The sequence below is a fragment of the Eumetopias jubatus genome, unplaced genomic scaffold, assembly GCF_037043125.1.
Source record: "Eumetopias jubatus isolate StellerSeaLion01/CBP00866 unplaced genomic scaffold, mEumJub1_p1.0 scaffold_5, whole genome shotgun sequence".
Classification (NCBI taxonomy): domain Eukaryota; kingdom Metazoa; phylum Chordata; class Mammalia; order Carnivora; family Otariidae; genus Eumetopias; species Eumetopias jubatus.
The window spans coordinates 67,474,335-67,546,423 of NW_028274811.1; the positions used below are offsets into that span (position 1 = coordinate 67,474,335).

At 36.3% G+C, this 72,089-nt stretch overlaps 1 pseudogene; it reads right to left on the reverse strand.

Moving 5' to 3' along the window:
* Positions 1-14,810: 14,810 nt before the first annotated feature.
* On the reverse strand, positions 14,811-33,729 carry LOC148164368 (large ribosomal subunit protein uL6 pseudogene; annotated as a pseudogene).
* Between the last annotated feature and the right edge of the window lie 38,360 nt (positions 33,730-72,089).

Below are 72,089 nucleotides of genomic sequence, written 5' to 3' on the forward strand. Positions count from 1 at the left end.
ACTCAAATTTTATGCAGGGGACACATGGTTACTAAGGACTACTACAGAAGGTTCAGCTGCCTGTAATATTTGATCTTTCAAAATATCCTCCTGCATATGAACTCCAGGCAAACTGCTCTGCGTTCAGGTAGTGGCATTCTACCCTCACTCACGATGGGTTCATTGTAACTGAGGTTTCAATTAAAAACAAACAGAATGGAGCACCAAAATTCGAGGGGCTGCTAATGGGTTGGAGGAAACATGCTTTTGTCTTCTGGCCTCAGAAAGTACAGGTGGTAGGTGTATATTCTAAAACATCCTGCAATTGACACTGACTGACTAATTTTGAGGTAAGAATTGTAGTTTTCTTTTTCAAGACGTATGAGAATTGTATTCTGAGTTTTGGGGTTTACCTGTACACAACTTTTCTAACTCATTTATACTTTCTGCCACAAGTTTCCAGCCTGTCACTTAAAAGGAAAAAGTATCATATAGGCAGGGTGAGCAAAGAAATGAAGGGATGGTCGAGTGTCATACAAAGTCACTGAGCTTCTCAGTTCCAAGAATAAAATTATGTTCAAGGACTGAGGATACTCTGCCTGGAATTGCCTACATCCGCAGCTACCAGCTGAATGAAACAGTATGACACGCTTCCTTCTTTTTCTTGTAATCAGCTCGACCAAGAGGTGTTCCATGAGACTTGGGGACAAATGACACTCTACAAAAATACATTATCTGTACTCATGTGGCCTAAGATACATACTTCTTGGATCTCTGTAGATGTAGCACTGTTTCAGAGTATGGTGTCAGTGTCTAGTTTAGGTTATTATTACACACAAAAAGGCAAATGGAGACTCAAGGCAATAATCAACATAAATCATGTGGGGGAAAAAAATCTCACACCTGACCTTCAATAGCTGCATACAGTAAGCAAGAAACTTATTTCAATTTCAATACCTTGATCTAGAAATTGATTTAGTTGTGGGGTTTTTTTTCCTCCACAGGCTCTATGTTACTAAAACACTGAAAATTTATAGATGTGTGATTATAAATGATGTCTCAAATAAACAAACTGCAGTGTGAATTTAAGGCCATGACCATTAGGATAAGAAAACATTCCCATGAAGGCCGGATCTACAAATCTTGCATGAAATGAAGAACTGAGGCATTATCTGAACAATGCAAGCTCCGAACAGTTACTCTGGAACTAAGCACTGGGGCCCAAGTTCTCCAGATAACTGTCTTAAGAATTCACGTTATTTGTATAGATCCATTCTGGCCAGCTGTATCTAAACAGTTTGGCCAGCAGTGTGAGGATCATTCAACACGACGAACTTAACAAACAAGCATGTCCCTCAAGCTTTTCAGATTGATATTTTCTATATCTCCTTTTGAAGTAACAAAATCCCTACCAGGAGAGATTCTCTCATAGGCACAGAGGCAAGAGGTCAGGTTCCTAGGTCCCATGTTTGCCATCTATAAAAGCTGATGGTTTTGGTGTTTTGGGCCATAAAACGGAAGTCACTTGTTTCCTTCTATTCAGTCCTGGGAATGATGAGTACTGTGAGTCAAAAACAAAGGAGAGCAGGGCTAATGAACAGAGACTAGGGGCCTTCTCTGATTGCTCCCACACTGATGCACCACCCTGGATAGCTCATTAGGGTACTCAGCAGAATACAAAGAGTCTTTTAAATAAAGCTTCCTTGTTCCAAAAGAGTGTATTCATCACCTCATGCATATCCAGGAGAGGAGTGGACTCCGAATGAAACAACCTGTAATCATTTGTATGGAGATGTTGCCAAACATATTTGTAACCTCAAAGAAGTCTTCATTCATTGGAACAGGGACAACCTCAGAAGAAATGGATTTTCCCAAGGGTACCACTTATTTCTTTTTTGGGTTTTTTTTTTTTTTTTTTTTTTTTAGTGTTAGTACCTTTGTAACCTATTGGACCCAGGGCACTGTGGGAACAGTTTAGAGAGACTCTGCCCTTTACACAGGGAAAAGGAGTCTAAAGGACAGGAGCCTTGTGACAAAAAGGAAAGAAAGAATGAAAGGAAGAAAAGCACAAAAGTGACTCGTGTCCATCTAATGGAGCAGGCGCCTAACGAAGCAATAATTACAACTTTTCCACGGTTCTGTCAGAGGGTCCCGTCACAGGCTGGATTTTGGCACAGGGTTAGTGTGTGAATAAGGAGAAGGGAAGCCCAGGAACACGCGGTAACGTTCGTGACTTGGATTATACTAAAGGCAACATAGGTTGCCTTTGAGTTAGATGAACTATATTCACTGTCTTGACTATGGCGGGCTGTGCTGCTTTCCTCTTTTCGGCTTCAAGTTGGAAAGCTACAGGGTTAGTCTTACCTGCCAGAGAGAACAATGGGCTAAGGTGACACAAGCCAGGAGAGATTTCTCGAATAAATGATGCTGTGCTCAATTTACAATGGCTTGAAAATAACAGTAATTGTTATAGGCGGAGAAGGAAACATTCTATAGCCCTGTGCTGAAAAGTCACAAACCTTTTGGGGCTAGCAAAAATTCCTGCAGAGGTTCTCAAGTTAAAGTGAAAGTAAAGGACTTAAATCATGAGAGTGATCTCACATGGGTGCGATCTCAAGGGATCAAGCATGTACTTTGGAAAAAATCATTCCATAAATTTAATTTGGGACCGAATTTAGCAACTTCTTTGGGGGGCCTGGCTGCCCCAGGATACAGTGTTGTACTGATCGATCCCTGTTTCTTCATTGTTGAGGCCAGCCGCAAATGAGAATGTTTTTGGAGAATAAGAATGCAGATACATCCTCTATATGTCATTTCTCGATTGAAAACTTCTCACAGTCTTCTTGTTAAAAATAGTTGTTTAGGGCAATATTGATCACTTGTATTCATTTTCGGATGAGCTCCAAAGCAATTGTAATGGAAGAGTGAAGCCCTCTCTGCAGAGGGTCCTCCTGCCACCTGGATCTGGCGGTGGCTGCTGCAGAAACTTCTCCTGACGGGGCTACCGGTGCATCTTCACCTCCAGGAAGGACAGTTTTGCAACTGAGCAGATGCTTTACATTAGCAGCTGGACAAGTTATTGGCTGCTTCTTGGCACTTATTTATCAACATTCTTATACCAACTCGGGACACCGACTCTTGAGGCAATGTGAAACATGACGGAATGCCATACTCAGTCGTTATCCTGCAATTTACATTTTACCATAATTAGAAAAGAGGCATCGATGAAGATGCTAGATATAACTCTAATTCTAAATTTCAGTTGAATTTTCAGTTTTCATATTAAGAAAACCATAATTAATCCTTAAAATATGTTTCTGCCTGAACATTGGGAAGACTGGAAAGATAAAATCAGTGTAATAAATTAAATACGTGTGGATATGACACACATATATCTACATATATTATTATATATAGATATAGCTGCAAATAAATGTACATACAGGTATGAAGAAATAGATATGTAGATAGTAGATGTGTAGGATTTTTTTGTCATATATAAACTTTAAATAACTAGAGATTCTATTTCAATTATGTATATTAAGGTCTGTCCAAGTATGTAAAAAGAAAAAAAAAATCAGCAACCACTGATTAGTTTTATTTGGGAAATCAATCTTTACTGTAGAGTTCCTTTTCCTTTTTTTAAAGATTTTATTTACTTAATTGACAGAGACAGCAAGAGAGGGAGCACAAGCAGGGGGAGTGGGAGAGGGAGAAGCAGGCCTCCCGCCGAGCAGGGAGCCCGACACGGGGCTCGATCCCAGGACCCTGGGATCATGACCTGAGCCGAAGGCAGTTGCTTAACCAACTGAGCCACCCAGGCACCCCTTTACTGTAGAGTTCCTAAAACTTGGATTAGTTGCTACTTGGTGTACATGTTTGTATGAGTGTTGGTGAAAAATCCTATTCTGACTTAATGCCTGAGCCATTGAAATATATGAGGTTTTAGGTGTGCAAATTTTTATTATAACATTACTATTGGGATAACAATAATACCAGAAACTATAAATGTGAACTGCCTCCTATCGGAGAAGGCACATAACTTTAAACAATCATAATTTTAAAGAGTCACGTGACTCTGAGAGCATATATAAATTTCCCTTGGACCTTTCTTCTAACTTGATGACAAAGAAAGGTAGAGGGTTTTTTGTTGTGTTTCGTTTTTTAAGAAATTCAATAATTAGGCTCAGAAGAACTGCCTATCGTCAGGTAGGTCCTGGACATCCAAAAGGGGAACACTCCAACCCATAGGAAGTACTCTCCACAGTAATCTGAGAATCTACCTGGAAGAAGCACTGAGAGGAAATGAGGAAGACTAATGGAGATGACTGTGGGAGCTCAACATGTGAGTGACTTGTGTAAAGCCGAAGGGAGAAAGGAACCCATATTCTCAATTATCTTCCATCATACAGATGCATGGCCCCCAAATCTTCACATATAACTTTCTAAAGTAGATACCATAAGAAAGAGATAGAACAGGATCATAGGTGCAAAAAGCCACAAACTCCAGAGCTCCATTTTTGCGGGGGAAGGAAAAATCCTGATCCCTTTCTACACTGACAAAACAGCTGGAAATAGCTGAATGTTTTTAATATAGACAATTATCTCAAGTTGTGTTATTAAAATCAATTCCAAGATCATGGTGCCTGGATGACAGAGTCAATTAAGGCTCCAACTCTTGGTTTCAGCTCAGGTCATGATCTTGGGGTCATGAGATGGAGCCCCACATGGAGCCCCACATGGGGAGCTCCCACAGAGTGTGGAGCCTGCTTGAGGTTCTCTCTTCCTGTCCCTCGGCCCCTCCCAGTCGTGCTCTCTCTCTCTCTCTCTCTCCTTCTAAAATAAATAAATAAATCTTTAAAATCAATTCTGAGATTGGCAAAAGACATTTTATTTTTTTTAATTTAAATTCAATTAACATATAGTGCATTATTAGTTTCAGAGGTAGAGTTCAGATTCATCAGTCTTATATAATACCCAATGCCCATTACATCAGGTGGCTTCCTTAATGTCCATCACCCAGTCATCCCATCCCCCCACCCCTCTCCCTTCCAGCAACCCAGTGAGTTTCCTATGATTAAGAGTCTCTTGGGCTCCTGGGTGGCTCAGTCGTTAGGCCCCCTGCTTGTGTTCCTGCTCTCACTCTCTCTCTCTGTCAAATAAATAAATAAAATCTTAAAAAAAAAAAGAGTCTCTTATAGTTTGTGTCCCTCTCTGATTTCATCTTGTTTTATTTTTCCCTCTCTTCCCCTATGATCCTCCATTCTGTTTCTTAAATTCACATATGAGTGAAATCATATGATAATTGTCTTTCTCTGATTGACTTATTTCACTTAGCATAATACCCTCTAGTTCCATCCAGGTCATTGCAAATGGCAAGATTTCTTTTTTTCTTGATGACTGAGTAATATTCCATTGTGTGTGTACACACACACACACACACACACACACACACACACACACACACATCTTCTTCTTCATTTATCTGTTGATGGACATCTGGGCTCTTTCCATAGTTTGGCTATTGTGGACATTGCTGCTATAAACATTGGGGTGCAGGTGCCCCTTTGGATCACTGCATTTATATCTTTGGGGTAAATACCTAGTGGTGCAATTGCTGGGTCATAGGGTAGCTCTATTTTCAACTCTTTGAGGAACCTCCATACTGTTTTCCAGAGTGGCTACACCAGCTTGCATTCCCACCAACAGTGTAAGAGGGTGGGGAAAGACATTTTAAATGCTAAAATCCTAAAATTCTTTTTGGATCTGTTCACTAATTTTCCTAATTAATCATAAGGTTTTTCTAAATAGGAAGCTGAATTTAAACTTAGATGATGAAAATAATGGAAATAACTTTCTGAGGCCAGAAGCACATATACTTTGGAAGCTAGCTACCTCTTATTAATAATACATTCAAATATAGGAAGCATTATAACATGCAAAGTCTTCCAACTAAAAGAGCTTTCCTGTAGATATCTAATTTAGAGACAGTATTGTTAACAATGTTGACATTTAAGTGGCCATAGCTAAAGCGTCGCAAAGAACATTCCATTACAGTAAATGTGAAAACCGACAACTTTTCTTGGTGTTCAGTTTAACAGAATATAAGTGTGCTGGTTTGACGTGTGAAGGTTGAAATAACTAGAAATGACTTTCATAACTAGAAAGTTTACCTGATAATTTGAACAAAAGGGGCTCGTAGAGAAAAGCTTTCAATGCCATGGGTCTACAATACGAAGAAGAAATTTATGGTATACCGAGTCTACTTCCCTGAGCTCTGTATCTGAAACCAGCTTTAGCTGTACCAGTCCATATTTTCTCCTTCACAGAACTAGTCTACTTTTAAGACTCCAGCCCTAGTCTGTTACAAGACTAGTCTAATTGGATGCCCCATCAGATTAAACACAACATTTCTATACCTGAGTGGACCATACCATCTACAATGCCCCCTACCCCATTCAGCACCCCCAAAAAGAAAATCCAAACTTCTTTCCCTTTCTGACTTACCTATACTGCATTTGGACCAACCAACAAATATAGTTTTTAATTTTTTGTAGCAACTCACTTCTTACCCTTTTATCCATGACTGTCATTATACTCAAGTCTTACGCAAATTATTGATACTCCTCTCTGAAGTTTTTGTCTCTCTCTCCACTCTAGTCAGCTCTGGAAGCCACTGACAAGTTAAACCCCCAGAACTTCACTTTTAGTTTTGCTAAAAACGCTAAATGTCTATTCACTGCCTCCTAAGCCTGGGAAACAGTGACTCCCACAAGCGACTTATTTCCTCTTTCTCCTCATCACCATTGCCTGACCTCAACTCATAAGGCCCTAGTCTCTGAACATGCCAGGCCATTCCCAGCTCTCCTTTACACAGCCCCACTACCTGACCCTTTCCCATCCTCTTTACCGTTAATGTCTCACTCGAATGCTAATTCCTCTATGGATGTTTTACTGACAATGTTAGTTTCATCTGTCTTTTGTCTTGCTTCATACATAAGCTTCATCAGGGCAAGGACCTTGCAATTCAGAAATTACCTTTGGGGCTTCATCCACAGGAATTAATATTTCTAATTTGTCCATTTAATTACAGGAAAACATTTTATACTATTATGATTTCAAAAAGTGGTGAGACCCTAAAAAGTAATGTAAAATGGAATTTTACCAATTAAATCACATATTTAACATAGAGTAGAGATGATTAAAGGAAACTTGTAACAAAACATTTTTAAAATAAAAATAAAATTGTAATATTAATCATTAGCAGATAGATATGTTTGGTTTGTTAGAAATTTAAATATTCACAAATAAGTTTTAAATATTGAGTCATGATTTATAATATTCAACAACTTCATGATTTAAGTTTGAGAGTTAAGCAAGTACTTTATAGCAGAAATTAGTATTCATCAGAAATAAATTATGTTTAGGGACACCTGGGTGGCTCAGATGGTTAAGTGTCTGCCTTCGGCTCGGTCATGATCTCAGGGTCCTGGGATCGAGCCCCACATCGGGCTCCCAGCTTGGCAGGGAGTCTGCTTCTCCCTCTCCCTCTGCCTCCCCCCACTGCTTATGCGCTCTCTCTCTCAAATGAATAAATAAAATCTTTAAAAATACATAAATAAATAAATTATATTTAAATTGTGTTTTAAGGATCTTAATGATATATTTAATAATTTTAATACAATTTTAATGATAAAATTTAAAAATTTTAAATACTTAAGCAGATTTTTTTTATTTTGATTTTTTTAAAAAAAGTTTGTTCAAGAATTACTGGGATAAAAAGTCCTGGGTCATTCCAGTGGCTTAAAAGTCAGGTATAAGATTTTTTTTCGCTTGTCTTTTCTTTTTTTTTTTGAGAGGCAGTAGGTGGTGGGTGGGAGAGGGAAAAGGAGAGAGAGAGAGAATCCTCAAGCAGGCTCCATACCCAGTGTGGAGCCCATTGCAGGGCTCAATCTCACAACCCTGAGATCATGACCTGAGCCGAAATTGAGTCTGTCACTCAATTGACTGAGCCACCCAGGCGCCCAATACTTAGCAGACTTAAAAAACCTACTTTCAAATGCATTATGTAAGTGGGCCTTTATAACATTTTAAGATGTTTATGAATGGCATTCCCATTTTATAGATGAAAGAACTAAGATCAAAGAATCACATATATCCATAAACTAATTTGATTCTCAACATTGAAGGGAGGTTTCTCTTATTTTTTTAGTTTTGTGATTTAATTGGTAAAATTCCACTGAACCTGTGGGAAGTTATATTGTGTCCACAGTCACTAAGTTGCCAGGTAGCATATTTGTCATTTATAAATCCCAGGCTGTCCAATTCCAAAGTCTCTGTCTTTCCATAGTTCTTCCAACATGTACCATGATATAGCACAAAGAATACATACCATGACTGGGAATAAAAATATTTTTTACTGGGGCGCCTGGGTGGTGCAGTCAGTTGAACCTAGTATTCTTTGTTTGGGCTCAGGTTGTGCTTCCAGGGTCTTGAGATCAAGCCCTGCCTGGGGCTCCCAGCTCAGCGTGAAGTCTGCTTAAGACTTTCTCTCCCTTTCCCTCTACTTCTCCACCCCGTGCCTCCATTCTCTTTCCCTCCTAAAATACATAAATTAAAAAAATAAAAATTTTTTTGAGAATCTACTAAATATATCAAACTTCATCATTTATCTTAATGATAATCCTTACAAGTAGTTTTATTTTATTTTTTAAAGATTTTATTTATGTATTTGAGAGAGACAGACAGTGACAGAGATAGCTAGAGAGAGCACAAGCAGGGAGGAGAGAGGGAAACAGGCTCTCGCGGAGCAGGGAGCCGGACGCGGCGCTCGATCCCAGGACCCTGGGATCACGATCTGAGCTGAAGGCAGACGCTTAACAGACTGAGCCACCCAGGCTCCCCACAAGTAGTTTTATTTAGAATATGACTCTCTAATGGTGCTTAATGTATGGCAGGCATTACATTAGCAGAGCGGGATAAAAGTTTGAGAACACAGACGACAAAACAGAGGACAATAGTGTAATCACACTATTAATAAGTGGGAGAAAGGATTTGAAACTACATTTAAGAATCCAAAGAAATATTCACACAAAATCTTCCTTCTAACTTTAACTGTTGCCAAAAGAAAATATAAAATCCACATCTATTTCATAACTTTGCTGGATTTTCTCACAAGTATAATTTTCATGATTTTTTTTCATGAGCCAATTATAAATTATGAGCCTATAAAGCTTTGATTCTCCATTAAATACTATGTTGGGAATGTAATAATTGGATTCTCTTTCCTCTCTTGACTATTCCAGGACCAGCTAGCTGTTCTGGTATTGAAAATTATTCTTTGTTGTCTAAACTTTTTTTGCATATAACTTCAATTATGTTATCATTCAAAGTTATTATGGTTTAACCACACTGGATTTTATATTACTATATTAGTTATAGAAAGGAACATCATTCTGTACGTAAAGTATTTGAGTTAGAGAGCACAATACAGAAAGAAGAAAAAGCATTTCTTTTGCCCTTTTGCTAACTTTCTTGGCACCCAGTTTAAATACGAGAAAGTTGAATTATGTTGGAGTGCCTCTTTCCCCAGTAAGATATATTTTATGAAAGCAATCTCTATGGTTAGATCACATTATATACTTTATACACACACGCGTATGTATATATCTCCTAAATAACCAGAAAATAGTTGTATATGTGTGAAAAGAAATAACAGTTAAGAGAAAAATATCTTGAATTATAATCCTGATTCTATTAAAAACTTACTGCACGACCTTAAGCAAGAAAACTCTGAGCCTCAGTTTCCCTTTTTTATAAGATGGCATTAACTTCTTCCTATGTGAAAATGTGAGGTGTCCACCTTAAAAATAAACCTTAATACTAAGAAATCCACCATGCCACTTTAGAAAGAGCACTATGTAACAGGTCAGTTTATATCGGTCTTCTAGTTAAGTTAGACACAGCTGAGGAGCTAAAGAAGCAATGAAGAGGCCAAGGCAGAAAATGCTCTTTCCAGATCTTTCTACACCTCATTAAATGATCTTGGGAAGGTTATTTAGATTTTCTCTGTCCAGGCATGTCCTTCTGTACTATCAGGGAGCTACCAGAATTTTTCTTTCTTTCTTTCGTTCTTTCTTTTCTCTTTTTTCTCTTTCCTTTCTTTTCTCTTCCTTCCTTCCTTTTTCTTTCTCTTTCTTTCTTTCTTTTTCTTTTTTAATTCTCCCAAGCCTGAAAAAATGAACCACCTCGAAAAGCTCCAAATAGTCTCATCAGTAATTTTACAATAATTAAAATCAAGTGATAAATTCTTTCTTTCTTTTTCTTTCTTTCTTACTTTCTTTCACATTTCATTGGCTATAAAGCCTAGAGTAAACAAAATCAACTCAACTCAGTGAGAAATTTTAAAAAATCAAATTGGCCAGTTTATATTAATGACACAATTAATTTGCTGACTTATATTTGCATTTTTTATTCCCTTCTTCCAACCTACTTTTCCAAAGCCAGACCTTCCACTAACAGCAGATGCCTCTGTTACTCATGCTTCCGTCTTGACCATTTCCGTGTACATTGGCCTGACAACTGCCAGCATCTCTTCCCCCGAGGGCTTTCCTGGCCAGTAAGGCCTGTTCTTCCTTCGGTTGCAGCAGATTGGAAATGCCTAAGAATTAATGGCCCTCCTGCGTAGGCCTCATCCACGGCTGTACAAACGCCTGAGCCCTCTCTGAGGCAGGAGTTCTATATATCTCCCAGAGTCCTCTAGCGGATTAACGCCCAGTTGCCCCCACACGCTTTTTGAATGCCTTCCTTTCCTTGCCCCACTTTCCCACTTCCCTAGACTATTTTCTGGGACCTGCCAAAGAAACTATTTCTGGGTTATTCTCATCCAAAAAGATGAAGATCCTAAGGTTTTGTGGTACCAGAGGTCACCAGGAGCTCCCCAATATGACCCACCGCCTTGATATACATCTCAAACATTGCTGCCAGACTCCTGTTTCTACAGCACAAATATGATTGGATAACTTCTCTGGTTATTTTTTTTTAGGCTGAAGTTCAAACTCCTCAGCATGATATAAAAGACCTATAGAAATCTAATACTTGCCTAATCCTCCAGACTATCCTCCTTTTTTGTCCTATGGTGGAAGTAGAGTAGACACCAGGGAGACAATATTTATTGGGCACATACTATACTAGTGAATTATATGTGTTATATGATCATTGCACAAACCTACAAGGACAAAATTATTAATTTCCATTTTGCAGATGAGGAAATTGTCAGCAAAATAACCGACTGAACTCAGTCACTCTGCCTCTGACCATCCAAGCCTTTATTCAAATTCAAGTCTAAATGATTCCTAAACCCTTCCCATTCTGTGGCCTCCTCACTCGGGCTGACCACACATCCTGATTTACCTGGGACAGTGCCTGTTTATTCCTGTTGACCCAGAGCAATTATGAAAAGCATTCATTTTCACTTTCAAAAGCTATCATCCTGGTTTTATGGGTGACTTATATGGTCCCTCTGGCCATAGTCTAAATCCACCATGCTATCAGCTGTTTCTGGAATGCACTATATGCATGATTCCATTTCCTGCTGTGTGTTGTTCCTTCTGCCTAAAATGTCCATTCTTTCCCTTTTCCTGGAAAAAATATGTCCAGTGCTCAGGACTCTGCTCGTCTTTGTTGTCTCTGGGATCTTTCCATTTTCCTAGCTACAGGCAAGGGGTTTGATACACTCCTCTGTGGTCCTCATACCCCATATTTACTATTATTCTATTACAGTTCTTTGAATATTTGTCAGTCTTCTCTACCAGCCTGTGAATTTCTTAACGTTTGGGTTGTACCTTCATTATCTCTGTATATCCACAGTGCCTATATTTTCCCATGGCTCAGCAGATGCTTATTAAATATTTGTTGAATTATTGGATAAATGACATAATAAAATTAGAAAAATCTAGCCATCAGCAGAAATTATTGTAAGAAGTAGAAATGGGATCTTTCAAAAGGAGCAGGTTTATACTAGCTAGCCCTGACTTTACCTGGAGACTGCTTAATTCTGAGCAAGTGTTTAGAGAGCCTCTCATCTGGCATCAGCATTCCTACCCAGGGTATTCTATTTCTATCCTGTGCCTCAGGCTCCATTTAAGTATTTTCCTGTCCTCTCTTATCCTGGTTAGGAGTCAACCTGTCTGGGTTAGACTCCTTGCTCCACCATTTCCTACCTAGACTACGTGAAACCTTCAAGTTTCTTTCCCAAAAGGAAAAGTGCCTCGGTGTTAATGGGTGCTGCCTAAGAGAGAGAAGGAGGAAGGTCATTTAGAAAACCTGAGAAGATGCACCAGATTTGTGTCCAATATACTAACTCTCTAGGCTCCAAAGTAAAAGGCTGCACTGATGCTCTTTGCATCAAAACTCATGACCAGTAGGTTATTCTCTAGGATTCTTTAGTCTCCTAATCTAGCCGAATGAATTATATGCTTAAGAAAGTTGTTGATTCTTAAAATTTTCTACCACCCATACATGTTATTAGAATTACACAATTTAATTAAATACCACATAAACTGATAAATATGAGTGTGAAAATGACAGGTGTTTGTATGAAAACTAAGGAGAGTTAAAGACAATAAAGGTAAGTCTCTGTAAAAAGTGTTGTCAAAATATGTTGCATTATTTGTTTCAGAAGACAGCAGGAGAGGAAGAATGAAGGGGAGTAAGTCAGAGGGGGAGAAGAACCAGGAGAGATGATGGACTCTGAAAAACAAACTGAGGTTTCTAGAGGGGAGGAGGGTAGGGGGATGGGTTAGCCTGGTGATGGGTATTAAAGAGGGCACATTCTGCATGGAGCACTGGATGTTATGAACAAACAATGAATCATGGAACACTACACCAAAACAAATGATGTAATATATGGTGATTAACATAACAATAAAAAATTTAAAAAAAAGTGTTGTCAAAGTAGGCTTATATTTTTAAGTGTCTGTTTTTTTTTAATTGAAGTGTAGTTGACATACAATGTTATATTAATTTCAGGTGTAAAACACAGTGATTTGACTGTTAATTCTATACATTACATAATGCTCACGATCATATGTGTAGTTACCATCTGTCACCATACAAGTTATCACAGTATTATTGCCTGTGTTTCCAATGCTGTGTTTTCATCCTCATGACTTATTTTATAACTGGAAGTTTGTACTTCTTAATCCCCTTCACCTAAACCCTAAAATAGGCTTATTAAGAGAGACAGCTATAAAGTATTTGCAAGGGGGCAATGTAAAAAGCCTGAAGATTCTGCACTCAGATTGCTTCTCCTGTGTCTGTACATTCTTGCTCAAAGGAAAATCACATATAAAGTATGATCTATGTGGTAATGAGTGAAAGACAGTATGGAATTCCAGTTGGCAAATTCATAATCAACGAAAAGCCCTTGGCTAACAACAACAAAAATATTGTTTTATATATATCTACTTATTATAAACTAAAAAGAATTTTTAGACTTATATATGCAGTCTAAGCTTCTTTGTTTTAACCACCTCTTTTGATTTACCAACTATAACCAGATGGTCTTGATTATGCTGCAGTAACAAACAACCCTCAAGTCTCAGTGATTAACACAACAAACTTTATTTCTTGCTCATCCTTAGTCTGCGGGTCCTGGAAACCCATCCTCTGTGGATGACCGCCTGAAGCACTTACCATATGAAACATGTACTCTCCTAGGTCAACAGAAAAAGGAAGAGAAAATGCAGAGTACTGCACAGGCTCTTTAATGCCACCTACGAGTGGTGCCCTTCTCTTCTGCACATTAGCCAAGCAAGCCACATAACTGCATCTAAATTCAAGGACGTGGAAAAGCATAATGCTCCCATGTGCCAGAAGGGGAGGAGAACTGGAAATACTGGTGAGCAGCAGGGATGTCCACCACACCAACCTACTATTGTACCTAGCATGTAAAATAGGAGCACCTCTGCTTGATTAAATGAAGGATTTTGAGGCAGAGAAAGAAATCAGTTTTTCTTTAAATAATTAAAATAAATACTTAAAATTGATAGCTTAGTGATTATATTTTCAAGGCTATTCTTTATTTCTGAGAACTCATAACCAATTAAAGTAATTCTAGAGAAGACTTTTAAATAATACTTGTCATGAGCCCCCAAAGTTTAATTCAGTCCACATAATTTATTCTGTCATCAAAATGTAAAATATATTCCCCTAATCATGCATTCTGCTTTTATATCTAAAAAGTAAAGAATATTAATACGTTAAAAACCTCATACCAAAAAAAAAAATCCATATAGTATCAGTTCACTACCAATACAGTGGAATCATTAAAAGACCTAAGATGCAGAAAGTTCAATTTAAAAATATTTTGAATTTCAAAAATGATTTAAAAAATCATCCAATAATCCTTAACATTTTTCTTTTCTTCTTCTTCCCCTTCTTCTTCCTCTCTCTCTCTTTTTTTTGCATTATTATCTCATTTTATTTCATTTTATAGCTACATTTTCAATGTCAATTTTAAAAGGGCAGCTGCATTTAGTGTAGATATTGTATTTCATTTTTTCATTTTAAAATACAGTATATCATAGAAATATATCTAACTTTTTGAACTTTTTAATTTTAATTACAGCAAACATACAGTGTTATATTAGTTTCAGGTGTACATTAGAGTGAATCAACAATTCTATACCTTACTTAGTGCTCATCATGATAAGTGTACTCTTTTTTTACCCCCAAATCAATATAGCTTTTATTGCATCTTTAAAATATCACAAGTAACTCTGAAAAATCATCTGGCATCTTGCTGTTTCTGTAACTGGAAAACTTAGATCTTATTCATCAGCCTGCAGAACTGTTCCTTTTTCAGAAACATAGATACTATCCAAAAACTTTCTGATATCCTTGTTTTTCACTGTTGTGGCTTCCTGAATCAAAGCAGCTGAGTTTGATACAAGTTAAATGTCATTTCCTTCAAGAATTAACTCATCTTTCTGGGCTTGAGATACTGAACAAGCAATACCTGGGCTCATCTGAACCCTGCGGATATATTTTTCACCCAAGAAATTTGGATTTCACAAGAGAATTATTCTCCTGAATAACAACACTGATGGGGAAGTGAGCATGCAGACCTCATCTTGTAATGGAAGCCCATTGTAACACCCTTGACTGTGTTCTGTACATGACTACAGATAGTGCGAGCAGTAGCCAATTCTTTTCTAGTTCCCCACCATTTGTCAACTCGGAGGCTCTTCTTTTTCTTTCCAAGGAGACGGAGTTCTATGTTGATGTGATTGAAGTCCCATCAGGGTACCTCTGGGGCCCTTCACAATAACAGTAGGTCCCTTAAGAGTGATGTTGGCACTTTCTGGAATGTCGACAGTCTGCGGAGAATGGTGTGCATTCTTGAAATAGATGCGGCAAAAACAATGTATAATCTTAATCTCCTTCACCTGTTTCACCCATCCCTCCACCCACCTCCCCTCTTGTAACCATCAGCTTGTTCTCTGTAATTGAGTCTGCTTCTTAATTTCTCTCTTTGTCCCTTTCTCCATTTGTTTTGTCTCTTAAATTCCATGTATTGAGTGAAATCATAGGATATTTGTCTTTCTCTGACTGACTTGTGTCACTTAGCATTATACTCTCTAGCTCTATCCATGTTGCAAATAGCAAGATTTCATTCTTTTTTGAGGTTGAATAATATTCCATTGTTTCTATATATATCTTTATTCATTTATCTATTGATGGACACTTGAGTTGCTTCCATAATTTGGTTATTAGAAATAATGCTGCAATGAACAAAGGGTTCATGTATTTTTTTTAATTAAAAAAATTTTATTGTTATGTTAATCACCATACATCATTAGTTTTTGATGTAGTGTTCCATGATTCATTGTTTGTGTATATGCCTGTATGCTTTTAAATTAGTGGTTTTGTATTCCTTGGGTAAATACCCAGTAGTAGGATTACCGGATTGTAGGGTAGTTCTATTTTTAATTTTTTTAGGAACCTCCATACTGTTTTCCATCTGGCTGTACCAGTTTGCATTCCTACCGACAGTGCCTGAGGGTTCCTTTTTCTCCACATCCTTGTCAATGCTTGTTCCTTGTGTTATTGGTTTTAGCCAATAGGCGTAAGGTGATATCTAATTGTGGTTTTGACTTGCATTTTCCTGATGGTGAGTGATGCTGAGCATCTCTTCATGTTTCTGTTGGCCATCTAGATGTCTTCTTTGGAGAAATGTCTGTTAATGTCTTCTGTTCATATTTTAATTTGATTATTTGTTTTTTGGGTGTTGAGTTTTATAAGTTCTCTATAGATTTTGGATACTAACCTTCTATTGGGTATGTCATTTGCAAATATCTTCTCCAATTCAGTATGTTTTCTTTTAGTTTTGTGGATTGTTTCCTTTGCTTTTAGTTCCCTTGCTTCAAGAGATATATCTAGAAAAATGTTGCTATGGCTGATGTCAGAGAAATTACTGCCTATGCTCTGTTCTAGGACTTTTATGATTTCAGGTCTCACATTTAGGTCTTTAATCCATTTTGAGTTTATTTGTGTGTATGGTGAATGAAAGTGGTCCAGTATTCCCAATACCGTTTGTTTGGGAGACTGTTTTTTTCTCTTTGCTTATTCTTGCTTCTTTTGTTGAAGATTAATTGGCCATATAATTGTGGGTTTCTGGGCTTTCTATCCTGTTCCATTGATCTATGTGTCTATTTTTGTGCCAGTACCATACTGTTTTGAGTACTACACTTTGTAGTATAACTTGACATTAGGAATTGTGATGTCTCTAGCTTTGTTTTTCTTTTTCAAGATTGTTTTGGCTGTTCAGGGTGTTTTGTGGTTCCATACAAAAATTTTAGGATTGTTTTTTCTAGTTCTATGAAAAATGCTACTGGTATTTTGATAGGAATTGCATTAAATCTGTAGATTGCATTGGGTAGTATAACATCTTTTAGCAATATTTGATCTTTCAATCCATGAGCATGGAATATCTTTCTATGTGTGTCATCTTTGATGTCTTTCAACAATGTCTTATAGTTTTCAGAGTACAGGTGTTTCATCTCCTTGGATAAGTGTATTGTCAGGCATTTTATTATTTTTGGTGCAATTACAAATGGGATTGTTTCTTAATTTCTCTGTTGCTTCATTATTTATGAATAGAGATGCAATGGATTTCTATACATTGATTTTGTATCCTGTGATTTATTAAATTCACTTATTAGTTCTAGTAGTTTTTTGTTGGAGTCTTCAGGGTTTTCTATATATCTTATCATGTCATCTACAGACAGTGAAAGTTTTACTTTTTCCTTACCAATTTGAATGCCTTTTATTCCTTTTTCTTGTCTGATTGCTATGGCTAGGACTTGCAGGACTATGTTGAATAAAAGTGGTGAATGGACATCCTTGTCCTGTTCCTGATCTTAGGGGGAAAGCTCTGTTTTTCACCAATGAGTATGATGTTAGCTGTCGGTTTTCCATACATGGCCTTTATTATGTTGAGGTATGTTCCCTTTAAACCCACTTTGTTGGGGGTTTTTATCATGAATGGATGTTGTACTTTGTCAAATACTTTTTCTGCATCTATTGAAATGATCATATGGTTTTCATCCTTTCTCTTACTGATGTGATGTATTGCATTGATTGATTTGCAAATACTGAATCACACTTTCATCCCAGGAATAAAGCCCACTTGATCATAGTGAATGATTTTTAAATGTTTTTGTTTTGTTTTGTTTTTTAAATGTTTTGTTGGATTCAGTTTGCTAGTATTTTGTTGTGGATTTTTGCATCTATGTTCATCAGAGATACTGGCCTGTAGTTCTTTTTTCATAGTGTTTATCTGGTTTTGGTATCAGAGTAATGCAGGCCTCATAGAATGAATTTGGAGATTTTCCTTCCTCTTCTATTATTTTTTGGAATAGTTTGAGAAGAGTAGGTATTAACTTTTTAATTTAAATGTTTGGTAGAATTCACTTGTGAAGCCATCTGGTCCTGGACTTTTGTTTGTTGGGAGTTTTTGGATTATTGATTTAATTTCATTGGTGGCAACTGGTCTGTTCAAATTTTCTATTTCTTCCTGATTCAATTTTGGGAGGTTATATGTTTCTAGGAATTTATCCATTTCTTCCAGGTTGTCCAATTTTTTAGCATATGAGTTTTCATAATATTCTCTTGCAATTTTTTGTGTTTCTGTGGTATTGGTTGTTATTTCTCCTCTTTCATTTCTGATTTTATTTGATGCCTCTCTTTTTTTGATGAGTCTGGCTAAAGGTTTATCAATTTTGTTGATTTTTTTCAAAGAACCAGCTCCTGGTTTCATTAACCTGTTCTATTGGTTTTTTTAGGGGTGTTAAAGTCTGCTACTATTATTATATTACTATTAATTACCACTTGTATGTTTGTTATTAACTACTTTAAGTATTTGGGTGCTCCCATCTTGGATACATAAATATTTACAAGTGTTATATTTTCTTGTTGGATTTTCCCCTTAATGATTATATAGTGTCCTTCTTTGTCTCTTGTTACAGTCTGTTTTTTAAAGTCTATTTTGTCCGATCCAAGTATTGCTACTCCGGCTTTCTTTTCACACCCATGTACATGATAACTGCTTCTCTAGCCCTTCACTTTCAATCTGCATGTGACTTTAGATGTGAAATGAGTCCCTTGTAGGCAGCATATGGGTGGGTCTTGTTTTTTATCCATTCTATCACCCTATGTCTTTTGATTAGAGCATTTAGTCCATTTACATTCAAAGTAATTATTGATAGATATGTTTTTATTGTCATTTTGTTAGTTGTTTTTTGTTGTCTTCTCACAGTTAGTTGGCTTTCTTTAGTGATATACTTGAATTCCTTTCTCTTGATTTTTTGTGTATCTGTTACCGGTTTTTGATTTGTGGTTACCGTTTGTTTTGTATAGAATATCTTCTGCATATAGCAGTCTATATTATGTTGATGGTCACTTAAGTTTGAATCCATTTTTTACTCCTCTCCTCTCCTTGCTTTAGGAATATGGTGCCATACTTTACATCCTTTTATTTTGTGAGTCCCCTGACAGCTTCAGTCTAACAACTGGGTCACTAGTGAGCTAGGAAATGAGAAGGGGGTGTCATTTGTTGGCCATTTTCTTCTCAATACAATGCCTCACTTACCTGATGGACAGCTTATTAGAAATAGTGATACCTTCAAATTTTTATTTTTGTCTTTAGAAAGATTAATAAATTATGCGTTTATCTAACTTCTAAAATTTTCGTGACTAATTGGCATACTTTTCAATCTGTAATATTTTTTGAGTCATTAGTGAAAACTTATACAAACTATTATAGTATTAAAAAAAGATGAGGTCTAAATAGACCTCATATTTAGAATACTAAAGATATACCATCCACCTTTTCTTTTCCTTTAGTCTGAGCAGCACCCAAGTGAGGTATGGGGCAGGAGAGGTAGAAGTTATAGTTGGAAAGAGCTTCTCCAGTAATTCTGATAACTCTCCCACCAGCACACCCCCACCACCAGCTAAGGACCTGTGTGCAGGAGGGAAGTCACAGCCTTTGGGGAGAATTCTGCTGGACTGTTTACTAACTCTACCATTACCTGGAGCTAATTTCCTAAGTCTTAACCTCAGCTCCGTGTGATAAACAATTTCTCTCCTAGTGTTATTTTGAAGGTTAAATAAGATAATAACCATAAAGAGTGTTAATGCTGTGTTTACATACAAACTGGTTTGGAACCTCATATTGAGGTCAGTGTAACAAGTTACCATCAAGATCATTAAAAATAATAATCAGCAATTAAATTCAATACTTAAAAATAACAAGAACAAAACACCTACTGTGTGTTTAGAATTTATAGCCACATGTCTACTATTTAATTTCCATTAAGTTAAACTTCTTTCTTATCCTTTTTGCTTATTTTCCTCAAACTTCTAGAAAAGTTGTTTATAAATAGTCACTACTCATTGGTGGGTAATGAAATAAATGTAGTGGGTTCTAACTAGTATTTTTAAATGAAATAAGTACAACAGGCCAGATGTGAAACAGTCAAAACACATCACATGATTTCTTAGCAAGAACTGTGTACATTGCAATAAATGGGTCATGACATAAAATATATTTCTCACTATATATTTTTTTAAAAGTTTGTAAAATACTACTCTAGAGCAAGCCTAAATGAAATCTGGTACATTCCCTACTATCAGATAGATCTCCTTTTATTCATCACTTCTTTAATTAAGAATAAAATATAAAATGCTTGAGCCATCTATCAAGCCAAGTTTTTTGTTAGTAACTCATATCATTAAATATTGTTTAGAATGATTCTTACATAGCCGGTATCTCAAGTAAAGCCAAGTGTCCATGATGTAGGACAAGAAGTCGCCTGCAGTTCACCCCAAGTGACAGCTGCTGAGAGGCAGGTCAGTGATGTCACCCATACAGCGCCACCTGCGCAGCGCCACAGCACTGGAGCGGATGGGGGAATCCAGTTAGATTTATGCTCCTCAAAGGAGGGACTTGTCTCACCGACATGGCTTTAAAATATCTATATCCCATCAAGGACAGAATATAGCACAAGAGGAGAGAAACAACTTGTCACAAAGACCAGAGGCACAGAGACTCTATGCAGGGCAAAGTGAGTCCTGAGGCAATAAAACCTTCCTGGTTGTGCCTTCCCATCTGGGACAGGGCACCAACCCAGGGTCCACACTTTGGGCCAGCAGAGAAACACTGCCCTGAAAGACATGTAAGTAGAGACAGATCACAGAAGCATCACACAATCTTTCTAGATCATTTACGTTATCATTCAGTCATCCATAGTTCTCATTCAGGTGTTTCGTCATGGAATCAAAAAATGACATTTTTATAACAAGGATTTGAAAAATGCCATTTTTGTAACAAATCTCTCTACACGCAATAAATGGCTCATCCTGAACTGATTAAATCAAAATTCTGACACCCAATATGGACTAACTGAGACTAGCAGCCCCCTTTCAAATCCTGCCTCAGTGAGCCTAATGTCTGCATGGCTGTGCTACCCACTGAGCACACATACAAAGGCGCTACCCGACAAGAAGCCTTTCTGGTTCATCACTGCACCACAGGATGCCAGGAAGGCAGTCATAGGCTGTGACAAATTTAATACCCAATTACTTGCATTTTCTGTACTAGGATTTCATTTGGTGACATCACTGGATACAACTGAACTTGAAATTTGTGTGACATTTTTGCGGGTGTTGCTTTTCACCAAAAATATTATTTTACATAGTTTAGCCACAGTGCAGGGTTTTAGGTCTAGAACTAAACCTTGGGAAATCTAATGAGGTTGAAAAGAAAAGTGAAAGTTAATGGCCGCGGCTTTAAGAAAGCCTCGTCTTCCCTCAGGCTGTAAAGAGTCAGTAACTGAGTTCAGTAACTGAAAATTAAATTACAAGAAAATGCCACCTCTGCAGCTACTGCTACCTTTAGCATTAACGGTAATATGGAACGGGGTGGGAGTGGGGGTTCTGCTGAATAGAGCCATTGGGAAACTTTCAGCGCCTCAAAATGGGATGGAAATCTGCTCTTACACTGTGTTACAAGATTCCATTGGGTTGTATTTTGCTGTCGATCTTCCTTTGCCCTCATACCCATATCCTTGTAGTGTTTCCTCTTCTCTTCCTTCTATCATTTTTTTCTGTTACTCAGTGTTAATGTCCACTTTCTCCTCTCTCCTACTTCCTTATTTCTCTTCTCAACAATTTGGTTGTTTTTCCTCCCCTCCCATATTTACATCATACGTGAATAATTTAACCACTGTCAAGGTTCTTGTGATTTGCCCTGTTCAGAATCTGAGAGAAAACAGCTCAGGATTCTTCAGTGCTGGAAAAGCATAAGGCTTTTGATTTTATCTGGTCATATCAAATGAACCGGAACCACATTCTGGGGATGGTATTATCAGGTCCGATGATAAGGGTGAGCAGGAAGAACTTATGGGCAGTGGCCCATATTTTTTTTAAAAGGTAGGGGCAGGGGCAAAGAAAGGAAAACAAATTAGACCTTATCAGGATCCCTCCCATTCTTCTAATAAGCATCTCTAAAAAACAAACAAGCAAGGGTGTCAATGTGGCCAAAAATCAGCGATACTTTAGTATAATAAGATAGTACTGCCACTCCTTTACTTCTAAACAAATTACTAAAAAACCTAACTATATTATACAGCAATAAAGAAATAAAGGCTATTTTATCATAATTTGATTATGCTACAAAGCACTGTGCATAGCAATTCGTGGATCTAATTTTAGTTGTAATAATCTCTTGCCCTGTTATGTAAATGGGAAAAGACTTTCTACAGGCTTCAGATAGAGATAAGCTTCGAGTCGAAAGCATGCAAAAGCCATGGTTCAATTACTCTAAAGTGATCTGCATCATACCCTACAGTACATCTCTCTGACTTTGCACAAAAGCTAGTATCTGCTGCAAATTAACCATCCTTTTCTAAATGCCTACAGACGCCCTCTAGTTTACGGATTCAAATTAAGCTCAAGTCTCACAACTACAAAATAATGGGGGCATTTAAAAATTTCTCAAAATACTTTCTCCTTTCATGACTTCCCCCCAGTTTTTGCCCTTACTTTTCACGAAAGGACACATTCAACTTGACGGCAAATACACATCAGTTCTCACTTCTTGTTCTGTGGGCCCCACCATTCTGCAAAAGGATTAACCATCAGAACTGTTCCATTCCACCTATGTCTCTGCAGGCCACAGAGATTCAAGTTCTGGCCCCTGAGTGGACCTAACTCTGACCCAACTTTGCACTTCAGAATGCAAGAATCTCGAGAGGAAGAAGGAGAACACTGCACCCGTCCTTATTTGCCAGGGCTCCTCATTTGCTCTTTGAAATGCAACTTATAAGAATCCAAAATTTAGCTACCCTCAGGAGGGGCAGGGCCTGGGGGACAGCAGGAACCACCCACTGGAACTATCAGGCTTCCCCCTTCACTGGCCCTTTTCCTTAATCTCCCTATGGTGTAGCTTTATTGGCTCTTACTGTAGACTTGTTTGCACACTATGGAAGACATGGTGTGGACCACCATCAACACTTCTCCCATGGCTTTGCTATGTGGGAAGACATGGTGATGCAGGCATAAGATATCCGGGGGAAGGACCCTTCTTGGCCCTGCTTGAGTCAGATGCTCTTTTCCCATGGGCCCACCCCCAACCATGATGGGGAAAATTGTTTTGAAACTAGTGGTCCTCACTAAGACTGATCCAAGCGGGATTACAGCATATGTCCATTCTGCGTGGGCTGTGGCTTTCTTGGTTTGCATGAAGGCTGGAAGAGAAGAAAAACAATGAAAGGTTAGATACTGATGATTGATGCCAAGCACATCTTTTTCAACTTTTTCCTATTCAATTTAAAAATTACTGCTATTTCCAAAATTATCACTTTATTCCAGGATTCTATATCTATATTGTCGTCACAGGGGGAAAAATATATGCATGTGTGTGTGTGTGTGTGTGTGCACACACATACATATTTATATGTACATATAAATTATTACACATATATGTATATCCTTTTCAACACTGACTTTCATTGTTCAAGAGATTAAATATTTCTAGAGAATGGCCAGGCTGGGTCATGATGCCTACTGTTGATTAAATTAGAACTGTTATATCTAAACAACACATGAGAGAATGTAGAATGCCTACGGCATAGGTTTTCTATTGTTCTATTTTTTTGAATTTATAGATGTTACTTCTTTAAGATCTCTCCTCACCCAAACTACCTCACCCACTTTACTCTCACTTCAAGTAATAATTTACAATAGCAAACCTTTGCTAAATTCTCTGTACTATTTTTTCTCTTTATATATTAGAATTAATCACAAAATTGAAATCCAAAACAAGGGATTCTACATAATTTTTTGGAATATAAAAAAGTTATTCAACCCAAACTGCATACATTTTTCTTCTATTCCCCCCAAAAGTTCTATTGTACTTTTCCAAATTTTTTTCCGCATAGCTCTTCAAATACATCGTTATTACAAGGAGTGTTGTGATAAGGGAGAATGAGCTTTAATTCAAGTCTTTATTAGGTTACCTACTGGCATTGGCTAAGTCATTTAATGTTTCTTGGACCGTTTCTTTCCCTATGCCATAATATAACATGTGGAGATCCTTGGTAAACTGTAAAGTAACATATAAAAATAACATAAAAAGGTACTGTATCAATCAAGATTCAACCAGAGAAACAGAACCAGTATATAAGTTTTTATATGTATTTCATATTTTGTATATATATTTATATAATTATACTACATAAACACACATACATACATGTTGATACATATATATATGGACAGACATATACCTGTGTGTGTGTGCGGACTTATTACAGGGAAATCCTGGCTAAGCAGGCTCTGCAAGACTGTCTCTATATCGAATGCCAAAGCCCAGGGTACACAGGCAGGCAGGAGTGATGATTACAAAGAGGCTGAAATCCAACAAATATAGACTAAAACATCCATTCTTGTTGCCTCTGACCTTGGTGACAAGGGTATTCTGCAGAATCAGGGGCTCTAACCATGGAGCTAAACACATGCTGGCTCGGGAGTCAGAGAAACTGAAGGAAGATCAGGGAAAAGGGAAGGCATTGGTAAGCCCAGCTGCTGCTGCAGTCCCACAGGTAAATGTAGAACTATCTTAGAGTTTTCCTTCCTCTCTGCCACCTGGAGTCTCTGCACCTCAAGGATGGCCCAGCCCCTCTTTAAAGGACTTCCACCAGATGACGTCAGTACCACCCAGGGCTCTGACTTATGATTCTAATCATAAGCGTTCTCCTTTATGATTAACTCAAAAAGAACTGATGTGGGGCTTTAATTACATCTGGAAACTCCTTCAACATAACACCTAAACTAGTATTTGACAGAATACCTGGAAGAAGGTGTGCACATGCTACAAAATGGCTGCTGCCTTCCTTGAGCTTTCCAACTCTTGTGAGAAAATCTTCCTTGAAGCCCACGTGAACCAGAAGCAAACTAAAAAGGGAATTCTGGAGAAGGAAGTTAAATCAAGATGACACATTACAAAGCCATTTCACAATCAATAAAAATAATCTCTATCCTAGAAGATAAATATAAGTAGCCTACTATACAAATGCCAAAGATGATGCAAGAGGTCATTCTCTGTTCTTGTTTTTCCCTCCTCTTTCTGCTCACACCTAGACCTAACCTCATGCACCCATTCTTCCTGATAAGCAGCACATCTCTGTGGTTAACTGGTCTCAGGTGGAAGGAGTACACATCGAGGGGGCCTTGCCTTGCTTTCTTCTCCCTGCTCCCAGCCTATCCTGAGCTCTTCATCATTAGAAATGTAGTCACCCAGTTATGACCTAGTTGTGAACATAAAATATAAAATATCACCACATCACTACGTTTTGCTTTCATTTTAGACAAGGTATGCTTTTCCTCCTCCTTTAGAAGTCAGCCTGGGCCCTTTGCCTATGTTCTTGCAGTGCCTTTCTCACCGTAGGCTTGGCTTTGAGAAACAAGTTAAATATGTATTTGTAAACACATTCTCTTCCACTGTTTCTTTCTTCACTCTTCTGAATTGTAAGGAGTATACAGGTCAAAGCACTGTAAGGATGGGGCTATTTGGGGAATTTGTTTTCAATGCAGTCACAAAATAAATTCCTTAACTAGACCCTTGGGTATATCTTGATAATTCATGGTTACTAGTGGAAGAAACTTTTGACTCTATGGTTTCCCAGGATCCTGACTAAAATGAAGTTTGATTTATTGTCCATTATATCTCTAGTACTGAGGGTCATTCTCACAAATTATAGCTTCAAGCCTTCACCAAATAGCTCCCAAACCTGTATTTGAGGAGACAACAAAGGCTTCATCAGTACCTCCACATTGAGTCAATCCTCTTGCCAGCCCCATCATTATGTTGCTTCTACTTTCCGTAATGAGTTCTTGTTTTGTCCACAGTAGCAAAGCCTCTGCCACATAGCCCCGTCATAATATCGTGGGTCTCCATCCTGCTGCTCCGATTTTCTGCTTGGTTCTCTGCTTCAATCCTGGCACCTACAAAGCTAGTACTTAGATGTGTCCCTCACACCAGGCTTTCCAAGGGTCATCAACAACCTCTGAATGCCAATAGCTGTGACTGGGTGTCCACTACTTACAGCTGCATCTCCTGGAAGAAGCCTTCATTCCATCAGCCTGAATCACTTCTCTTTATCACCAGCAGTCATAAAACAGCCCTTGTCCTCTCCCTCCCTCAACACCCTATTCTGGTCACCTGCTGACATATACATTCCTTGTGTACTCGTGGGTCAGCCTCATGCTGACTGCCCAACTGTCCCAAATGCCTCTGAATAACTACTGCTGGAACTCTTGCGAGCTCACCTTGAGGATGTTTGGGTTCTCAGTCCTATGCCCTACCAGGCAGGTCCATTTTACCACTGATCAAATTGTTGTGGTTGATAATTATGAACGTGTGATTTTTTTTCACAGAGATGCAAAAGTCATGCAAAAGCCAAAGCATACCAAGAATAAATTTCACAAATCATAATGTTTCTGTGTTGACAAAATAATTAGACTCAGAACTCATGAAAGCCTCAATGAAGCAATTATTGGTGTTGATTAGAATAAGATTTAGAGTTAGTATAGAAAGGGACTTCTTTCTCCTTCCTCCATTTCTTTTTCTTTTCTTTTATCTTCTCTTCCCTTCCCTTCCCTTTTCTTTCTTTCTTTTCTTTCTTTCTTCTTTCTCTCTTTCTTTTCTTTCTTCTTTCTTTTTCTTTCTTTCTTTCTCTCTTTCTTCTTTCTTTCTCTTTCTTTTCTTTCTTTTTCTTTCTTTCTCTTTCTTTTTCTTTTTTTTCTTTTCCTTCCTTCCTTCCTTCCTTCCTTCCTTCCTTTTCTTTCTTTCTCATTCTGAAACATATGGTTTTGAGCCAGGAATTGTGCTAACCACAGGGGATACAAGATGAATTTATGTATTTATAATATACATGGAATTAATGTATCTATAATATATTGGCCCTTTGAGTTCTTACATCATAGAGATTGAGACAAATGAAAAACAAATAATTACAGCTCATGATGAGAGTCTACAGAAATTAAAGTGCTTGATTTTGTCTAGAAAAGCTTTTAAGGAATTAACTTGAGTTGACTCTTTGAAGAATGATTAGGGTGAATTCAGCAGACAGATAAGGTAAGAAAAGGGCTTTCTTTTGGAATAGAATGGCAAAGACACAAGGTAAATAGGGTACATTTAGGGAACTGCAAGGAGTTCCATGTTGCTGGCACCTAGGATTGGTCCAGGAGCAGTTGTAAAGCAATGAGTCTGAAAAGGTAAAAAGGTCTAAACTCATAAGGTCTTTGTAAGTCATGCTACCTAATCAAGACTTTATCCTGCAGCAGATGAGGAGTTACTGGTGGATTTTAATCAGTGGAGTGACATGAATTTGCCTTATACTGAAGGGGAGGCTATAAGAAGAGGGGAAGGGGAACAGTTAAAAAATTTATAGAAAATAAGGTGGTTGCAAAGGAAACAGAAAGGCAAGTGGAACAGACATGAGAAACTTCTTCAAGGATGAAGGCTCTGTCATTTCTGTACAAGGTGGGACAACTCAGAAGTCATTTTAGTCCCCAAGATTCTTATGGCTGAGGCTATAGTGCCTGCCTTCCAGCTCAACCTTACCCTCTATGCAATCTTACTTCCTTCCCCTTCCTTCCAGATGTTGATTTGAAGCAGAGTCTGCATCCCAGAACCCAACCTGTAGCACAGAATGAGTCAAGAGGGCGTAGAAGCAACTAAACTTAGAGGCCAATTAGATCTGGAGTTGAGGGAAATGAAAGAATCTCAGAGAACGCCAAGAGTTCAAGTTGGTGCTGGGTGGAATATGGTAAAGCCAACTCAAGTGGATTACATCCAAAGAAAATAAGACAATAGGTTCTGCTCAAAGATCATATTGACATTTTTGTAAAAATTATTCATTATACATTTGGCTAGCAGAGCATGGGTGAGAATAAGGCTAGAGAGAAAACCTTTAGTGTCCATGAAACACAAGCAGGAGCTATAGGTACAGACGAATATGAGAAGAATATGTAGAATAAGGTAAGAAAATGAAGAGAAACAGATTTCTAAAAAGGTCTGAATTTTTTCAGTCATTCCAGCTGCAGTTCAACCTCCAAGCAACTATGTAATGATGGCTATTCACTTTCTCTTGGTGATATTCTTTTCTTATTTGATGTGACCATCTTTACTGGAATGTAAAGTTGTTAAAGGAAGGAACTGATTTTATTCATCTTTTTAGCCCAAAATATCTTAAATGAAATAGGGGCAAATATTGAATGGTTATGGTACAAATATTAAAATGGAGTAAGACCCAACTGAAAGTTGGAGGCTGCAATGCCCTCTGGGCTGAAGATGGTTGCTTTGAAGACTTTCAGGCCTGTGCAACACCCATTTCACTGCTTAATCTGTTTTAGCATTTCTTATATCAAAATATCAGGTAAAGGTAGAATTTTGCGCCAAATTTCTGTTTAATGTCCAATGACTGCCTTTATTTTATGCTGGCTCTTTAGAAAGTCTTTTTATTTTGTATGTGTCGTCCATTTCAAAGTCATCAGCATACAGTAGTCCCAAATGACTCTCTCAACAAGTTTTAAGGATTCTCACAGCCAGAAGAACCTCTCAGAGGATCAGAAGCACAGCTAATACCAGCTTACAGGTTCCTTATTACATTCTTACACATGAATAAAACAAGCTAGACCTATTATACAGCTGTTTTCTCTCCATTAGTGACTGGGAACTGATCTAAAAAAAATTATGTAAACCCAACACTCTACCTTATATAACCTTCTCTTGGCAGCTGAATTAGTCAAGTTACGGCAACCATACCATACTCTTGCCCAGGACACCCTTGCAATTCCACGAATACACAGTGGTCAAAATTAGAATGTAGTCAGTCCACAGTATCCCTGACAAGTACTGGGCGAGAGCAATTCAATGTCTAGACTAGTTGTTTCAGTCAGGAGATTAACTGGCTTATCTCAACCCCAAGGGCAATCTTTGGCTCACATCCAGGAAGTCAGCAGTTTTCCGGTTAGCCCCTGACTGATCAAGCCATCAGCTGCTTGCCTAATCCCAGCATCATAGAATTACAGAACAAGACTTTTTCCACACAATTTGGGGTCTGAGCTGGCTATTTCTTTAAGGTTTAGTATGCCATCTTGGGAATTTTTTTCCCCAACTAAATACTATTCAGAAATTTCATAAAAATGGTATGCTCTTTGATAACACTACAATAATTCTTTACCTAGAGAGAAAACAATACATACAGATAAATTAATGTTAAAATGTCATAATTAATATAAATATCAATAATATTAACAATACTAGTGTTCTATTATTAATTTTACATTAATAATAATTGATATAAATAATAACATTATAATTTACATACAATATGTTCTGGATATGACCTTAGGAGCACTGCTTACAAAATTTAACTGAGTCTAAAAAACCAATATATTCTCTTATATCTTTATCATTCACAGCATTTTTTTTCAAGGTCATTTTCCTTTCTTAAATGGGCCATAGTGATTATTAAAAACACTGAGCCCTTTCAGTTTTGAGGACCAGTATGATGCAATGGAATGAGTGTGAGAAGTAGAGTTTAACTTCAGACTCAGTTGAACTTGTGCAAACCAATGATTCCCCTCTGGGCTTTAGTCTTCTCCTTACAAAAAGTGGTGGAGTCAGTGGGGATGTCCCAGAGATGAGTCCTCAGCTCCTGCCCTCCAGTTCTAAACATTCTATCGTCTTAGGGGAGCACAGCCTAGGGCAGATGTAAAGAGAGTGTTAGAGAAAGTATGAGTAAATGACTATGATGGACATACTTTAAAATGTCATTGTTGTGGGTGTTGAAAAATCAAAATTTCCAGAAAAAAATTAAAATTCTTATTTTACTTCTTTACTCTTATTTTCATTGTGCCAAACCTCTGCATGTTTGTAAAACATCAAGAGACAATTTTTAAACATGCATTTAACCTGAGTGTGTTCTATAAACAAAGCTATTAAATCAAAAGATCAGTGCTGAATAAAACTGCTACTATGATGATTAATTATAATTAATATGTTTGACCCCTTACTTTTTGCATATTAAGAGTTTACTTAAATTATTTTGTTTAATGTGTCTGATACACATTAGTTCATTAATGCTACCTGTGTGATAGATATTATTTATATCCCTATTTCATAGGAAGAAAAAAGAGTTTGGAACTTAGAAAGGTTAGATAACTTGCCCAATGTCACGAAGTAGCAAATGCGAAATTGTATCCCAAGTCTGTCCAGCTCCAGAATATAGGCTCTTAACCATAGTATTTAATATTACTGATATTCAGTATTACTAAATTCAAAAATTTATAAAATTATATACAATGGTTCTTTTTTTTAAAACAGAATGAAACCTATAAAACATTCATCAAATTGTAATGCTACTTTATGGGACTTTTATTGAGACTAGCTAAGGGGCTTTATGGACTCAAAAACTGAAAACTGACTACTGCAATTAGTTGTTCAGAATAAAAGCCAGGCTTGGAAGTCCTCCTTTGAATTGAATTTCAAATGTTCCACTTTGAATGAAACAGATGTTGAACTTTAGATTAGTTCAATCTGCATTAGATTTATCCTGTGCACACAGTAAGATAGTACTAACATGGGCACTTACGCTACTTTCTCTTTAGGGACACCTTTCCCCAGACCAGCTTCATCTGCAATTTAAAAGAGGTCTTTTCAAAGAAACAGAGGATTTTACTTAAAAGCACAAGAATTAGTCTAGTGGGTCTGAACCATGGTCCATCCAATATTCTGTCTCTTCTAGGAGCATACAGGGGCATGTCATGTGATAGTGGTCTTCTATCATGTGAAACTCAAAAGGTTAGGGATACACCCGGAGACTTCTTGATATTTTTCTGACATGTGTGAATTTAGATTAACCTTTCTAGAAGCCTGTATTTTAGGTTTTCATGATATAAAATTTCCATGTAACCACTACCTTTTGAGTAAACTAACACAGAAACATCTTGGATTTGTGGATTCCAGATTCTCTAACATGAGTTCAACTGACTCCTGTTCTCCCTTTAAAGCTTGTCAAACCCACCCCAGGTTCATCATAGATTCAGTTGTTTACTGAACTCCTATTCTCTGTTAAAAGGGAAGTTAGCAAGTGTTAGGTATTAAAGACAGACGAACACCAAACTGAGACCTTCTTCTTGACATAATCAGAAGGACAGAGTAGGAATTTAAAAAGGATTAGCTCTGGAAGTCAGCTGCTATTGGAAGTATATCTTATGTAGGGTGCAGTGCCTCTCCAAATGACTGAGCATAGTGTGGAAGAGTACATCAACAGGCTGGTGTGCCCCTAAATTCCCAAAGAAATCAATCTAATTGTCCAAGTATATTAAATCATCTATGCTAACTGGAAAATACAAATCACAATTCTGTTTGTTCTCTGAGCATAAAACAGAGACATTCATATACAAATAGAAAATGGGAATATACCACTATGTCCAAAAACTTGGGCACCTTCTCAAAATAAGTTGGTCAAACTACAATGAGGAAAGAAGGTATATAGGTTTTACCTTTATCAGATAAGTCTTAAATGTATCTGGTTCAAGCTTTAAGAGTTTCTACCTGTTTCTCACATGTTTGGATTCAGTGTACAGTCTATATTCACTCTATATCCTTTATATGAGCTTCAACCATATAACCTGTTAGGCCTTTGCCTCTTGTCTGTAAAAACACTATTTTAGTCTCTCCTCATTTCTTAGTTCTTTCCATTACAAAAAGTAACCTGAACAGGATATTTGGTCATTTAAAAATTTTCATGTTGAATAAATTTTCTTAGTAGGTTCTAACCAGTGCTGGGAATATGAAGAAGTCCAGACCGAACTGAGTTCCTTCCCTCAACCTACAAATCAATAAGAGCTGTTGCACTGGTTCCTCCCAAAGAACCCAACTCTGAATTTTTTTAAACTCCCCTCCAAAAATTTCTGTTTTTAGGCCCTGTCTCACCTTTATGCTCACCCTCTGGGGCTTGAAGCAAATACCAAAAGCAGTCCTATGGACAAGAAAGTTTCTAACACTGCAAGTGAATTTTCACTTGTCCAGGCACACAGCTCTAGGGGTCACTTTTGGATGGATATCACAGCACTTGAATAATCCCAGCTACTCTCCAGATTGCAAAGGCGTCTTCCCATCTAATCTACCCATCTTATCTGCACGCCCCTTCTACAGACCTCCTCAAATACTCCATTAATATTTAATTATTTTAAAGATACATTCATCTCTTCTTCTGCTAGCCCAATTGTATAATACAAAATTGTACTATAAAACTACATATATAATAGTATTTCAAGGTGTTCAATTATGTATAATATAATTTGTTATATTTTGTTCATATTACCTTTTTATTGTTAACATCTTGATGTGGCAGAGACTGGTTGACTGTTCCTCAAATAAATCTCACTTTGTTTTTGAGCATGCACTTGGACTCCATTCCTGATCTCACCTTGCAGTTAGATGTAACCATGTTGATGGAGTTCTAGCTGGTGAAATGTGTTTGGTGGATTGCCCTTCCAGATAAGGCCCAGGGTAATCTTTCAAGTACCTCCTTCCATGTTTTTTTCACTATCCTGGATTTATATAAATGAGCATGACATCCTCAGAAGTCATCTTGAGGATGGTGGAGCCCAAGAGATGAAAGGCACATGGACCCCTAAGTAACCTAGCCTATCAACAGGAAAACCTATTTTTTGCTTACATGAGTGAGAAGTAAATGTCTATATAGCGTATGAACCATCATACATTTGGAATACATTATATATTTTATACGCTTTTTAGATTGACTGTCTTTTGGCATGATTAAACAAAGTTTTGTTCAGTTTCTAAGTAAATATTAATAAAAGTAAGTATTATGATAAAAAATAATATAATTAGCATTTATTGAGGTTCTCCTGGCAGTCAATGGCATTGACCGACCCATGATTATGCTAGGCACTTCATATAGCCTAGCATATTTAATTCCCTCACTACCCTTATAGTTAGACATAACCAGTGTGCTCTCCAGGATGAGCAAACCAACGATCAACAGAGTTAAGTTACCCAAAGTTACTAAATGGCAGAGCTGAGATCCACACCTGTCTGTCGGGCTCCTAACCTGTGTTCTTCCCACTACACCATGATCTTTTTCCCCAAGTTTTTTGTTTTCCTTCTTCACCTAAGGCCCCAAATTATGCCATGTCCTTAAAATAAAAAGATGCCATAAAGTATTACTTGAGTCATGACCAAAAAGAAGAAGGAGGAAAAGAGAAGAAAATAAAGCAAATTAATAAAATATTTTAAAATATACTTTTATATCTGTGCTTGATTTTCCACTGATCAGTGCGACAATTTGAGGAAAACTACAATAACCAATTCCATGATGCAGTCCTCAGAATTAGTAATTCACTGATATGAGTCTATTAGAAAAGTTATTGACAATCCAAAAAGTATAAAACATTATCCTAGAAAAGAATAAAAGATGGATTAGAGCACTGTTTGTTCACTACATTTACCATGATTTTGCTAAAAATAAATAAAAATAACTACTAAGGTAACACTTGTATGTTTTTATGACATACCTGAAGCATTACAAAATCTTTCTGGTCTCCACAAGGATTCTCTTGAGTTTCTCTTCGAAGGGTGTAACACATTTCTGCAGGATAGCAAAAATCAGTTTGAAGGGTGATTTTTAACTTTTGTTACAGCCTTGGTGCAATGAGTCGTCAAAACAATTATTTTTAGTGATCTGGGATAATCATTTTATATTCAAATACTAATGGAGAAGGACTCTAACTCTGTTTCCATTTGAAAGTCTTTGCATTTCTTCTCTCAATTCTCCCGGAATGCATACATACCTACTTTACCCACCCAGAGCTCTTTGTGGCTTAGGAAACAATGCTAAAATCCCAACTCCTTTTTTTAAAGGATTAGTTTTCAAAGAACAGTCCTCCTTTAACTACTTGTCTTTTTTCCTCCTCAATTCTCACTAAGAATAGAAATAATCATAGCAGAAAGGGCCTAAATTTTCTACTGCACTACTGTAAGCCCAGTTGACTTCTCTTGCGCAAAGTAAACATTCTGTTTCGGGCATCTAAAATCTTGCAACTCTTATCCTGGAAAACTACATGAAAATGAAAAATCTTAATCAGTAGCAGCAACTAGGGGGGTGCAAAAAGTACTGAAATATAAGTACTAAGATATTTGGCCATTCCAGACGACCTTGCAGATAACGCGTGTGACTGCAGTATTTCTTGGCCAGAGGTCATCTATTTTTTAGAATGCCACTCCCTATTTTGTAAGAAACTGATATATCTTGAGGGTGTCTTTATTAAAGTTTAAAGAGGATATAGTCAATCTTTTTGGTATTTCTTTTATAAATTATATAATGGTTTAAAAAGTAATCCTACACCTACAATTGGGTATTCTCTAGGAAATGAAAAACCCACTCTCATTTATACATTTTGTCCTCCCCAAATACACGAACAAAATATGCAGTTTTCCTAGCTAGCTGATTGAAGGTGGTTGTGCAAAATAACAATATTCGTGTCTAATCAAGACAGTTTCAGTACTCTCTCAGAAAAGTGAAATATCTTACCAAAGTTACTGGGAATGAAAATGTTACAAATTTTGTTGGTGGGTATTAAAGTGAGTTAGACAACATCATCAATATACATGAAATCCTTTCTAGATGTTTACATCTCTTAGAATCATCTCTCAGTGTTGCCATTGTATCTCTGACTTCTTCTCTGCAGGTGTGTGACAAGAAAGCTTGTCTAAATTTATTCTGATGGCCATGGTTATTTGTCTGGGGAACACCCATAATACAAAAGAACGAGAACCCCAGAACAGAAAAATCTACACTCCAGACTGTTGTGGTTGGTCTCCACAACATCGATTCCCCTTGCCTTCTACAGGCACTTATTGGGATATTCTCCCCTCCTCTCCTCTGGTTCCATGTGGTCTAGAAGGGGCTTTGCCACTCTGATTCTATGACTGAAGCCCGTAGCCCAGGTGCAGTCAAGGATTTCCCTAACCATGGGGCACCTGGGTGGCACAGCTGGTTAAGTGTCCAAATGTTGGTTTCGGCTCAGGTCATGATCTCAGGGTGGTAAGATGGAGCCCTGGGTCAGGCTGTGGGCTCAGCACAGAGTCTGCTTGAGATTTTCTCTTTCTCTCCCCCTCCCCCACTGTCCCTCCCATGTGTGCTCTCCCCCCCCAAAAATAAATAAATAAATAAGATCTTTAAAAAAAGAAAAAAAGGATTTCCCTAACCACAACGTTGATTCAGTAATGGACATCAGAATTAAGCCAGTCCTGTCAGAGCAAAGGCTAAGAGTTTTGAAAGAAAATAGGGTACAGACTGCCTATGAATACAGCTAAAAGAGGAAAAAAACCAAGGAAAGAGAAAGAGGATCTTAAAAGATCTTTCTGATCCTTATATCCAGTTGTACTTGCTGCCAAATACTTCTGGAATTTTGTGTCATGTGACTCAGGCTCAAGGCAGGTTTTCCATCCCATGTTACCTAAAATATCCTAACTGACTCCCTTCCATAGTCTTTGTTTATTGCCTTAATATTTTTAAATGACAGCACAGGAAAAATTTAAATGGCCTCCCTCTATCCAGTACAAATGATCAGAACAACAACAATAATAAATCTACTAGGTTTTCCACAATAGCTGAAATGATTTCTGCCACTCCTTCACGCTAGCAATTGTGTGGTAGGTGGCTTCCCATAGGTTAAAGGCCCTTTCCACCAGATCATGCTGGGTAGGGGACAGGCAGAACATTCTCAAGACATCACTCATTCAAGATGACAATTAATAGGGTTTAAAAATGTGGTGTTACTGACCCTACATGTGCTGAAAATGTTCGCACTTCCACCTTCAAACTGCTACTCTTAACTTGGGTATGAGATATTAAAACAAAAATAAAAACAAATGCAACAAAAATGTGACATAAACACAAGAGATAACTACTCAGCTTATGTATAAAAATGTGGTTAAATTCAGTGTGATATACCATTTGTAGAAAAAATTTGAAAGTATGTCATTTTTTTCAAATTTTTGATTAAAAGTTATTTTCCTCTTTGAAAATGAAAATTGGTTTTTGTTCCTCTACTTGTCAAAGCCATTTAAGAAGATCAGGTTAGAGGTCCTAATTACAAGTTGTTGGCAGCCTGTGTTTATTCTGAGATACAGTCTGACAGGTATACTGTTTGTTTATTTTAATTTAAAGATAATTTACTACCCATAAAAGGTAAAAGATTAATGGTCCCAGAAATTGAAATCAGTTCCTTACTCACCAACTAGAGAGAGTCTAAGGAAGTCTATGTCTCTATACCAATTTGTGTCACAGGTGAAAATGTATTTTATACCCACAACAATTCAATCCTTGAGCTTTTCTCTTGAGATTGCTCACAAGGGTGCTAATTGCATTGGTGACTTTTGTTACACACACATTAAGAATTATTCTGAGTTTTCAACATCATTTTGTATAATATGACAGCTGGAAGATAGCAATGACTTTTTATCAATACTGCCAATACTACCATTTTTAAACCAGAACACTCTATAACCCACTACCAATTCTACAGCCACCATTTCTTCTACCTTTCAACACAAAACTATAATTGTTTTACATTTACCTCTAAAGAAGCATTTCATCTATGCATAGATTGGTGCCTTCGATTGAATCTTCCAGTATAAAGATATTTATGTAGACGCTGTTGAACAATTTAGAAAAGTCTCCAAACTGCATTGGTATGATTATTGCAGATAGACTTCATTCTAGTTAGCCAAAAGATTTTAGTGGTTTTACATATATGACCTCTATAAGTAACCATTATTGTGAAGCAATAAATATTTAAACTGAAAAAACAAAATTATAAAAAATAATAAGGCAGACACCTCAATAAGAAAAAACGTGCAAAGAACATGAACAGGTAATTCACAAAAAAAGACATACAAAGGTTCAGTAAGCATATGAACAAGAAGTTAACGTCATTAATAATAAGTGAAATACTTTCATATTTAGTATTAGTAAAACTACAGTGACAAATCATTTTTCACCCATGAGGTTACCAAAGATTGAAGAGAGCAATGATACCTGACACTAACACTAATATAGTGCAGGTGAAAATGTAAAATGTCAAAATAATTCTGCAGGAAAATTTAACAGTATTTATAAAAATTACTTTTTTAAAAGGATTTTTCATTTTTAGGGATTTATCCAAAGAAAACAATTAAAAATGGTGCAAAATATTTGAACAAAAGTGTTTGTGACTACTTTAATAAACCCCATTCCACAAAGGAACCTGCACTGTGTGTGTGTGTGTGTGTGTGTGTGTGTGTGTGTTTTCTCACCTTTGTATCTTCAGTGCCAAACACAGTGTCTGGCATACCAGAAGGATTCAGTATTTGTTTAATTAATTTAATGATTTACATTGTGACAAAATTTTACTCCATCTAAACATCCAGCATTAAGGTATTGGGAAAAGAAATTATGATATGGTTTTACAATTAAATATTATGCACCTTTAGAAAATAATGCCAGTCAGTATTTATTGACATGGAATGACAATTACAATAAATTATCAATTTATAAAATAACATGGTTTAATTTTATAAAAATAAATTTTAAAATATTTCCAGAATGTATTCTACACTATAATACTGAGAGTGATATGCATGAGTTATGAGATTCAATTCTTTTTTAATTAATTCATCTGCAAAAGACTTGTATTAAAATCCTAGAGGAAACTACAAAAATTTTTGTAAATCATAAAGTAAGGGAAGTTTTTCTAAGAATAACAAAAGCAGAAACCTTAAAGAAAAAGATTAAAGTTATATAAAAATTGAAATTTTTCTGTTTTATATCAAACCATTATTTTAGTTTTGAGACTATGTGGAAAAGGGAAAGTCTTTTAAAAATATGTCAACTATGTAGGGCACCTGGGTGGGGCAGTCGGTTAAGCCTCTGACTCTTTTTTTTTTCTAATGAGTCCCCAGTTTATTTTTTAATTTTTAAATTTTTTTTAAGATTTTATTTATTTATTTGACAGAGAGAGTGAGAGCAGGAACAAAAGCAGGGGGCAGTGGGAGAGGGAGAAGCAGGCTTCCCGCCTGAGCAGGGAGCCAGACGTGGGGCTTGATCCCAGGACCCTGGGATCATGACCTGAGCCGAAGGTAGATGCCGAACGACTGAGCCACCCAGGCGCCCCAAGCCTCTGACTCTTGGTTTCAGCTAATGTCATGGTCTCAGGACTCTGGTTTCAGGGTTCTGAGATCAAGCCCTCCATTGTACTCCTTGCTCAGCCCAGAGTCAGCTTAAGACTCTCTCTTCCTCTTACCCCCCCTTCACACCCCCACACACTCTCTCTCTCAAAAATAAATAAATTAAAAAAATTTTTTTAAATAAAAATATGTCAACTATATGTCAGTAAAATATAAGAAAAGAAGGGACAGTCCCTGTCTTTTAGAGATACACTTTGAAATATCTGCAGATTAAATGATACAATGTATGCGGTGTTCTTCAACATAATCAGGAGTTGGGAAGAGGTAAAATAGAGGAATTGAGCGTAGGAAGGTAAAACAAGATTAGGCGAGTTGATAACTGTCTATGAATACAGCTAAAAGAGGATAAAAGCAAAAGAAAAAGAAATAGGATCTTAATGAGATCTTTTTGATCCTTATATCCAGTTGTACCTGCTGGGTACCCAGTTGAAGCTGGGTGATACACACATGAATGTATATATATATATATATATATATATATATATATGTGTGTGTGTGTGTGTGTGTGTGTGTGTGTGTTATCTCTACTTTTTTGTGTATGTTTAAAAGTTTATATCATATGGAAATTTTAATACAATAAACAAAAGTCATAGAGAAACCATGATCTGTGGAATATATTTACAAAATGAATATCAAGAAATTAAATAAATTCTCAGTATATAATGAACTCATAGATAAATTCAAAATATTAAATTGGCAAGCACATTAACAATTAACCAAAAGAAAAGAAATGACAATGACCAGTAAGCATATGAAAATAATTGTATGCTTATATAATATTAGATATATCTAACAATCAAAGAAATTTTATTTAAAATGGCATAAAATTTCTCAACTAATAATACTGTTTCAAAATGACAAAAATCTATTTCTGACTTGAGTAAAGTGGCGATTTGAAATACCCTTGATGAGCATGTAAGTTGTCACAAAGTTTCCGGTAATACTTATTTAAAATCTTAACATTTACTTATCCTTAGCCCAGCAATTTTACTTCTAGGAATATAAACTAAGAAAAAACAATCATGGATGTGCAAAAAAATTTGTCCAGAGAAATACATCAAAGTGATATTTATATAAAAGAGATAGAAATAACCTACTGTATAAAAATAGGGGCATTAAGTCACTATGGTAGACTTAACAACAGAATTTTCTTTATCCTTTCCTTCACTCATTTATTTATTTCTTTTCCAAAAACAGTTAACTGAGTGTCAGGCACCGGTTAGGCACTGGGAGTATAATAATGAATACAGACACTTTTCATGCTTCACATGATAGAAAAAAGCTGGGGGTGAGGAGTTGTGGCCACTTGGGGTGGTAATCAAGGAAGCCTCACTTAGGGGGGCTTGAAAAATGGGAGACATGAAGAATAAGAAGAAATCAACCATGCAATGACTCGAAAAAGATGATTCTGGTCATTAAAATAATTCCACATTTAAAACATCAGAAAATGTTCATGTTAAATTAATGGGGAATAAGCAAGTGCCAAAATTACATGTAATATAGTAATAATACCTACAAATATGTACATCACACATATAACTGGAAGGTTAGATACCAAAATTTCAATGGCTATTTTTGAGTGGAAAAATTCTGAGTGATTTTCTTTTTATTTAATCACTGATTTGCAAATTTTCTATAATAAGAAAATAACATTTTCTTCACTATGTATTGCTTTACAATAAGAACACAATGACAAAAATGAGTAATTAAGAATTTTTACATTTATGAAATTATGGTTTCAAACACAGGTACTCTACGGTTGAAGGTGTGCCAAGTATTGAAGCCATAGGATATGTGTGACTCGCCTTTCCTTAAATATTGAATATACTAGAATATTTGGAGAAACAATATGGTGATTCAGATAACTGACTATGTAAATTGCTAGGGAGCTCACACTAAGATAGACAGACACATTATTTGTGTGGTATCTACTGGAAATATTGAGACTCATTTACTGAGTACACACTATATTGTCAAGGCACTTTGCTAAGTAGTAGACATCTACAGAAAATACGGACAGGGCTTCTATGTTCATGACATTTATATTCCAATATTTATCATCAAAAGAGGATATATTTATTAAATTTTAAGTCAATTTTATTAATATTCATTCAACAAAGATCTACAGAGTATCTACTATGTCAGACAATGCTCTAGGTGGTGGGGATATAGTAGTGAACAAATACTCCATGTTTGCTACAAGTTAAACAAGTCCCAAATAAAGGAAAAAAACAACTTACACATAATTAATAGAACTACTCTCTAACTGCCTGAATTTTAAAATTTAAACTGTTCATATATGTAATGTTATGCAATATATAAGAAAATGATTTCCATATTTCTTTATATATATTAAGCCTCAGCTAAATATAAGTGAAAGTATTTTCCATCGTTACTGATTTCCAAAATAATAGTGTTGACCAGTACAGGATAAGAGGATAGTAATATTCTTTGTCACAAAAAAGACACTGGAGAAACATTCAAGTGGAAATGTTAAAAGAAAACAAAAATCAACTGCTGCATATTTTTCTTATCGTGATTCCCTGGGTAAGCTTCATTCTCCTGAGGGCTGCCAGAGAATACAACTAATAAAGCTAAGCGACTTGCAGAATGTTGAAAACGCTAGATGGTGATTGACTGGAGAAGCCATGATGTATAATTTATCCAAGTGGCAAGCAGCTTGAGCAAGCTCTAATGTAATTTTGGGCTTAATAATTTGGAAAAAAAGGTAAATGGTACATGAATGAAATCCATAAACGATCCAAACCTGGGAGTTATAAATGCCAATGAGAAGAGGAAATAGTGCAGAGGTGTAGGGAAGTAACACGTATCAGGAGGCAATAGCCCAGAGAAGCAACATGTGGAAATAGGCAGGACATATGGAGGACTAATGCTGTCTCCTAGGCCTGTCAACTGGAAAACTATTTGTGAAGGTTTGCAAACCATATACTCACTCTTCTACACATGTTACCACACTGTTTATACTCTCAGGGTCAAGGTTTGTCATCTTCTGATATGGTTCCTATTTAGAATGCAGAGATGACTGGATTTTAATAGTGCAACAGATATGTTTATCCAAGTAGGACCCCGAAACAGATAAATGGGGAATCAATTAAAAGGGGATTGGAGAACAATACAATGGGAATCATTATATTTTACATTTAAACATTTTAAATCATTGTATTTTACATTTTATTACCCACATACATGCAAGTATGGTGATCATGACCTACACTTATCTCTGATCATGGTTCAAACCTGCTTCTAAAATTCCGGATCTCCGTCACCTTCCTAGAAAAAGTCTCACACAGCAACAATTCTCCCAAATCCTTCATTGTCTTTCAGTTTAATTCTCCCAGAAAGCGTTTTGTTTTGTTTTGTTTCTCAAATTGCAAATCAAATTTTACAAGCATGCCAACTTAAATTCTGTCTCTCCATCATATGTCATGCTGTGTAGGGCTGGATTTACTTCTGAGGCCACCGATTTCTTAACAGGCAGTATCAGAACACCTCACAAGCTGGGGGATACTGCCTCGCCTATTATGGTCTACCACAGGGGTTATTTGAGGGTTTAAATATTTTTCCACAGTTTTCTCTATCAAAAATTGCCTTTTCCCCCTAAAATAGTGATATAAAAACCTTAATGTTTGTTAATGTGTACATCATACTTTAAAGGGATATTAAACAAAATGAAATATAAAAAAATGGACTAGCACCTAGTTACAGTGAATGTTATCCTGTATCCTTCAACTCAGCTTCAGTATTTAACACTTATTATTCTATCTTCACACCAAACTATCTGGTATGTTTCCTGGTGTTACAACTTCCTAAGACAGGCCTTTGGGATCTTGACGGTCAGACCTCTCTTTCATCCGCACAATCCTTCCCATACAGAAGCTTTAGGCTTGCCTCTGTTATGCTCCTGGAACTAGTAGTGCTGAGAACTCCCACTACCTTGTTGGCCATGATTTCCCTCTTTCCTCTCTTGGAGAAGTCAGGAAGTCACATTTTTGTCCCACAGGGATGGGCAGAAGTTAGAAAAGAAAAAATACGTATCACTGTGATACTTTCTTAAAAACTGATTACCTGCTTCTCTTCCTTCCCAGGAACTCATTCTTATCATCTCTCATTTGGCATTGGCCTCACCTACAAATATAGTTCATCACCTTTCAAACCAGTTCCAACTCAGAGAAACCTACTGAAATTAATTTGTATCCAAAGACTTGGAAGTTTAAGCAGGGTTGTGCTGATAAATTTTTAGCAATCTGTTCTGGGATGGGACGAGGCAGGGTAGAGGGAGGTCTGTAACTTTTGCCATTTCTGTAGTGTAAGTACTCCCACTCTGGCTGGAATCAGAAAGAGGTGATAACAATTGGCCCATGCAAGTCAGTACAGGCAGGCTCCAGCACCACCCTGGACCACTCGGCTTACTAGACCCAAACCAAAGAAATTTCCACTATATATTTCCACTAAATAGATTTTGAATGCAAAAACATTGGAAATTGCTCTCTAGATCTAACACAGGTTAATGCTATTAGCTACTATTTATATCAAATCTATCACCTCTCAACATGATTGCATTAAGAAGCACCCCTGTTTATCCATTAGCTGTATTACAATTGTCCCATTGCTAAGATTATTTCAAATTAAAGTGTTTGAAAAATATACATTGAATTGAAGGAAGTAGATAAATTGTGGAAGGGAAATGGTTTGACTAGCAAATAATGATTCTCAGGTTGTATTTCCTGATGCTTAATATTAATAGGATAGTCATGCACAATAAAGTTTTCTTTGAGACAAAATGAAGTAACTCAAAAAATCATTCAAACATTGATATTCATAACAGCATTTATAGCTCAAATTCTTCCTCTTCCATGAAGACATTCTACCACATCCTACCACAAAAAGGCTTTATTTCACTACCCAGGTGATATATTCTTGGCAGTCATGGCAAGCTAGATATCTCTTGTATTCTCATCAAAATCCAACATTCAGTAGTTTGTTGACTGACTGATTGGTGTTAGTTAAATATGAGGGGTTTTGACTGAAACCAGCAGTTCTCTTAATTCATAGAGAAGGTTTCTCTATTTTTTTCTAAACAAAAAGCTAGGATATATATGATGACAAATAATTCTTTCTGATCTGCAAATTTCTATAAATGGAAAGTTGTAAAAATGTATAAAACACAAATTACATTTATTCATTTGTTAACACAAAACAGTTTTTCCTGAAAAGAATGAAAGTTGCACTGTTAACATGGAAAATATAGAATAGGTGGCATTCTAGTCATTTATTGCTGTGTAACAAATTGTCCCAAAACTTAATGTTGTCAAGTAACAACACTCCTGGGGGGCCTGGCTGGCTCAGTTAGTAGAGCATGTGACTCTTGATCTCAGGGTCATGAGTTCAGCCCCATGTTGGGTTCAGAGCTTACTTAAAAACAACAAGAAAAAGTAACAGCACTCCTTTATTATCTCTCAGCATTCAGCTTGATGGTTGTGGCTTGGGATCTCTCTCTCTGGCAGCTGCCAGCACATCATGGCCACAGCTCAGAGAGCTTGACAAAGGGATGCTGGCTGAGGAGCTCTTTATCTGTGCCTAGTCTCAGGTCCTTCCTCTCCATGTGGTCTCACCATGAGGTCTCTCCAGCAGAGGGGACTCAGGGTAGCCCTATTTCCCACATGATGGCTCAGTAAGCATCTTAGGTTGAGCATCCTGAAATAAATTGGGAGAAGCTGCATGGACTTTCCTTACCTAATTTTAGAGACCACACAACTTCAAGTCCACCATATTCTCTTAGTTAAGGTAGTCTCAAAGGGGGAATGGAATAGACTCTCCCTCTATTGTTATGCTTTTTTTTTAATTTAATTTAATTTTAAGAATGACATGCAATAAACTGAATTTTTGATGTTTTGACAAATGTATAAATCCATAAAACAATCACCACCACCAAGGTAATGAACTTATCCATCACTACTACAAGCTTTCTCATATCACTTGACAATCCCCCCTCCCATCTCTTTCCCTCCAGTCCCAGGCACCTACTAATAATCTGCTTTCTGTCTCTGTTGATTAGTTTGCATTTTCTGGATTTTATATACATTGAATCCTACAAGATGTGCTCTTTGTCTGGCTTATTTCCCTCAGCATAATCACTTTGAGATTCATTCATGTTGCTACACATATCAGTAGTTCATAACAATGTTGTGCATAACAATAGTTATTCCCTTGTATGAATATTGCACAATTTACTTATCCATTCAGATGTTATAGATATTTGGGTTGTTTCCAATTTGGGGTTAACAAAGCTGCTATGAACATGTGTATACAGGTTTTGGTATGGATGTACATTTTCATTACTCTGGGATAAATGCCCAGGTGTGTGATAGCTGGGTCATATGGTAAGTGCAAGTTAAGCTTTTTAAAAATGGCTACTATACCATTTTACATTCCCACCAGCAGTGTATGGATAATCTAGTTTTTCTGTATCCTTGCCAGCATTTGATGCTATCACTGTTTTTTTAATTTTAGCCATTCTGATAGATGTGTTCATTGTGGTTTTAATTTGCCTTTCCCTTAATGATGTTAATCTTTTCATGTGTCTGCTTGCAATCTAGATCCTCTTCAACAGAATGTCTATTTATAGCTCTTGCACATTTTATAATTGAATTTTTTTTTACTGTTGAGTTTTGAGAGTTCTTTATATAGCACCTACCAGTCAGTTGCCAGTTTAAATTATCTTTAAAATAAATTAAATAATATAAAATAAAATTTTCATGAAATAGCCATTTCCAGTGCTTTTCATTTCCATGTAGTCTTGTTTTCTTTCTTCCTTAAGGAATTTCTTTACCATATCTTGTAGTACGGGTCTGTGGGTCATTTTGTATCTCTGAAAAACTTTATCTTTTAAAGTTATTTTTGCTGGGTATAGAATTTTAGGTTGACAGGCCTTCCTTCCTTCCTTCCTTCCTTCCTTCCTTCCTTCCCTCCTCCCTGCCTTCCTTAGTTCCTTTTTTTTTTTTTTTTTTTTGGTCTTTCAAACTGAAAAGATGTTGCTTCACTGTTTTCTCTCTTGCATTGCTTCCAAAGAGAAATCTATTCTCATCCTTTCCTTTTTTTCCTCTATAAAAAATACCTTTTTTTCTCAGGCTCTTTTAAGAATTTTTTCTTACTACTGATTTTCAGCAATTTGATTATGATGTGCCTTAGTGTGGGGAGTCACATGCCCATCTCTAACCCAAACCCTGGCAAAGGAGAACAGAATTATGATGAAAAATTTAGACCAACTATGACTCATCTCATGGGGATATGCTCACTCTCTCTGAGCCTCTTTTTCCATGATAATGGGGAAAGAAGCCAGAATTTTATTAGCAAATAAAAGAAGGAAAGAGAAATTTGGAAAAGTAGAGACTGAAAAGTTTGATTACATCAAAGAACAGGATAAAAATCAATTAAGAGATCTTATATTTCGTGGGCACATCGGTGGTGCAGTCGGTTAAGCATCTGACTTGGTTTTGACTCAGGTCATGATCTCAGGGTCGTAGGATTGAGCCCTGAGTTGGGCTCCACATTCAGTGCTGAGTCTGCTTGGGTTTCTCTCTCCCTCTCCCTCTGTCCCCTGTGTGCATGCACACTCACTCTCTCTCAAATGAATAAATAAATCTTAAAAAAAGAGAGAGATCTTATATTCCTAAATATACACACCAGGTAATAAGAAATAACCACTCTGGATATGACATATTTGTTTAGCTGGCTTGAGATTAGAGTCAAGATAGTGTATGCACATAAAGTAAATATTTTAGGCATCCAGGAAGAATTAGGCCTGGGTAGGAAAAAAGTCAGCTCTGTCTGTGTAAAAACAGTGGGCCTCAGTTTACATACTTATATAAAGAGATTTTTCTACTGTAAGAAAAGTGCTTTATGACATTCTAAAACAAGGTGAGCAACACAAGGGGCAGCATTATAATCTCAAATCAAAGTCCTAAAGAGGCACCCTGACCTTTAGTTCCTCAAATGGTGCCAGTACAAAAGATGAGCACAGTGTGTCCTTCTGTGTGTCCCTAGCAATTTATCAACCTCAGAGATGAAGAAGGAACTTATCTGAGAGTCCCACAGGCAATTGCATTTAAAAATTTTGTCTTAGCCAGCAAAAAACAAAGTCCTTTATGAATGTGGGAATTTCATAGCCGGACTCAACACCATAATCTAACAAAACTAATGGTTCTTATCAAAATCTTAATTATACTTTTTCAGAATGGTAACATTATGAGAAAATGAAGACATAAGAGTACCTCACAAAACATCATTCATGTACTCCACTCATTTCATTTCTGTAAGAATATCTAAAAGGGGAGTAAAATGCACTTATAAAGACCAGACCAAAATTTGGCTAATAGAATAATGGTTTTACTAAAGGACTGTGCTCCTGTAAAATAAAACAAAACAAAACAAAAAAACTTAAGGTCATAATTCTTAGTGCATATCCTTCTGGTATTTGACTAGGGGCTGTGGTTTGATGGAAAGTGAGAAATTTCAGGTTCTTACTAAAGTTATTCTGAAACCAGCATATCAGGAGTCCATTTATTCCATATACTTTCAGGACTAAACAACACATACGAACCTCTCCTTGGTGGCCTAGTCAGTAGGGACTTCTCTGCCCGCAGATGATATTACACATCTCTCTGTTAACTCTGAAATCCAAATGCAAAATCCAGCCTTTAGGAAGTTTACCATATGGATTTGTAACACTCTCCGAGACACTTTGGTTCTACAACCAAAAGACTCGAAGACACTTTCCTGTATGAGATTTTTGGATGAAAAATACAGTATAGATATATAATGCCACTTGCGCATGTTACTTTTCTTATGAGAAGACATAAGCACTAGAGTGAACATGATGAACAGAATACCTCCGATCAATTTGACATATTCTTCATTTAACCATTTGAAGACACCAAAGCAAGAGAAAGGTCATTATCAAAAACACGGCATAGTATTTTTATCTGACCAGTGAACTGTGCTGCTCTGGTTCACACTGAGAACCGTGACCCAGCTGAAGGAGAGTGTCACACTTAAAATCTGGTTTGCAATGTGTCTTTCATTTCAGCAAATGACCTCCTTTCTGCTATGTATCAAAGAAGCCGGATAGGGTCAGGTAACCTCTTAAAAGTGGGCGAGACAAAAGTCAGTGCTGCTACATGGGCAGCAGGGTTTCCAAGTGAGATTCTTTCCCCTAAACTGCAATAGGGTAAATCAGTCCACAGCACCTGGGTAAGAGACAACCCAGCTTTATGGTTTGTATGTCATTTGGGACAGTTTTAGTAGCCAAAAGGTATAGGTTTGGCAAACTGCTCAAATCAAATTGAGAGTGAAGGAGAGCACTGCTAATAGTTACATAAGAACAAAAGACATAAATGAGGTGTGTCCTGAGCAAACAGGGGCATACGGTCACCCTACTTCCACATCAAAATGAGGGCAGAATTGTAGGAAATGTAAGCAAATACACGAAGCATAACTACTAACACTCTGCCCTTGGTGGTCATTATACTAGCATAGACACAAAACGGAGTTTACACGTAGAAATCCCCATCCAAGACAGCACTAGCTGATATCATTTTTGTTGTTATCACAGGGAGAGAGCACGTCTACAAGTAGCACAGCAACTTCTGCAAATAATTATAACGTGAGATTACTTGGGGTAAAGTGATACTTAAGGATAGAGCGGGTTAGGAGGGTTTCATTTGCTGCCTTCCACTTTGGTCACTTGCTCGTTTTTTAATGGCTCCCAACATAGAGGGGGGAAAAGAATCCGTCCAGAGCAAGGGATTCTGTCCTTGTTCCAACTGTGAGTCTCTCGTGGGAATGAGAACCCCCGAGACTCCCCCCAGCCAAACAGGGCATCCTTAGGGGGCTCCCACCAGAGCTATTTCAGTGAGCTCATACTTTTTATAACCAAAATCATTTCCGAGGAGGAAGAAATCCAAGAGTTAAGTCTTGTCCTAAACCCTTTAAATGTACAACACAAATGAATACTAACTGAGAAATGTATTTAGCCAATATTTGGGGAAGAAAAAACACACCGTTTTTTATTGTTGTTGTTGTTGTTGTTGTTGAAATGTTTCCCACTCCTCGCCCCCTCAAAAAAAAGAGGGGTGCGGGTGTGGGGGCAGAACAGAGGAAAGGAGAAAAGTGGCTTCAGCTCAGTGAAACACTAAAAAATGCACATGAATCAATTATGAAAAAGAGAAGGTCCCTTTGAATGAGGAAAAGCTGATTGGAATTAAGATAGGCTTTGTTCCTATCTGCAAGGTACAAGGAGGGGACTTTTCAGCGGAACAGAAAAGGGGGATTTGGGACTGTTTGGCTGCTTAATGCCATAGTGCTTCAGAGTCCATGTGAAAATTTGCTGCTGGCTATTAATCATCATTGTGCCCCTGCAAAGAAGCTGTTACAATGATGACTATATGTCATTATATTCCCACTGTAAGTAACGAATCAGAGAGCTGGGAAAGTTGGATAAGAGCGGCTGGCAAACTTTTAAGCGGTCGAATCTATTTAAATAAATTTACATCACATTTGCTACTTTCTCTGGTATGGGAATCATACTTTAAAATGAAACAATATGCTGTGTTCATGGGGCCTGGTCTTTTATTCCCCTGTCTCTGAGCCTACTTTCCAGGTCAGCCTTTGCCAGGGCTGACAGCACGCTTTTCTCATAGCCTCTCCTTCTCATAGCCTTTGGTTGCTTTCAAGTTCAATTTAGCACAATAAAGTTGTTATGCATGACAGTTTGGAGAGCAGAATAGGTGGTGTCTGAGCCCGCTGTGTCGCTACAAAGTGGGTCCATTCTCTGTGGGCCAGCTCAGTTACTGGAGCCTTACTGGTGGGATACAGCCATGGACTTCCAGACGTTCCCATCCTGACGAAAACAATTAGCTTCAAACTGCACGAAGCCGTGGGGTCAGCCTGTCTTTGACTGAGACTGCGCCATTTAATATGCTGCAGTGGATTTCAAATTTATGTTGATTTATCCTGTTGGGCTCCTCTTTTATGCGCTTTATTTACAGATGTGTAAAGAACAAGGAAAGTTGGAGTCCCACATGTTTCCCGAGTTTTATTAGAAATCGAAACCATTGTTTTATGTTTATTTTATAAAGAAATAGAGTTGAAACATGTCAGGCGTAATTCCATTAGGCTGAACTGCCCAGAACAGAGCCCTGGGGTTTGGGAGACAGGATCTGAAAGGAAGTGTCTCCTTGGCTAAGCATCATCAACAAGCCAAACAACAAACAACCCTAAAACATCACCATTGTCAGGATAGGTTTCTATTGTGGGAGGTTACCCCTCCAAAATCCCTCTCTGACCTAAAAGTGACAGATCTTTTAATGGAAGCAAAATGTAATTTTTCAACCATTATAGGCCACCATGTGTATTTGTGTACGTGCATATGGATGTATCAGATCAATTAGTGTTTAGTATTCTTTGACGTCCACCCAAGGGCTTACTGTCCTTAGAAATATGATACAATATTCTGCTGTCAGAAAACAAATATTATCTGATTCTGACACTGCAGAATTGTCCTTATGCAGAGAACATTACCTCTCCTCCTATCCCTTTGAAGAGAATCATGTAACAAAGCAGATTTAGGTGTATTTTGAATTTTACCAGCAGACGGGTCTAGGCCAGATGTCTTCAGTCTCTGAGCTCTCCTAGTAAAATAAATCACAGTTGTCTTGATTACTGATCTCACTAATTATAGGGAACAACCACCAAATAAGCCTCCTTCAAGATTAGAAATTAACTAAAAGCATATTTCACTTTCTTAAAAGAATTTATTATTTTTCTGTAAGCTATTTGTGAGACTTAAATTTTTTTTCACCAAAAAGGGCGGAAATACTGTAGTAACCACCCTACGTAATATTTGCTCTAACTGGGTATTAGCAGGGATGAGTAAAAATAAAAATTACACAGGGAGAGAGGTTCCCGAAAATAATTGTTTTTTCATAAACAATTTAATATAATTTCAAAAAGTTCTTGACCAAAGGATATCCTTAAAAGTAAAAATATATATGTGGTTTTAGCAAAGTTTGAGAATGAAAGTCAATCGTCCTGGTCATCGCTCTCTTTCTGCTATTATTTGAATAGCATTCGGTGTCATTTTTGGTAAGGTCCCATTTCGGATAGTTTGTGGAAACAGACCTGGACAAACAACAACAAAAAACTGCATTATGAGAGAAAGTAAATGTGTCTGTGAGAAAAGCACTATATCCTCAATAATTTTCAAATGGACTAATTTCTTTGCCCATTTAAATGAGGGAATACTCAAGCAAATGACCAAGATATTTTTGTGAGGACTTTGCATTTAAGCAGTCTTAGTTTTCTTGAAGAAATATGTTGTAAGCATATTACAAATTCTTCCCTGCAAGAGTAGTGAGAATAGAGGATGGTTAGATATTAGACAGGTGAGATATGCCTGAAAGTTTACACACACACACACATACACACACACACACACACACACACACGAACAAAATATGCAGAAGTCTACTGTGGTACAAGCTATAAACTTAACCTACATGTCTTCATCTGGATTCTGAAAATGTAGGGTAACTTACTATAAAAGTTTGTTTCCCTATCTCAGAAGAAATTTCCTAGAAAAAATAGGCTAAATTAATAAAAATCAATGAGAGAGTTTGGGAGGGAAGCTTGAACGATTATAACATGTCATAATGATTTTATATAATATTTACAGAGACCCAGAATTTCAGACTGACTGATTTCTACTGATATACTTTACTTGAGGAAAAAGATCCGGTAGAAAGAGTTGTGAATAGGTTGACCATCATCACTTGTGAGTGAAGTTGCTTCTATTAAGCTGATATGGAAGGTGTCTGATAAGGAAGATGATCAATCTTCAATGTTCTCTGGAGGAAAGGAAAGACAGAAAAAGAAAGGCAAGATGAAAAGCTCATTATAGGGAGTGAATCCGAAAAAAAAAAAAAAGTGAGGCAGAAAGAGAGAAGGTAGTATTCATCTTAAATGGCATCAGCAAACCAGCCAGATTTTACCAAAGTCCTTTGGCTGAAATAAGTACTCATGCAGTTTAAGCTTCAGGAGAATATGATCCTGAGTTTAAATTGCAGCTTTACTACTTATTTGCTTTGTAGCCTCAGCTAAATTTTAAAAAATTCTTCTTCATATTAATAAAATAATAATAATAATAATAATAATAATAATAATCCCCAAACACACAGGGTTGTTGGGGAGACTGCACGACAGGTTAAGTGTCCAATACAACATCTGTAATGTAGTATTCCTTCCCTTTATCTTTTCAATTTTTTGCCATAGCTCTTGCAATTCTCATCCTGAAATTCCTCTACTGATCAATAGTAAGTCAAAATTCCTGCCATAAAATCTTACAGAAATAGAGACATTCTTTGTAACAAATATTAACATAATGGATTTCTAATGGTTTGGGTTTGAGAAAAATTGCAGCTACATATCACTCATTTTTATTTGGTTGTATTTAGCCTTTGCTCATCCTAGTTTGATCACTGCATAATTAATAAAGACCTGAAGAAAAGTTGCTCAGTACCATGGCAATGGTATCGTCCCTTATATGAACATGGGTTTAAAGAGACAACTTTCTGATAACTACAAGATAATCTCCAGAAAAAGTCTCCCAGGGCCTTAGATAGAAATCTGAGGTGCCCAGAGTAAAAAAAAACCCATGGCATTTGAAGAAAGAATTCTGCTTCGTGATTACTCCTGTTGCCCAAAAGTGGTATGCTTTGGAGGAATAAGGCTCTAGTGCTTATGAAAAAAAATGAGTGAATTCATTGACCTAACATTCATTTATTTATAAAACAAATTCTCAGAGGCAGAGAATCATGCTTCCCAAGTAACAAACTTCATTCTTGTGAAAAAGTCATGGAACCAGGGATGAGTTTGAGAGTGAGGGGCAGAATGTAGGGAGGATGAGGACCTTTTCTCATCCATTGTTTGAATTTTGTTTCACCAACGTAACACTTAAAATATTTGGAAAAACTTAAGGCAAAACTTTCAGAAGCATATGTTCTATTTCTACTTATTATACAGTGTAAGTTTTCCAGGGACTACCAATGATCTTGACCAAGTGATTGGCCAAAATCATTTTTTCCCCGTAAACTGCGCTTAATTGAATCCTTACTTTACTGCTAGCCTTATTTGAGACACTGCAATGTGTTTTGTGGAATTAAATAGGCATATATAATTTCATATTATATCGAATTGCAAAAATGAACTCAATTCTATGTTAGAGATGCCATATATGATGGAAGTATGATAGACATTTTTTATTAAATGCAGAACATGAACATACTGATCCTTTTTTCCAAAGTCTATTATTTTTAATGTCAGTTGATTACACTCAGTAATTTTTGCATATTTAAAATATGCAAAATATGAAATAGCATTCTAACTTGACTTTTAAGCCCGTCTTTCTTTACAAATATTGGGAGAAAACCAAGAAGAGATTAACTACATTATATTTCTGCCTATTTGTCTTTTAACTATTAAATAGAATATACTTGCTCGTATCTCCTCATCACTGAGGTGATTTTTTTTTTAAGACCTGCAAATACTGAATTAAACATATATGTGTTAAATAGGGTATTTGTGCAACATACAACCTTTAAACAATTTTTTTTTGTTTTTATGGGCAAGCTGTTAATGAAGAGACATATGTGCTGTTTTATATATCCACATGCTTTACTACCATTTTTTAGATAAGCACTATAACTTAAGTTGTCTTCCACACAAAGTTCTGGCAAGCTTCAATAGATTCATTAGTGGGTTTTTCTTTACAACCAACGAAGCTCAAAGAGCTCCTAACAATGGAGCTAATCACTGCCTCTTCCCTGACCCAAGCTTAGGTTTTCCCTCCTTTCACTCCAGACTCTTATTTCATTTCTGAGCAATTGGATTTCCGTGGCACTCCCAGAACAAATAAATATCTCCCTTTCCCCCTGCTTACATCTTTTGTGTATATTTTTTCTATACGACTGCCCGTATTTAAACTAGTGTGGTAATGGCAGGGTTGTTCAGGTAATCTTTCATTGGACATAAATGGTGTAGCATTAAAATGCAGATAATGTTACCTCAATTAGAGAATGCTGTGCAAAACTTGAAAAAGACGTAGCTAAATGTTTGGACTAAACAAGTAAGTCTATGTTGTTAAGAGTGGGGCTGGGCAAGTTGCATTTTCAATAGATCCCTTAATGAATAAATGTTAGACTGTATCAACAGTCCTGAACAGGCTTGTGGTTTGTGTGTGCATGAAGTGTAATGGTATCAATTGACTGGCTCTTTGTGGTTGCTATAAAGTACTCTTGAATGTGTCAATGGAGAGAAGGCCTGCAGACAATGAAGCCATGACAGCTGAATGTCAGCAGCGACCTTGAACCTAAACTGGTTTCACCATTCCAGTGACTCTAGCTACAGTGAAGACATGCACTGGAGCCGGACCTTCGGCATTGCCTGTCATTTTCTGTGTTCAGATTCCAAGCACTTAAGTGACAATTTTACCACATTGCTAGACCTTGCTAATATGCATCAGTGAACGTTCACTTATTAGTGATGGGGCTAACGATATGTTCAGCATTTTAATCAGACCTGCATTGGCATTTAAAAATATGAAAAAAAAAGCAAAACAAAGCATCATTCTAGACAAAATGTTTCATATAAGCAAACTCATCCAGAGAAGATACTCAAAACATGTCTTTTCTGCAGCAATGGATTCTCTGATATCGATCTTGCATTACACAGCATTACTGCACATACATTACTACACTCTTTATTGCTGCAAATAGCGCATGATTAGTTAATTAAAATATGGCATCAAGGAATAATTAATATTTGTAATGCAGTGTTTCTTTAATGAAAAACAAGAGAATTCTTCTAAAGGTCACATTTACAGATTAAATGTGTCTTTAACATAAATGGAATGTTATTAAGCTAGGCTCAGTATTCAGGAGAGAACTACAAAGCCTTTTGTGGCAAAACACTATTAATGAATTCAAGAAACTGAATCCCTTTGCTGATGCTGGAGTTGAGCAAGGTTAGAAGCCCAAGCACAACTGAATGTTCTTAATATGTTCACTATACTCTGCAGTGAAGAACTGAGGGCAGGGAAGGAAGGGAACTGGGTTGGGAGAGAGAAAGACTGGAAGAAATAGAGGAAGAAAAGCAAGAGAGACAAGGGCAGAGAGAGAAAGAGAGAGAGAGGTAGAAAAGAGAGGAGAGATTTTGATTGGTGAGAAACATATAACCATGTGTGTGCAGCAGAGAACAGTAATATCAGAAATTGGCATGCATGTGCTGTAGGAAGGACAGCTAATATATTTTTTGGCGTTATTAATATTATAGCACTATAAGCTCATTGCAATTTATTCTACAGAAAATGTAATATTTGCGAAAAATAAACAATGTAAAGAAAAATATTAACTATAATTATGAATATAAATAAGTACAAATTTGTTATTAAACACATGTACTTCATTTAACTAGCCTGTCTGTGAGTCCTAATCATCAGTAAAAACTGTTGTGTGATATACTATTTTTTGAAGTAAATAAAAGTGAGACACAACTATCCTCTTGTTTCTCTGTTGGTTATTTTAAGTGTTTATATACTATAAATACTGAACTGCCTGATTAAATTTGTCCTTATAAGTCCTTTACAATATACAGAGGAGGGAAAAAGCCTCTGTTGGATAGATCTGCCTTTTACTTGAAAAAAACTGAATGTTAGCAAAGATTTTTTAGTAAGTTCCTAACAGGAGAAGGTCACATGTTTTAAAATATAATAAGAAAATATCTTTAAAATGAACATGCTACTGTGAGAAATGCTTATTATCCAAAAAACACTGTGCATAAAGTTTATTTTTTTATTTATTTAGTAGGATAATTATTTTATGTCTATTTTATCAGATCATACTGTACTATAGGAAAAAGGTAAATACATCATCTTGATTTCATATTTCAGTTAAAATATTTATTATGTGAAAGATCATATTATAAAGGTTATTAAGCTACCACAAAATAACCAATATAAAACAGATATTCAAATAATAATTTAAAATCATCATCAACTGCCCCAAGATAAAAAATGTGCAAAATTTAGCATATAGATAGGTTCTTTTTGGCCTTAAAATCAAAGTGCAATGAGGAAAATAAATAATGAAATAGAAATATTTTCTTGCATTAACTTTTATGTATGCGTTTCCTAGAAAGAAAGATAATTCCCTTTCTAATGTTTATAGATGTGTTTGCAAAGTTGAACATTCAATTTATACTTTCTTACATTAGTACTACCACTTGTAAGTGAGCCGATACTATCGGTTGGCAGCTATGAAAAATTATCTGTGTCATATATTTATTTTTAGTTTAATGTGACTCTGTATTTTTATAATTTTCCCAAATATAAGTTTTATACCAGAAAAAAGATATTAGCATTGCCCAGTTTTATTCTGAATCACTGAGATTTCTATGAATTATATCCACTAGGAAAATATCATTTAGAAAGTTTTTATATTTATAATGTCACTTCAATGTATATAGATGTGGTATAATTTTGATGAATTCCAGAGAATAAAGGAACTCCACAGACTCCACCACTCATTATGAAGCGGCACCTCTGCAAACTCCTCTGGTTGGTCTCAGACTCGAAGTTGCCTCTTTCCTCTGCTCTATGGAAGAGCTCTCAAGAAGACAAGCTCCAAATCTTGAAAAGGTTGATGGTTGGAATGAACACCTATTTTTGCTGTTTCAGTTATTTTAAAGTAGGATGATAATTCTCAAATGAGAATTAATCCCCCCTGCATATATAGGTTATAGAATTTAAGTTTAAATACAAAAGTAGTCAGAAATGAAATTCAGGTTAACAGGTCAACACAATGCCTACAGCTGAGGCACTCATTTTTGTTGGCCTACATACATAGCCATCTTGATTAAACCCAAATGTATATGGTGATGTCTGAAAATATATCTTTAGGAGATGGTTAAAGGATATATTTAGTAAGCATCTGCCTATGTTATTAAAGAAAACATTCTAAATAAATGCTCATAATATGAAGATATGATGGACTATTCCATGAAGACATATGTGACTATGGCTAGAATTTGTGATGAAAAAAGTTGTATAGGAAACATGCATTAATATGGGTTTATTTTTGTGCTTTAAGGTACATACTTGATAAAGGTATATATGCCAAGTAGGTTTTCCTTCAACATGTGTAAACATAAAGAAGGACCATTTTAAAGTGTCTTTCACACTCTTAAAGTCCCTTGAACTTTTTATTCTCAAAAGAAAAAAAAAAGGACGGTGATGGGGTGAACTTGGAATTACTTATTTTCAAATTTTAGTGGTTTGCATATTTAAAATTCACCTTTACTTATTTGTGTATTTATTCGGCAAATGTTTTAGATTATTATATGCCAGTTTCCATGTTAAAAAGAAAAACACAACAACACTGGATTCTGGTGCCAACTTCCATTCTTTTTGTTTTTAGGCACTCAGTTTTTCAACTTTTGCAAGCTAGGAAGGAAGAGGCAGAAGTTTCACATTAGCAGCAGTCCCACACTGGGCCTGGCCTCTCTTCCCCTTCTCTACCAGGGTAAAGGGGCTCTGCAGCCCCACCCTGCCCCTCTCAGGATAAAACCACCGTTCTTAAAGGACTACTCAGCTCTGAATTTATCCTGGACTCAACACATTCAAATTTCAGTGCAACCACTACTCTGGGGTACCTCTTATGTTTCAGATACAGTGCTAGTTATTTTGTCAGATGATATTTTATGGATATTTATGGAATCTTTAGAGTCACTGTGTAAGGAAGAAATTCCTGAGGTTCAGTAAGACAATGCAATGGCTCCAAATGAAGACAGGCAGCAATCTGAACCGAGATCTACTCACTCCAACACCAGTGCTCTTAAAGATTCCTATATGCCAAAACAACCACCTGATTCACACAAGGCACGCAGCATCTATAACCAAGTGGAAATATTAGTCAATCTGGAATTTGGATAAATAGACTTTTCTAAGTTCCTAGATATAGATGTCTGTAGACAAAAAAAGTGAGTGAAGATACATTTATCTAGTATAAACAAGCGTGAACTCCAGTTAAGCGAACTCTGACTACATACCCACTCCCCCCCAACCTCTGTCAGTTACTCCTTGAGGAAAAACATACTCTTCTCTGCAACAGGGGTGGAAACCAGAAGGGATTCTTAGTGGGGTAGTGACTCTAATTTTAGCAAGAAATGGGGTTGCCTCTAGGGCCAGTTATGTTTCCATTCCTATGCATGCCCCCCTTTCCCTCTAGATAGTCACACATTGCTAGAGGTCAAGGAGTGAGTGAGTGAGGGCAACGGAGCAAATTCATTCTTGTTAGAGCTCTGATCAAGGATGACATCTTTCAAAGGAGGGAACTTGATAGAAGTTTATCCAGCACCCAAATATTCAACATTCCTGCATATTTAATTTCTTTAGTTGCATTTTGATTGTTCTATTCTTACCAAACACAATTCTTCAAGGAGAAAGAGAAAAGTTGACTCTTCATTATATAGCTCATAAAAATCAACTCATCGTAAAGGAAAGTTTAATTAAATGCATGGTGGATACTTCCTGATCTAACTAAAAGTATAATTTTTTCTTCTATTTTGGTTCACCTAAGTTATAAACCATACAAATTAACCTTAAGCTTTATTAAAATATAAAACTCTTTAAATAATGTTTTATATCCAAAATGGAGCCAGATCACTGTCAATTAAATGTATGTAATAGTAATACCCATACCCCATTGCTCTCACCTAAACTCCACAACTTCAGTTCAGCTTCAGACCTCTTCAAATAGAAAACTAACTTGCATTCATTTTTGTCAGTAAAATATTTAAATATATGTAATATTTACATGTGATGATTATAGCATAATAAACATATTTTTGTCAGGTTTTGCTTTTTGGGAACATGAATTATTTTACTCTTTTTTTTTATCATGCTATTGTCTTAAAATAATCCAAATAAACACATATGTATTTTATAATGTCATACTTAAGACGATACAATTTCCAGAGGTAAAGACTCTACTTGTACATACTCTAGTTGCATGTCCTGCTGATACATAATTGATTGCATCATCCCAAATTGGCTGGACAGTTTTAGAAATGAATGTTAATAGTGTGGTCACATTAATGCTGAAGTAATTATTAATAAAGTCCTAAAAAGGAGTGCCATTGGTCAGAAAGAAAAATGTAGTCTCATTTTACTTGTTATCACAAAAAGTTATAATAATACTATTGTGTAACTAAACACATTTGGAGACATCATACAAATCTACCTGTCATGTTTAATTATAAGGTACTGAGAAAACTGCTAATAACATTAACAAATAAAAATAGCATTATTCAGTCTTTAACTGCTTGCTCTTTGTCTGAAAGCATATGAGAATTTCCACTTGTACCAAGTGCCATTTAAATGATTAATCAATGAATTCGTGGTAACAAATCTCAGAAGCTTCTGTGACGAGGTCAGCTCCCTACAACATGACCTCACATTTTAAGATGCAGTCACCTTAAAATGGTGACATCCATGAGTTCGAGTACTGAGAAGTATATGTGCACTAGGAATTATGAGATACTTCTGAGTATCTCAAGGCCTACTGTTGTTTGGATGTTTTATATACCATAAAAAACATCATGTCACACAAACATAATAACCATAAACAGGAAGAGTTCAGGGAACTCAGCACATAACACTAACTTGGTGGTATTTCCAGACACTAACAGAATAAAGGGGTTCCATTCCCCCCATGCTGAAAACATTGGTTTTCTTTAGGACATATAAAGGAAAAAAGAAGGTCTTATTCATGTTAGGCCAATGTAAATTCAAGTAACATTGCTCAAATACTAAGGGATAGTTTGGCAGTAATATCTGAGAGGTAGAGTCTTGCTTTACAGCAAATGGTAAACTTTATTCATAGAATACAAAATCTAATTTATAACACCTTTCTCTGTCATCATTATATGACTATAGTATAAAATTACCTTGGGCTAATTCAGTTTATATAAAATGACTTGGACTTTATAGTATATTTTATTTTTTTAATTTTAAAGACTTTTTTTTTTATTTATTAGAGAGAGAGAGATAGAGAACACAAGTGGTGGGGAGGGGGAGTGGGAGAGGGAGAAGCAGACTCCCCCGCTGAGCAGGGAGCCTGAAGCGGGGCTCGATCCCAGGACCCTGGGATCATGACCTGAGCCGAAGGCAGACACTTAACTGACTGAGTCACCCAGGCGCCCCAATATACTTTATTTTAAATATAGTATACTTTATTTTAAATGCCTTTCTCATAAAAAATAAGTTATTTAGTAATTAGGCTGCATTGTTTGGGTACTGTCTTTTCACATGCCTACAGAAATTTACCTTCTGAAAGAATACCCCGTTGTCCATATTTCTATTTTCCATCATAAGCAAGGCAAAGCACACGAAGGATCTCCTCCTTGAGTTTGCATCTGAATATTGGAGAATTTATAAGAATCAACCATCTCAGTCCCAAAACAGATATTGAACACCCCTCTCTGCAGTCTTTCAACATGTATCCAAAGTTTCAGAGCCTCATTATGAACCTTTCTTGGATAAGCCCTATATACAAGGTATAGACTAGAAAGTACATTCCTCCATTAAAGCGTTCTTGTTTCCTTTAGAATAGTATCATTTAGAATGCACCTTAGCCATATTCAGTGGTTGACAGATAGTGTAAACACAAATAGGTTTTACATTGCAGTTGTGCACAATACACCTTTGTACCGCTGACTGACTGCTTACAACAATAAAAAATAATGGTAGCATTCTGCTGTCAAACTTTCTGACTAGTTTATAGTGAACTTCAAAAATATGGTTCCTTTTTCTCAAATGCAATTAATTTGAAGATAAAAGTAATGTGGTGCCATGAAACATAAATGTTGCACCCCAAAGAGGAGACTGTTTGCTATCCAATAACAATAGATAAAGTTCTACATCCCCATTTTTCAAAAGAAGGCAATGGTACCACTTAAGTATGCAAAGAAATGCTTCATGTGGCAAGAAGTACAATATGATTAATATAAAAAAATGAGAAGTATTTATTTACCAATTTTGACAGTTGTCATGGACATCACCGTTTCAAGTGGCATTTTTGACAAAACAATTTGCTGGCTGATAGTTACAGGGGAACTGAAAGATTTCTTTTTTCCCTGTGTATTTACAATATAAAAAAAAAAAAACGCATCCTCAATGTAACTTTTCTGCTTAGGAGAAAAAAAAAAAGAATGAGTTCTATAAAACAACCCATCCAGCGCAGTTTCTATAAGAACAAATGAATGCAAGTGTTAACAAGGCCTAATCTTCCCTTTTGTATTTGTTTCTTCATTAAGCACTAACTATGCTCTAGCTCTCGTACCCTGAAGATTTGATGTGAAGACGGTATGACAGGCTTGGCTTCTGCCGAGGCAGCTGGCACTCCTGATGCCAAAAGCCAGAGCTTGTGGTAGTGGGATCAGGAGAGAGTCGTTCGAGCACAGTTTGCCTGTCAGTTTCCCATCCGCCTAGCAGTGCAGCCCTCCCTCCCCGAGTCCCCTTAATGAGAAGTGGAGGACAATGCCAGTATTGTTGTTTCTACTCGCAATCTTGTGGAAAGAACAATCGCTGTTTACCCAAGCATTTGTATTACCCAAACTCTGTCGATAATTACTTCTAGAGTCCCTGATTAACTCTGCTCTCTGCCTCAGCACAAAAAGCTATTGAGATAGACACCAGACAACTTTCCTCTTAGAGCCTTTTAACAGTTTACTGAATATGATTCAGTCCTCATATTTATCAGAAGAATTGTGCCTACAGGATTTGAACTCAGCTCATTAAGAGCTTTCGAATCATATAAGAAATCCATGTACTTCGGAAGGTTTGAAAATTCTCCATCGCCCCACCTTCTCCCTACCTCAAGGGAATTTAAAAAACACCCTCTCCTTCCCGTTGACGTACTCTTGTACCTGGGAATCTATAATAAATATAAGCACATTTCAAGAAACAATGATAATTCTAGTCAGCTTATCATTGTTAACTTTTTATGATGAAATATGTAGGAGAAAAATTTCTAGTTATTTAATTACTGGCAATTTTATGATATGCTTTTGTTTGCTAAGACCTAACAAAATGGAACTGTTGCTATGTCTATTTCCATGATACTGGTAATAATTTTAATCTGTCACATCACTCCTACCCCCCTTCACGTCCCACCCCACATGCAGTCTGCTGTTAGCACTATGCAAAACAGCATCATGAATATGCGTAATTATGGAGATTCATGGTAATTTTTCAGGGTTATCCGATGTGACGTTTATAGGACAGCAGCATACATCAATTTAAACGAGACTGACAAATATCTTATCCTTTATATTTCTATAGTATTTTTAATATTTTCTTGGACCCTCTCTAGGGAGTAGTGTGAAATGGTAAGAACTTGAATAACAAAAATGTTAAACAATCAAATGCTTTACTAGAATGGTTTTTAAAGGCAAGTTTAAAAATGCTTCTCTACCTGTTGAAGTTTAAAAAGTATAATATAGTGAATTTTCTCTCCTGCGATACTTATCAAGCATCTTACATTTCCAAACCAACAAAAGCATGGACATTTGTATGTACCATTTAAAGATGAGGCTGAATTGCTTAATTACTTTTAAACTATGACTGCTTGCCTGACAGAATTATTTGCCAAATAATGGTCCACCAACTTTATTAAGCATAGGCATTTGAAACAATAATCTAATTGTGGCATATTTGAATTTTATTCTAAATCTGTTGCACCTCTTAGAGACTTGCATATTATCTTTATCTCAGTGACTAATTAGGACTAGCTTGACAATTTCATATTTACAGTGATTACCAAGTAGGAATCCTTTTCCTTGTGCTTTATGTTTGTCATGAATACTGTATAATACTAATTACGTTGAAGATATAAAGAGCCCCACAATTTGATTGAGAGACATCTTGAGTTTAAAGTGAGCAAGTGTGAATTGTATCAAGAATTTTAAATGGTGGGGCAATTAATATCTATTTCTTATGCAGTCACTAAAAAAGACGAAATAACTGTGTGAGCTCAAGTCATTATATCAGCCCAATTTTTAAGTGTATTAACAATAAAGTCATTAAAAATTGGCTTGATTGAAAATGACCCTCCCCATTCCAACCAAGTGAATTCAGAATTCCTTTTTCTCAAGCATATACTTTCAGGTTGAGGGTCAAACTTTCACAATTAAATGTTTCTCAGTACTTTCCTGGTAACACACCATCGTGAATACTCTCCATACAATTAGCAGGGCCTACTGTGGAAGTAGACTGCTAATAGAAATAATAATGAAGGATACTGGGGCATTAGTATGCCAGAGAAGGTTGAAGAAACCTAGTTTGCATGATGCATATATAATTGTATGTTACATCTAAATATCACTGTATGTTGCTTTTAGAAATAATTACTTAGGAAAATATATTTAACCCCTCCCCTTTTTTAAGATTCCAATCTGATTAACAAAGAAGTTCAGTGGTGTATTAAGCCTATGAGGTAGCAGTGTTGTACATGAATGTGTTCTCTATTTGCATGTTTTTTAAAGTGGCACTTTCTGAAGACATACAATTGCTATGTCTATATACACATCTAAAGCAAAGTGGAGAATTGATGCAATCATCCAGATAATTCAAGAGAAAACCACTTTTGCCTCAATTATCTATTGCAAGCAAAAGTGAGGGGGGTAGCCTGAATTGTTCAAATTAAGTGCCTGGAATCTCTTCATTTTGCACGTGGAGACACATTTTACAATATTTATGTTACCATTTGTAATTTACATAAACATAAAGGAGAAATATTGCTACATGAAAGATGACCAAAATCTTTTCACAGCAATAATTTCTACTTTTTGGTTTTACCTAATTTTTGGTGGAGTCTAGTTATTCTTGAGCATGTTATGTACGGTAATTGAATTAAGACAAAACTAGATGGATTCATTTGTTCATTTACTAAATGTTTGGTTAATAATCTGATTTGTATAAATGATACTGATATCTTACTATAAAAAGTTCATTGATACAGTCTAAAACTTTAATAATATGTACTTTTGAGTATAAACATAAATTGATTTGAAGATGTAAATGTGATTCATATGTACATTTATTTACAATAAAATGCAACATTAAAACAAACAAAAATTTTCCAGGAATACATCCTATATTGTCCATGTTTAAGATTTGTTATGAATAAGTTAAAATCCATAAAGAAATCAAATGCCGGAACACATTTTCAAAAGTTCCATTGACACATTAAAAATTCAAATATGTAGCAGATTTTTACAGTGTTTTCTCCATATGCACTGACAGAAACAATAATATATTTAATTGCTGACATTTGTATGATTTTACCTTACATTTATTAAGTATATAAAGTATATTTTCAATGCATTTGAAGAATCTGTTGTGTTTATTAATACATGAGGAATCCTAAATTTCTTCTGGGCCTGTTTAAGCCCTACACGTAGTCTTTACTCTGGCCCACATATAAAATGCCTTCCAGAAAATGTAAGGCAACCCTACCATGTTTCTTCATATTGGTACTGTGTCAAATTACATTTTGTTTGAATACTAGAAATTAAGCTTTAGTTAAAATATTGCCAAAGTATTGGATTATAAGTGTTTGTCTGGACAATTAATACTTAAATGTTAAAAGACACTGGAATATTTTATGGATCTATTAGGCAATGAAAATGAACTATCTATGTTATAAATTTGGTAGCTAGGCTCCATGTGTAGCATTCATTTCTAATTTTCACGTTTTATATAAAAACCAAAATCTTTGTAATTGATGCTTACAGTATAACCAAAATCTTCTCTGTCCTCATAAAAACACATGGAGCATATGTAAAATTAAGCATTTCAGAGTATTTTACTACTCCAATATTGTTTTAATTTGTTCTAAAAATCAAGTGTCTATCTCTAAATTTTATTTATGAAAAATCAACTTCCAGAATTAAATAGATATGTTTTATAAATACCGAGTTGGGCCTTGATAGATATTTTTCTTTAGAATTGCTAAAGAGGGAAATATAATAATTTGGTGGCAAACATCTGTCTGGTAATCATATATGATAAATTCATAAGAAATACAGGAAAGATATTTATTTACTGTTACTGCTAAGCTAGTCTTTATTTATCTTAGAAGATTTTTCATCTATGAGTGGAAAACAAACTTTCCTTCAAGAGGTCTGTGAACCGAATAATAAATGTCAGGTCTAAATCCTGTATGAAAATCAGTCCAGTTTAATCCTGGATATTCTTCAGCATGCAAATGAAGACTAGAGGTTTCCCTGGGCCCGCTGTCATACAGGCAGCCAATTTACAGACCCTGGCACAGTGTATGTGTTATGGACTCGCCGCCTGCCCCTCCCCCCTAGCCTAAGACTTGGTCTCAGCTGCCTGCCTTTCACAGAAAACCACAAACCAAGGAAACATATCAGTAATAGCGCCCTGTAAATTAACTTGACATTTGATGCAGAAAAAACCCTAAAAGCTTACAAAAGACATTGAAAACAAAAGCCACTCAGGACCCACACTACATATATTGTGGATTTAAGAGATCTGGAAGGTGGTTATTCTATTGTAACCAACACATACAGCCTTCATCTTCTTTGTTAAGACAATTCAGTCATTCTTTGTTACAGGCATAGTATCCGTCAAACAAGAAAATAATATTTTCCACCAGAAAATAAAAACCTAAAAGTCCAGCTGATATTATAATAATAATTCAATCAATGGGTTTCTTTTACATTAAAAAATAAAGCTATACATTCCTAATGTGGAAAAAAAGGATGCTAAAAATCTGCCTTTATGTTTCCTTGGTAAATAAGACATGTTGACACTGCTAAGATGTAAATAATGTAAGACATGTTGGAAAATGGTGTGAATCTTGCTGAACATGAAGAATTCACAAATATGTTGTGTCTTAAAATTTTGCCATTCAAGAGATTTAATTTTGTGTGTGTGTGTGTGTGTGTGTGTGTGTGTGTGCTTGGAAACCCTGGATCCTTTTTATAGGAAAAAAAAATTGGGGGGTTCAAAGAAGGACTATTGATAAAATATTAAATGATTCTTTGACATCAGCTGCCGTGTGGAGCTAGAGTGAGGCACACAGCATATTTAAGCCATTAGACATGCAGGAATGTTAACATTATTATGCGTTATTGTGTCTGGCTATGTGAACCCCCCCCACACACACACACTCTCTTCTTCTCAATCGCTCTCTCTCTCTCTCTCTCTCTCTGCTTCTCATTCACTTTCCCTCCCTTCTTCCCTCCTCCCCACCTTTCTCAGTGTCTCTCCTACTCCCTCCCTCTGCAGGACCTGCTACACAGCATCTTACAAATGTCTGGCCTTATAGTTTACAAGCACAGAACTGTACTGGTAAAAATGCATAATCTTAGCATCTGTGCTTCTTGATATTCATGGATTTATTTACAAGTCCCTGTGTTCTACTTTTTTTTGCCTGTTTCTATGGTTTATATTACTGTCATGCCTATATTCTTGTGGGAATTTCAAATAAGAATCAAGATATAACTGGCAAATATTCTGTAATGCAGTCTGCATTTCCATAATTTAGCTGTTTTTTAAAAGAGACAATTTAAAGAGGTTTATGGACTTAAGGATATATGAAGAGTATTCTGATTGGCTTTTTTTAGTACTTCAACTGCTTAAGGTTCAGTTTGTGTAAAATGGATGTAATAAAATAAATTTATGTACATATATGTGCTTGTGTATATGTAAATGCATTTAGAATGAAAAAGTTCATAAATCTCAGTCAAATTTGCTGATTAAGTTCACTATATTCACATTTGGTAACATTAAGATATTTCACAAAAAAGGTTCAAAGGTAAAAGGCTAACATTTTATTTTTTCTTTAGATTCTAACCTGCAAAAAAGCTTAAATATTTACAAAGCAAGTATTTGGGTTCCTGGGTTTCCCCAACCCTCAACACACATCTCCTCCCACTCGTGGAGCTGATTTAACAGAAGCCTTTTAGTACACATCACCAGCGCCAAAGAAATGTGGTGGGGGTTTTCTTCCTCCCTTTTTTAAGCTCTAAAGACACAAATTCTTTTGAATAATTTAATTAGCACTAAAACCACAAATTTAACTTACTTTACAACAATGTTCAATTCTTTTCCCACCTATCTCCACCTCAAAATACAGTTCCACCTTCATATTATCAATGCATTTATTTAGGGATTAATATTCTCTAGTTTAATGTAATGTTGAAATTTGAGAAGTCCATGTATATGCTTTGCTGTTTATAGCTCCAGTTTAATTACTGTGTGTTAAACTGCCTAGACAGCGGAATGAATTTATGAATATCTTCAAGACAGCCATAGTTTGGAAATGCACACGAGAGAAAATGGGATGGTGGGGGACACTGCCTTAAATGATCTTTATGTCAGTATTCTTGAAAATTCACACTCGATGTAGGAAAATGTTAAATGTGAGAACATTATGATAAAGGCTTGTTATAGTCCTAAAGTATGGGATATGTAAAATACAAAGATTTTCACATGTACAGTTATAACACATGCTAAGCAGCACAGATTATTAAGCAAGATTCATTCCTTTATTGGAGAGGGAGGGGAGTAATTTACAGACAAGAACTAAGCAATTCTGTTAAACACAACTCTGTCTAGTTGATTGTAAGGCATGTGCAGTATTTTTCAAAGCCCGTCATCAGTAGTAAAGCGATTTACAGCTCAGGATATTTTTTAGAAGATACTCATTTTATTAAGAGTCAATAAGATAGGTTGTGCAGAAAGATATACATGTATTTGCAATTCATATTGTTGCTGTGTTTCTATTGTGTTCTGAGCTTCCATCATGGCTGGGAGATGGGAAGCTGGCACGTTAGTGTAGGAGGGTAAGAGAGAAAGCCCCAAATAAACACTTAGAGCATTTTCAAATTATCTCTAATTATAACCACGTTCCTTTTTTTTTTCCTGAGGAGGGTGGGGGAAGTGGTAGAAAGAAGATGATTATGAGTGCAGATCATATCTGTGCTATTAAATAATATTAATAATTCTTTTGGTCCAGAGGATGATGTTTTCATTCTGGACTTTCAAGCACCTCAGTCTACCCATTCAAAGCGATGACAGAAAAATGAATCTGAATGTGTAGGCATTAAACATTTAAATTCTCTACTCCCTGGTCATTATACCGACTGTCATATCTTATACCTTCCCCTCCCCCACTATGCTTTTGCTGATTTGACTTCATTTACATTGGCTCATTATGCATCTGGTCTTTGTTCTACTGAACGGAATACAGTACAGTGACAAAGCAAAACTTACATGTCGGCCGAAATATTTTTGATTTAAAAATTAGGTTTCACTACTTAAATTTACATTTAACTTCCCAACATTGTTTAAATTGGAAGCAAGTCTTTTCTTATACAATAACTATAATCTATATGCAATTATTTTAAAAGTGGTTAAAATTACCTCAAAATGTCATTAGGAAATGACACTTAAGACCTTTTATAACAAATATTCTACTGCTACCTAGGCAATATTATCCTATTAGAAGTATTAGGTTGTTCTTTCCAAGCCTCTGTCTGAATTTCTATGTAGGCCCAAGGAGCAAGCTTTTATCTATTTTACATGAAGTTCATTGTTTAGAGCTGTCCCTTATGGGTCTTATTTTAATGTATCAAAAAACAAAGGTAATGTCAATCCTTAAAAAAAACAACAACAAAAAAATGATTCCTACTTTGCATTTCTTGCAATTAAAAGGTTTTCTGATTTACAAACCAAATTTTCATCAAATTAAAAGGAAGTCCTAGCTGACCGATCAACATGGAAAAATATGAAAGTTACACTGAACTTTAAATGTCTATCCCCATGACAGTGTATTCTGTCTTTTCATTTGTTATAACCAATGGAGACATGGGATTAATCTAATACAGCCTAATTAAACACCCATTCACACATGAGGGTCTTTAATGGTACTAGAGGCACAAATGCTACTTTGTATGACAGTTATATTTGCATTTATTTCAAGTTAGACAACAGATATTTTTTGAATACAAAGAAAATAGGAAAAAAATAAAATATGGGAGAGCAATGCTTTGGAAATGGAAGCAATTTCGTGTTTCCTGCAAAGGTAATTGCTATATGCACGATTTAGGTTTCATTCCAGATACTCTGACCAAGGTGCTTTTCTAATTTTAGTTATTTATAAAAATGTATAATCATGGTTGCAGTGGCTACATGTCTGGAGCACCATCTTGGAAGAAAAAAACATCGTCATGTTCTCTTGGCTCTGTTAATAACTCTGTGACCTCTGGCTTCTCTCTTTATCTGTTTGTGCCTTGATTCTTTTCATCTATGAAAAGGGAGTATTTGTCCCTTACCTACCTCTATTGGGCTACTGCCATGTTTAACTAGAATAATATATTGTTCTTGGGAAGAAAGTATGTTATGAATGCAAGCTTTTAGTTTTCTCATTGATTAACTTTACCATATTACGGGAAAACACAGTACTGTATATTTGTCTATATTCAGTCAGTCTCTTTTACTTAAGTTTGGCACTTTTGGTTCTAGAGTTAATGAAAATAAAATATAAATGACTGGATGTTTTGAAGGTGGGAGTAATCACCCACATCTTGGCGATTTTTATTATATAACCTTGTTATCATCTGCAAGATATTTTTATGAGCATAACTGGTTTTAGAAAATGGCTTTACAGTAGAAGTAATCAACACAGTAGCATGTAGAATGAGTGCACGCCTGTAAAAAAAAACTAGAAATTTGGTGAGAAATTCTTATTCTAGTGGCACCTCGAGAGAAAGTAAATTATTTAAGCTATAGTTGCTTTGAAAATACCTTAATTTTTCTTTTGAGTCCTAGAAATTTTAGATACTGGACAATATGAAACTCTGATGTAGAAATCTGTAAGATTTTATCATTTCAGCATTTATTAGGACGATTTAGAAGCATTCCCAAACTCAGTATATTTACAAAATATACACTGGGCACAATTAACTCTATTTCCATTGCAAGGATTAAAATGGTGTGATTTAACTTCTTCACATTTCAACTGAATCATCTATTAAATGCTGAGATTGAGCTAGATTACCAATAAGACCATTTCCAGATCCAAAATTAACCTGGCCATTATTTGGATATATCATTCTTAGAATTTTAGGCACATAAATATCATACCCAAATCTAAATGATGTTTTGTCAGGTATTTGTCCATTTATTTGATGAATGTTTATTAAACACTGAACACATGCCAGGAATTTGTTAAATTCTTGAAACCTAGAAAAGGAACAGATTTGGAGGCAAAGATAAAGATTACCTTATCAAAGTCTGACCAAGATCAAAATCTATGAGCATCTAAAGCCTTGGCACAACAGAGTTAGATGTGCTTTAAAAATATTAGTGGGCATGGTAGACAGTATTAGTGTTCACTAATATCCTCTGTCTGCCCCTGTAGGAGGGTTATACTTCCTGCCTTCATGAAGTCAGGCTACGATATGTGAATTGCTTTAGCTAATGACATATGAGCATAAGTAAGAGGTGTCATTGCAGGGGAAGATTTAGGAATCAGTCCATATTTTGCCATGTTTCCTTCTCCCTTTGTCACAGTTACCAGCAATGTTCTAAAGAGTTTCTGTTCCACTAAAATGGGTCCCAGAGTGAAGGTTACGATGACATAGAGCAAAATGTCCAACTGATCCAGAAAGGATATTAGAATGAGAAAGAAGAAAAAAACTTTCCTGTTAAGTTACTAGGGTTTGAGAACTCCTGGGTGACTCAGTAGGTTAAGCATCTGCTTTCAACTGAGGTCATGATCCCAGAGTCCCAGGATCATGCCCCACAATGGGCTCCCTGCTCAGCAGGGAGTCTGCTTCTCCCTCTGCCCCTCACCCTGCTCATGCTCTCTCTCAAATAAATAAATAAATAAAATCTTAATAAAACAAATGATACTAGGATTTAGGACTGTATATTATCGTAGTATAACTTAGCCCAGTGATTTTCAGAGTATGGTTTGGGGGGCCCCTGGGACTCCTGAAGCTCTTTCAAGGGATCCATGAGGTAAAAATCATTTTCATAATAACATGAAGATGTTATTTCCCCTTTTGCTCTCATTTCCTCACAAGTGCAAAGCAGAGTTTTCCAAGGTTCTACATGGTGTATGATGTTGCAATGTACTTGATGCAGAAATTGATATAAGAATCCAGTGCATAGAGATTTGAAAAAAAAAATGTAATGATGGTACTGTCCTTGTTAGATTTTTTTTATTTTTGGAAAATTTAGTAATTTTACATAAAAATGTGCTATTTATATTAACATGTTATGGATTTATTATTGTTATTTAAAAATTATAACTATTTTTAAATTTTCTTGATTTTAATTTCTCATATAAAAAAAAAATCAGTGGATATAATCCACTTCAACAAATGCTCTTTGGGAGTCCTCAATAATTTTTAAAGTAAAGAGACCAGAAACCAAATGTTGGGACCTCACCTACATTATCCTGACTGATGAGTTAGGTTCTACCAGGAATAGCTTATTAGAACTAATTAAGTCCTGGCATCTGTGGAGGTATCTGTGGATAGACTAACTGTAACTTTAAAAGTATGGTTAGACATAAAATCTCTAGAAGAGACAGTAATTTCTCTGACATCAGCAGTAACAACACCTTTCTAGATATGTCTTCTGAGGTAAGGCAAACAAAAGCAAAAATAAACTATTAGGTCTTCATCAAAGTAAAAAGCTTCTGCAAGCAAAGGAAACAACCAACAAAACTGAAAGACAACCTACTGAATGGGAGAAGATATTTGCAAACAACATATCTGATAAAGGGTTATTATCCAAAATATATAAGGAACTTATACAACTCAACACCCAAAAAACAAATAATCCAATTAAAAAATAGGCAGAGGGCATGAACAGACATTTCTCCAAAGAAGACACAGAAATGACAACAGACATGGGAAAAGATGCTCACATCACTCATCAGGGAAATGCAAATCAAAACTACAATGAGATATCATCTCACACCTGTCAGAATATCTAAAATCAACAAAATCAACAATAATGGCTAAAATAAAACAGTAACAAGTGTTGGTGAGGATGTAGTGAAAAAGGAACGCTCATGCACTGCTGGTAGGAATGCAAATTGGTGCGTCCACTGTGGAAAACAGTACGGAGTTCCTCAAAAAGTTAAAAATAGAACTACCCTATGATCTAGTAATTGCACTACTGGGAATTCACCCCAAAAATATAAAAAGACAAATTCAAAGAAATAATGCACCCTGATTATTGAAGCATTCTTTACAATAGCCAAATTATGGAAGCAGCCCAAATATCCACTGATAGATGAAGGGATAAAGAAAATGTGGTACACACGTGCACGTGCGTGCACACACACACACACACACAGAGGAATATTATGCAGCAATAAAAAGAATGAAATCTGGGCGCCTGGGTGGCTCAGATGGTTAAGCATCTGCCTTCAGCTCAGGTCATGATCCCAGGGTCCTGGGATCGAGTCCTGCGTCGGGCTCCCTGCTCCTTGGGAGCCTGCTTCTCCCTCTGCCTCTCTCTCTCTCTCTCCCTCTCTCT